At 35.4% G+C, this 64,373-nt stretch overlaps 1 protein-coding gene across 2 annotated transcripts; it reads right to left on the reverse strand.

Moving 5' to 3' along the window:
* Window positions 1-3,222: 3,222 nt before the first annotated feature.
* DAGLB (diacylglycerol lipase beta) lies at window positions 3,223-46,814 on the reverse strand. Of its 2 annotated transcripts, XM_003761480.4 has the most exons (15): window positions 46,625-46,814; window positions 43,280-43,431; window positions 24,251-24,425; window positions 21,440-21,698; window positions 17,972-18,088; window positions 14,582-14,709; window positions 13,405-13,531; window positions 10,777-10,860; window positions 10,072-10,149; window positions 6,659-6,739; window positions 6,353-6,480; window positions 5,616-5,684; window positions 5,441-5,513; window positions 4,915-5,165; window positions 3,223-4,644 (listed from the first exon to the last, which is right to left on the reverse strand). In XM_003761480.4, the coding sequence occupies exons 1-15, from the start codon at window positions 46,717-46,719 to the stop codon at window positions 4,446-4,448; spliced, it is 2,016 nt and encodes a 671-aa protein (XP_003761528.1). In that variant the 5' UTR covers window positions 46,720-46,814; the 3' UTR covers window positions 3,223-4,445. The 2 variants fall into 2 exon arrangements, with proteins under 2 accessions (XP_003761528.1, XP_031797758.1); XM_031941898.1 differs by lacking the exons at window positions 43,280-43,431; window positions 46,625-46,814 and adding an exon at window positions 40,868-41,340.
* Between the last annotated feature and the right edge of the window lie 17,559 nt (window positions 46,815-64,373).

Raw genomic sequence — 64,373 nt, forward strand, 5'->3', positions numbered from 1 at the left:
CTCCTGAGCTGGACATTGCTGGAAAAATTCAAGGAACATTGTCAATGTGGCCCACTATAAAAAGTTGTATTTCAGTGCTCTGCTCTTTACTATATCATTTTCATATCCCAGTGATCTGCCACTCTCTTCCCCATTAGAACATTTTGCAAAGTACAGTCAAAGAAATGAACTTGCTGACAATGTATGAAAATGCATATTTCATCCTGCAGTAGCATACTACCTCTGTTGTATCATAGGAGACAGATTTCTTTGTCAATGCTCTCATCATGATTAGCATTGCATTAGCATTGTGAAGTCTTGAGGATGACTTGCTTTCCTGGTTCTATGTACTTCATTTTGCATCAGTCCAGTCTGAAGTTTCTTAGAATTCTTTACATTCTATTTCATTCATACATCGATTTCCATTACATTCAAATAGAATCATTTTTTCAACCATTGCTCAGTGAGCATCTACTTTTCCTTCTAGCTCTTTACGATAAAGCACTACTTTAAATTTCGTTTAAATGGAATCTCTATTTCTGCCAATTCTTAGTATTGTGGGCTTTTGTCTTTTCTAATATAGATGAACCAGCTCTTGACCATCTCACAGCTACTTTTATCATTTGCCATCTGTTTTCTCTGGCCCCGTTGTCCATTTTCTCTATGACAAGTCTCTTTTCCATCTCCTAGTCTCCTTCCTTCCCATCAACCTGCTTGGGTTTCCCCTGTCCTTGAAGATTCTTTTTAATTCCCCTCTGTTGTAATTGTTCTCTCAGGTGACCAATAATTCCAGCTATTAGAACTGGTGTTAGCAGTCCCATCCTTGATTTTTTTCTTTTCAACTAAGAGTTCACACCACCACTCACTTCCAATTCCTAGACACTCCTCTGCTCCAGGATACTATCTGGCAGCCCTTCACCAGCCTCAGCTAAGTCATGTACCACCTAAGTACCTGGATCTCTCCCAAGGCAGAATGATGGTTGGGACAATGGACTTGAAGATGAGAAGCCCCGATTTTGAATTCTGAACCAATCCTCTGCTTATTTCCTCATCTAAAATTTAGGGCTTATACATCATGGGCCCTGAGAACTCTACTAACTCTAAATCTGCCTTTAAGTTTCCCATTCCATCCTTCCCGGAGTAGAGTCTCTAGAAAGTGTAGTGTCTGAGGTTGCATTTGGACTTGAGTCCTGACTTTAGGGCCAGTTCTCCATCCATTTTGTCATCCAGCTGCCCCATTTGTGAATTCTCTGTCCAGAAGACTCACAAAGTAGTTTTACTTTACAACTTAAGAATTCCATCTCCATCTCTCTTCCTATCATCCACGAAGGCAGTATGGTATAATAAGTTGGGGACGTGGAGTCAGGAAGAGGTGAATTCAAATCCTAGTCATGTGACTGGGGGCAAATCACTCAAGATTACATGGGCCTCAATTTTCTCATTTGCAAAATGAAGAGACTGATCTCATCTATCTAACTTTAATTAATCGCTAATATATAGCGATTACTATCCAATTTATATTGGAAAATATCTTAATTCAACCTGGATTCATAACCTCAGCATTCAATATAACTTCCAGGTAGAGCACTTGCTCAGCTCAGACAGCAGACGTTTGTCACTACTGGCAGGGAAACTTCTATCACCAATACACATTTGTTACTTCTGTAAGCATATAGACTCTTAAGTCTTAAGTACTGCCAGGGAACTAAGAGTTGTGATTTGGCCACCACTGTCCCAGTCAGTCATTCTGACTCAGGCCTGATATCATCTATTCACTATGATACGAGTACAGTAAAACAGGGTGTTCCTGTGGGTAGAGCACCAGTCCTGAAGTCAGGAGGACCCGAGTTCAAATCTGGCCTCAGACTTTTTGGAAGTATGTTTTAAGTACAGTATCCAGAGCAAGGAACACTGCTGTTAAAACCATATGGATAAGGAAACTCAAAACTATTTCTTTTTTTTGCTTGGCCAAGGGATATCCAAGATACTAGTTCATACTAGTACCAAAACACTAATAAAACCAAGTGTAGAATCTAAACTCCTATATTTTTTTGGGAGAGGGGAGAGTTACATTATGTTTTGATATCATTTGCTTCCCAACAAATAATACCATCCCCACTCCCATGGTACTGTCTCACCAATAAAGTGAAGCAAACCTTAGCATTATTTTGACGGATAGACCTTATCAATTTTAATTTTTGTAGTTTACCAGTTGTTAACAAAGTATGGATAAACTTATTTATTTTGAACATGGAGAACAAGTTTTTTTTTTTTCCCCTTCATCTTATCTCCTTACATCATATTGGGAATTTCTTTCGAAATTGACTGTTAGCTCAACCTATGTTCACACCTGTACCCATTCCATTTCTTCTTCCCAAGACATCAACTCTCCCTCAATGTCATTAACCCCACAAATCCAATCATTTTCTATTCACAGAACCATCACCCTAGCTCGGGCTCACCAGCTCAGATTATTCTAACAGCCTGACTGGTTTTTTTCAAATCTCTTCCTGTTCTACCCATTCTCTACAAAGCTATCGAAGTGATTTTTCTTAATTGCAGGTCTAATCAGGCCACCCCCTATTAACATTCAAGTGGCCTCTAAGTTGATAAAATATAAACGCTTGTTTATAAAAGCCTTCATAACCTGATCTCAATTCCCCTTCTTGAAATTGTTTGGCCTACTAGTGTAGAACTTAAAACTAATCCAGAAGTAAGAAGGCCTATTAGAATGTAAATTCCTTGAGGGAATGAATTCTTTCATTTTTGTCTTTGCATTTTCTGTGCATTGCAGCATCTGGGACATATAATAGGTGCTTAATAAGAACTTGTTGATTTATAGTAGGAAAAACTTTTTTTTAACAATTTTGATCTATCCCAAAATGGAATGTTTTAAAACATTCTTCCTCATTTAATGCCTTCAAGCATAGATGACTACTTAATGGAGATGTTGTAGTGAAGATTCCTCTTTGGGCATGAATTCTCTTCCAACCAATACTTTTGGTATACTCTTAAAGTCATGACCTACTATCTATACAAAGGACCCCGTATTAAAACAACCATCTGTAAAAATATTAAAATTTTAAGAACAAATCTTACTTCAGGATCAAGCAGCAAAAGGAAGGGTAAAGATTATAAATAAACTGCAATGAGAACATTGTCCTTCTGGAACACTCTAATATGCAGATGGAATATTCTTTTCCTAAATTTAGAGCCTTTAAACCACTGTTTTTGAAGATATCATATTCACAAAAATTCTTGAGACTTTATTTCTATTTACAATAGCACAGTATAAACACATGCAAAACATGATTACTTTTTGATCAAAGTAAAACCATTAGTACTGACTCCTTGCAAACAAATCCCATAGAAAAGTGCAGTCACTGTGAGAATTGTAGTGACATGTATAAGTGCTTTTTGTTTTTGATGATCCTTTGCCTACAAAGGGGAAGTAGGGCGGGAAATACGTCGTCTTAAAAAAAAAAAAAGTTTTGAGGGAAGACTTACAACTATCAGTTCTGGAGGGAAAAGGACAACCATAAAAGTGAAAAGCCAATCCAAACAGAAAAGGTTCATAAAGAAGCTGAAATCAGAAAATGCACAATGAAGGAAGAACATTCCCCGACTTTTTACATTACCTCCTTGTTCTCCCACTGCAGCTTTAGGGTAGGAGTTAAGCAAAACTATGTGGCAAGGTGGGGCTTGCCAAAAGAATTCCCAGCAAGAGTTCAATATTTATCTCAGGGGCTGCTAACAGCATTTTGCCTCACATTTTTTTTTTTTTAATTTTTTACATATTCCTATGGAGATTTTTTTTTTCCTCTTCTTAGTTAAATATATTTGCGTTTTGATTAAAAATCATGATTTGATCCACGATTTTAAATTAAGTATATATTTGGAAGCCTGGGAAGAAAAGATCAAATACATTTAAACTTCTGAGAAAAGTTTGGTCTTGCTAGTTCCAGGAGTGTATCTGAGGTAATTAATCCCTGCCAGATAAATTTTGGGACAACAGCTATTAGATATTTAGATAAGGATACCAACTTCTACTTGCTCTAAATTTCAGCCACAATTAACAAGCCCCTTCCAAGCTGGCTGATGGAGAGAAGCAATTCATTCCATGGCTGATAAAGTGGTCATATCCTCTTTCAAGTCTTCAAAAATAATTTTGCTGGCTCTTCTGAGATTACTTTCTTGTTTAGAGGTGCTTAGTTACTATCTTGCCCCCAGTGCTTTCTTCTTATACCTGATTCTATTTAAAATGACATTACAGATCTTTCCACTAGTTACCCTCCCTCAAACAGAAGTTTTCTCAGAAAGTAGTTTCAATATCCCAAGTATCTGGTCACTTCCAAGTTGTGAAAATCCAAACTTTTCTTCATAAATAATTCAAATACAAATCAGTCACTTGTGGCTGAAGAATCCAAAATATAATGAAAAATACTGTTGCTTTCTAATAGCTATGGTTATGCTATATTAGTATTAAAATTTTCTTGTGTTGAACAAGAAATACAAGTTGCTCTCTCGGAGACTACACTATCTAAGGCTCTAATGAGGATGTCTGGCATGTGGTCTGTTAACATTTTAGGGCCTATAAGAATTTTACTGAATTCTGCTTCAGTTGCCCACTTTGCACTATATCTGGAAGTAGAACAGCAACAAGACCTAAAAATTAAAAAACAAAAAACCAAAATAAGATCTCAACAAATTCAAATACAACTAAAGCTAACCTCAAAACAAAAATAAGTCTTAAGTACCTGGCTCTTGGTGAGGAGACAATATAGGAAAGCTGTGTATTTATTACAAATAGGTCACATACTGAGAATATGCTAATCTAATATAATTTCCCAGTTATAACTACTTTGTTTTTCCCACCTGAAACAGAATATGGCAATTAATAGTTAATGTTTTCATTAAGCTGTTTTCCATACTCACCTTCCTGAACTGTCATCTTCAACAAGGTGGATGATTCTTCCAGGAGGATACAGATGAGGATACCTAGTTGGGGATTCTCTAGGAGATTCATCGAAAATATTATATGAAGGTGACCCATGTATCAACAGACTTTGCTCTCCCAGTAGAGGCTGAGTCAGGTCTACCTGGTTTCCCCCTTCCAACTCTGTTGGGAAGTTATCTGGATCCCCTCCAAATAGTTCATACCAACATCCACGCAACAGGATCTTATACTGCATTATAACCAAAAACAGAAAGATACTTTAATACTTATGTACTTAGCAAGCTATATGAAAACTCTTGAAGACTCTGGATCCTGCAAATTAATCATAACACATGGCTGTTATTTCATAAAGGGCAAAACATATACAAATGAACCAAAATTAATTCCATATTAATCATTTCAGATCACAGCACTTTCACATACACAAACACACACATATATATGTATATGAGCAATTATATTTGTTGTGGTAGGAGGAAGGAAGATTTAAAAGTACCAAATTACCTTAGGCTTATTACAATGAGCTATCACTCTCAGTATTCTTCTCTTTAAATCTTCCAAGTTGGTCACACTTAACCTGTGTAAAGAATATTAGAATAATTAGAATTCTGGAGCTGGCTCTATAAAAACCTGGTTCCAAAGGTATATCCATGGATTATAAATCAATAAATAGTCTTACCTTGGAATAACATCCTTCCCAAGAACAAGTGATACAACAAAGCTTTTGGAATATTCAGAAAGGGATTTGCTTAAGAAATAAATACATAAACAAAGTTAGTTGAATTCTAAACAGCGTATCTTAAATTTTATAAGATTACTGAGATTTTAATTTCCACAAAAACTAGAGAAAATGGCTAGAAAAGGTAAGGAATACTATAGCCTGGATTTTGGAGCGGTTATATTTCAATAAAGCAAGGTAAAAGATAGAACAATGTTGAACTATTAAAAGTAAATTCAAAATCTCCCTCTAAGGGTTTCTTCCAACTTAACCATTTTAGTTAGTGTTTTCATCTATAAATTTATGAATTAATTACACCTCCTGAATTATCTTCCAATAACATGTATTGCCCAATGTGATATGCTACTTGACAACAACAATAGCTAAAAAGAATTTCTTCACTAAACATCTACCAGAATAATTAAAAACTCAGTGTAGAACTTAATTACTTAAGACATTTGCAATTATTTACATCTTCCTTTACAAAATGATTATTTAACTCATACCAATTGTATCAGTTATTAAGAAATGAATTGTATGGTCAAATCTGAAGTCTATTTGAAGTCTCTCACTGCCCCACTAGATTCTTTTTTTAATCCAATTGCCATCTTGGATACGAAGGCCAAGGATAAAAAAAGCCACCTTAGTATGATTATAGCAACTAGTCTATTTCTACGGTTAAGAAATCAGGTAATTACCTTAGAAGTCCCCTGGGGGGAGAAAAGGCATAACACTTGACTTCTGGATAGGAATTTTTGAGCATGATGGCTAATAAAGAAGCTGCTCCTGCCCCCAAACTGTGACCTACTAAAACAAGCTGGTATTCCTACACACATACACACACACACAAAAAAAAGAAAAAAGAAAAAGAAAACCAAGCAGAATCTAAGTGAAAAGGTAATACATACATTTTTACTATAATAAAACATTTATATCAAAAAACTTAGTACTAAAGCAGAACTCAGTGAAATCTGGTTCTAGAAAAATAAATAAATAAATCTCACAGGTGCGATGCTAAATGCTTGACTCAAAATTCCATCGTTGATCAGTCTTTGGTAAACATATTTGGCAGCCTGAGAAATCCCCTAGAAGTCCAGAGAGGGAAGAAAAGGAGGAAGGAGCAAGATTTAGCTATGATTTAACTTTTAAAATCATGTTCTCAAATCCATTCCATAGCCAGCCTGTTAACCCTTTGTTCTCATCTTCTCAGTTTCTTCATATATATACTTATGAAAACAAACATAGGAAATGGAACTCTTGAGATAAAATGAAAACATAGTGTTCTAAGTGAATCAACAGTCACAACATTAATTGCCTTTTGCATATTGGCAAGAGGGAGACTGAGTCTAAGTAAGGTCTATATACTAAATCAGCTCTCCAACAAGAGTGGGTTCATCACAAGAAGTGTTCAAGTAAGACTTTTAGAGGATGTTGTAATGGGAATTCCTACAAAGAATGTGAAGTTTTGGTTTGGGTTTTTTTTTGGCTGAATCAACTGGAGTTAAATGACTTGCCCACGGTCATACAGCCAGGAAGTGTTAAGCGTATGAAGCCAGATTTGAATTCAGGTCCTCCTGACTTCAGGGCTAGTGCTCTATTCATTACACCAACTAGCTGCCCCAAATGTAAGGTTGTGGTAGATTTCTCCTTAAGTTCTTTTCATAGCTTTATCATTTTTTTTGCAAAAAATAGTAAACATAGGCACTACAAAAAAAAGGGAATCACCACTTAAGAACCAAGGCTATTGGACTTAAGGGCTGTGTACTTCTAGTGACAATAGAAAATTCTGTCTGCAGATGAGACCTATATATTCTCGAGCATCAACATTCAGTGAAAAAGAAAAAAGCCTACACATAAAAAAAAATTGTAATCAAAATAATATAGTTTGGTTGTAGCAAAGAATTGAAAAAAAAAAGTGGGTACCTTCCCTATTTGATGGGATGAATAAATTATAGTGTATTAATGTAATGTAATATTTTTGTGGTGTTAAAAAAAAAATGACAAAAGGGAGAGAATTCAAAAGAACCTGAAAAGACTTGTATAAGCTACTAGAATGAAATATGCACATCAGAGGAACAATTTATATGATGACAATAACATGAAGGAAAAACATGAAAATTTTAAGAAGTCTGATCATTTCAACGTCTAATCAAAACTCCAGAAGGCTAATAATGAAGCATGGGTCTTACTAGTTGGCAAGGAAGTGTTAGAATGCAAGTACAGAATAATTCATGCACTTTCTCAATCATGACTGCATGTATAATTTTGTTTTGCTTGATTTTACTTATTTGTTAAAAGGAAGCCCTTTGAGAAAGGGGAGAGCTATAAAAGAGTGGGTAGTAAGAGTGATGAAAAAGAGAAAGAAAAGATAATCAATAAAACATTTAATAAAAATACATAGAAGAAGGGCAGCTAGGTAATGTAGTGGATAGAACACTAGTCCTGAAGTCAGGAGAACCTACGTTCAAATCTGGTCTCTGAAGGAATATTCCCTCTTTCTGAGTAAATTCACTTTGTCCTTTAATTGATTTCTCAAGGAAAGTTCACTTTGACTTCTCAAGGAATATATCATGTATGCGTTGGCTGCTTATCTATGTTGCAGGAACTAGCCCCTCCTGAAACTCAAGGACAGTACTTGGGAGAAATGGCTAATCTCCCATGTATGTCATTTATTAATTACAACCTTGCAGCCCCTCATGGTTAGCTCCTTGATAAGCTAACATACCTGTATGTATTCCCATGGTCAATAGCCAAGAAGGTGGGCCAAAGCCCCTGGTCCATTCATAGCCCAAATCCTTGGCCCAAAGCTTTTTTTGTCTGTAACCCCATAAAAACTCCTGCTCTGAGATAGCTCATTGGAGTCTCATCCATGGAGAGGACACACTGCCTTGGAATCGTTCCCAGTTCGGGACTCATAGGCTGAACACAGAACCACCCCCCCCCCCCCCCCCCCCCCCCCAACCAGCCATAGTGAATCAGAGTTGGTGCTCCCTCAAATTGGTGATGTTTTCTCTATTTCTTCTATCCTGATTATTATATTAATAATTGTAGTGTGTTTAGTTATTGCAAAAGGTCTGTTCTTTGCTGCTTTTAGTTATTATTATTAAAGTTCTTTTATATTTGGCTTCTAAAACACGTGTCATTTGTGATAGCTAATTCGAACTTTAAATCTCACAACAGTCTCAGACACTTAGCACTTCCTAGCTGTGTGATCCTGGGCAAGTCACTTAACCCAAATTACCTCAGCCAAAAAAAAAAAAGAAAGAAAGAAAGAAAGAAAGAAAGAAAGAAAGAAAGAAAGAAAGAAAGAAAGAAAGAAAAAATACATACATGGCATCAGAAGGAACTTCCAAAATGTATATGGACCAAGAAGGTAAGGATGGGTAGCACTACTATAAAAAACTAAGTTTCACACACAATCCTCTTTTGCTGTTTTTTTTTTGTTTTTTTTTAACATGAGGAAATATGGTTTGGGCAATATTTATCAAGTTTGTAACAAAAAAAGGTAATGCCTTTAATTAAAGATCCAAATCAATAAGAAATTAACAACAATTGAAACCAAAGCACCTCAAGGATCTGATATCCAAAGGAATTTTCTTCATTAGGTAGACAAGACTATTTTTGCATACATTTTAATAAATGTCTTTGCTATAATATGTGTAAGCTTGCTTTAAAATTTCTGTACATGTAAACATCCAGGAGATTTTGTTTAGAAGCTTTCACAAATTTCAGGGCCAATAAGTAAGTTCTCAAAAGGCTAGAGAAAAAGACAAATGGATTTTTTCCAATTCAAAAACATCAATACACTTTACTAGTTCAGAAAAACTATTTTGTTAGACTTTGAATATTGTTGATGCTAATTTAAGCATCAAGATATGGCACTTAAATTATAATTTTTCTTGACCATTCTTATTACCAATAATTTTATTCCCTTTTACAATTAAATTACATTTTAAAGGATTTGAAATCAAAGAAAAATTACTTATCCTTTTTTTTTCTTATGACCATAAATTAAAATTAAAATTTCCAAAATAAGTAAAAAAGAAAACAAAAATTGGGTCAGATGAAGACTATTATAGTTTTTATTCAAGTTTCATTTTATAATTCTGAAAAACTGAGAAAGGTCCTATTGTCATCAAAATGCAAAACTTTTTCACTGACTCTGCTGTATTTCTCTAGTATCACACATTTCTTTGGCCATTAGAACACATCACCTAAGATGCTGCTCCTTTGTGTACATCTTCCACCCTGCCCAATTAAATTGATAAACTATAGGTAAGTGCCCATTCCCTTAGGAGGGGATTTGAATTTAGCCAAAACCCCTTGGGCTGGAGGCAAGTATTCTTGCATAAACTGACCTTTTGAGTATCTCTTTAATGGGAGAGATATGCCAGACCACAAATCACAATGCATATACCTTATGTGCAAAACAATCTTGCACCTCACATTCTAAATTCAGGCTTTCACTCTCAGCTGACAGATCAGTGAGGATGTCCTATAAAGAAAACACATTGAAAAGAGTATAACTCAGATTTTCTGTGACAGTCAAGTTTACATTGAGTTACCTGCATAAACAGCTCAATACTAAAGTAAAGAAGTCTAATTAAAAAACCCTAATTTTTTATATAATAAGCATGTAAATGTAACATGTGTCCTAAGTCAGGGAGGGCAAAATGTTGAGACCTTCTATGTCATCATTCATTAGAACAATTTAGCACAAGCTATTTAAAAAATATTTTAAAAGCCCCAACCTATCAACAGAATATAGACGTCAACCCCTACTATAGGGGACAGAAAAGATGTTTAAGACACTGCCCTTACCCCATAGGGCTTATGTCCTAGTTAGGGAGACTAGATGAATTTTCACCTATATTACTATCACTTCAGTTAAAAAGCAACAATTTTCCACATAAGTATCTAATTAATTTTCTTGTTTTAATTCCCCCAATTTTTCCTGTATCCTCCACATTTTTTACACTAAGAAACATCTTCTTACCCCCTGCAAGAGAAGGGTTTTATAAAAACACCATTGCCTTACCACATTTTATCATCCAGAATATTGCTATTCACCTTCCATTCTCTGTCTCTCTTATTCCCAAACCCAACATGTAAGGCTTATTACCTGAAGAGACATGGTTCCTCTAACAGCTACCACAATAGTTTCTTTCCTATGATCCAAAGCAACTAAAAAAGGAAGTTCAAACACCTGAGGATCAAAAAGAAGTAATAATAATAATTAACATTAGAAGTTTAATAAGTAATCACTAAATACTTATATGTGGGGCACTCAGGGATACAAAGGATACTTGCTTCCAAAGAAGCTTACAGAGTCTACTGAAGGGGACAGACAAGTATACAAGGTAAAAGCACTGGGGACAACAGAGAGAGTTAGTTCCATGGAGGAGCCAACATGTGCTTGGAATTCATAAGAAAGTAATTCTCAGAGGTGAAAATTCAGAGTGGGAGGAGGAATGCATTCCATATATAAAGCACTGCTTATGAAAATACACAAGTGAGAAATGGAATACTATATTTGGAGAACAGCTAGTAAGTAATCTAATATGGTTGGAACATATCAGATATAGAGAGCATGAATTAAGTTTGGTGAACACATGAGAAGAGAGAGGGTAATAAAAACGAGATGTGGTTTAAAAAACCAACAAGACTTGGTAACTGACTGTAAATGCAAATGGGTTTGTGAGGAAAGAGAAAAGTCTTATACTACTCTGAGGTTACAAACTTGGGTGACTGAAAAGACTGGTATTCTTAAAATAAGTAAGGAAATTTGGAAGAAGAAATTTAGGAGAAATGATAATGAGTTTCAATTGTCTAAAGAACATCCAAAAGGAAATGTGCAGTATGCAACTGACAATGTGAGACTGGAGTTCAGGAGATCTAGATATATATAAATCTGAGAGTCATATGGGAAGATGATACTTGATTCAATGGAAGCAAATGAGCTGCTGAGAAAGAATACAAATAAGAGAAGAGGAGAGGGCTCAGGAAAGAACTCTATGGGACACCCACACTAAGCAGACAAGAAACGAATGAAGAAAAACTGAGAAGGAACAATCAGAGAGGGAGACAAGGAGGACTAGAAAGCAGTGTTATAAAAGTAAAAAGGTTTGGTAGTGGCAAGAAACTGGAAACTGAATGGATGCCCATCAACTGGAGAATGGCTGAATAAATTATGGTATATGAATGTTATGGAATATTATTGTTCTGTAAGAAATGACCAGCAGGATGATTTCAGAAAAGCCTGGAGAGACTTACACGAACTGATGCTGAGTGAAATGAGCAAGACCAGAAGATCATTGTATATGGCAACAACAAGCCTATATACGATGATCAATTCTGATGGACGTGGCTCTCTTTAACAACGAGTTGATTCAGACCAGCTCCAATGGTCTTGTAATCAAAAGAGCCATCTAAATCCAGAGAGAGGACTGTGGGAACTGAGTGTGGTCCACAACATAGTAGTCTCATTCTTATTGTTGTTTATTTGCATTTTATTTTCTTCATCATTTTCTTTTCTGGTTTGATTGATTTTTCTTGTACAACAAGATAATTGTATAAATATATATATTAGATTTAACATAGTTCTACCATGTTTAATATATATTGGACTATTTGCCATCTAGGGGAGAGGGGTGGGAGAAGGGGAGGGAAATCTGAAACACAAAGTTTTGCAAGGGCTAATGTTGCAGAATTATCTATGCATTTGTTTTGAAAAATAAAAAGCTTTGCATTTTTCTTTCTCAGTTTTTTTTCCTTCTTGATCTGATTTTTCCTGTGCAGCAAGATAATTATAAATGTGTGTGTGTGTGTGTGTGTGTGTATTGGTTTTAACATATTTAACATGTATGGGACTACCTGCCATCCAGGAGAAGTAGTGGGGGGAAGGAGGGGAAAATTTGGAACAGAAGGTTTTGCAAGGGTCAATGTTGAAAAATTACCCTATGCGTATGTTTTGTAAATAAAAAGCTAATAAAATCAATCAATCAATCAATCAATCAATAGCTTTAACAACAACAAAAAAAAAAACCAATAAAAGTAAAAAGGTGAAAACAACATCCAAGAAAAGGAAATAGCCAATGTCAAAAACTACGGAAGAATCAAGATAAAAACTGAGAATATATCAATGGATTTAGAAAACATTAGTGAGCTTTGAAAGAATTTTCAGGGGAATTGGGAGCTACTTCATAAAAATCAGAGCATCATATATTTAAAACTGAAAAGGACCCCAGGAATCATCTGTTCCAGAGGTGGGAAAACATCTGGACTATGGACTGAATAAGGCCCAAGAAATCACCTGGTCTGGCCCTACCAATATAACTACAGGAGACAACAACCTCCTTCTGCTGAGTTCTTTAAGATGATAAATTTATATGGCCCCTCAATTATGTTACAAATATCTCAAAGAATCCTAGCAGAAAAAAAGTTTCCCTTCCCTGATCTAGTCCAATAACTTCACTTTAAGATGAGGAAATAAGATCAGAGTTGTTAAATGACTTAGCCATGGGGTTGGAAGAATGGGGTGAAAGGATATGGTGGCAATGAATATAGATGATGCTTTCCAGGAGTTTGCCAATTAAAAGGAGTTTTAGGATTGGATATTCACAGGACAGCAGGGCCAAGTAAAAATTTTTAAAGAAGGGGTTGATGAGCTATTTGTATATTTGATGTCTTCTTTCATTTCATCTTATTTTAAACTTTGTAGAAAACTTAGTACCAGGTTTTGCTAGCCTACCTTATCATGAAAGCTGATGTGAATGAAATCCCTGTACTGAAGCCCAGTTGTGTGCAGGATGGATCCAAAATGACAATTCAGATGATCACCTCCAATAAATTCATATTCTGCTGTTCTGTTTTTGCAACTAATAAAATATGTTAAAAATAAAGTTACTAAAGCAATTTGAGTTACAAATTAAGAAAATAATTCTTTACTGCCAGTGCCTAAGAAAGCAAAAAAGGAACTGGAATTTACAGTTTTCAGAAGTTTAAAACATGTATGAGCTTTTAGAAAATGAAAGCAATTATTATTTAAGAACAAAAGGTTTTATAAAAATGAGAACATAAATATGCTCTTAAAAAGGAGACAATTTAAAGCCCAATTTTAATTCCCTAACAGCAGAAAAGCAGAACTAGTGATTTTTCACTTAAGTAGGGACCATACAAGATCTTCATCTTTGCCAGCTATCAAAATCCCCAGAACTGGCCCACAAGAAAAGCCCAAGATTTTGCAAATTAGTGCAAAAAGTTTGAGGATGTTTTAGAATCCATGAATAGAGTGGCTTTTCCACTTAAGATGATTTGGAAATGCATTCAACTGTATTAATGTTGATAGGCAACAAGTTTTGTTTAGTATTTCAATGTTTTAAAATCTATGATTTTTTTTGTATTGGTGCATAGTTTCTTGCACTGTGAATTTAGAAAATACTGTACAGAAATGCTGTGGATACTTGAAATGCGCCAGGCGATATATTTGTATCATTAGAAACTTAGTCTCTAAACAAAAGTTTGTTTTGTTCCAAATGCTGTAATTTTTATAAATGAGCTATTATTGGATACTTTTGCTGGGGGAAGGGGTGGTGGTGAAAAAAGACACCTTAAAAAAGGACATATATTATCTTCATAGCTAATTGTATCTGGGAAGTAGAAATTAACTACTCAGAATATGTTACCCGGAACAGGTAAATGGCCCAGCGAATAAAGGACTGGCCTTGGCGTCAGGAGGAACTGAATTCAAATTTGACCTCAGATGCTTATTAGTGAGTAAATCATTTAACCCTGTTCCTCATCTGTAAAATATGCTGGATAAGAAAATGGCAATCAACTTTAGTATCTGCCAAGAAAATCCAAATGGGGTCATACAGCAATGAACACAACTGAAACAACTCAACAATAGCAAAAATATGCTAACTTACCAATCACCACCAATCTTGCAGCAACCGGTAAGTGGATTTGTATAAATATAGAGAGGCCACCCATAAGCAGCTGCTGCAAACTGCACATAATGGTGACAGTTTTCCAATTCTGTATCCAAATCAGATTCCTAAAGGGGGAAAAAGATTCTTATTCAGTTAAGTCAAATGAGGAAAATGCCAACACACAAAAGACCTAGAATTGACGTCAAACCCTTACAGTTTTATTTTGACAGTTTTATAACAAGTTCTAATTAAAAAAACATAAAGGATACGAACAGGTAAAATGGCCCTCAAACAAAGATTGAGGTTAATACTTTCTTCAAATTTTCTCAATATAGTACAGTATTAAGGCTTTAATAAACTTTCAGGACACCCTGCTATTATTATTTTTGCTGATTTCTCCCTCCCTCCCCCCATTCCTCTTTTTAGTTAAAAATATTTATTTGTTATTTGAGATGGATCTCTAGGAGGGGAAAGAAAAGGAGAAATTGAGGTGATGTAAAAAATAAAAGATAACAGTAAAAATTTATTTTAAAAGACATAGTACAGCTTCCTAGCTCTTTTGCTATATTTACATCAAGACTAAAGGAGAAGAAAGAGACAAACTTGAGGAGCTCCTAGTAGAGTCTGATGATAACAAAGATGTGTAAAATCATTGTTTCAGAAGGGGGGCGGGGAGAGAGCTAGGTGGAGCAATGGTTAGAGCACCAGACCTGAAAGTCAGTCAGGAGGACTTGGGTTCAAACCTAGCCTCAGATACTTAACACTGCCTAGCTGTGTGATCCTGGGCAAGTCACTTAACTCCAATTATCTCAGGGGAAAAAAGAAAAGGGAAGAACTGGATATGAGTTTAACAAACAAGTAATAATAATAACAATGATCATCATTGTAGCTATAATTTATATAGCACTTTGTATGTGCCAGGCACTGTTGCTAAACATTATATAATATACAATTATTATCTCATTTGATTCACATAATAACACTGGGAGGTAAAAATGTTATTACCTCCAATCTTATGATTGAAGCAGAGATTAAGTAAGTTATTCTGGGTTATACAGTGGTTTTGAACTCAAGTCTTTTGACTCTGGACTTAGTAATAACTCTATTCACTTCACCACCTAGCTGCTCCAATATTAAGACTGGTCACTACATTAACTTGTTCATACCAAAACTATTCAATACTATCAAAAAATATTTCCTAAGAGAAGATCCTTTGTTAGAGCCTTGGGAGTTAATGTAATTGGTAGAATTCATTTTATAGAAATATGCATTATAGCTCACCACTTTGCCATCTATATTTATTTCATAAACCAAAGAAGCAATATAAACTTTGCATAGAGAAAGCAAGTATTTTATCATCTTTTTAGCATAGTAACTCAAGTCACAGTCATATAATGATAAAATGAGAAAGAACTTTAGATAAAATGAGAAAGAACTTTAGAAATCATCTGGTGTAACACCTCCCCCTCAGTTCCCTTCCCACCTCTCACCTCCCCCTTTTTTTTTTTTTTTTTTTTTAAAAAGCAAATTAGAAAACAAGTCAAACAGCACATGGAAATAGAAATAGAATTAGAACCCTGGTCCTCCAACTCTCACTGTCTTTTCTACTACACTATATTCCCTTTAACTTAAATGGTACCAAATCATCTGTAAGAAATGTATTTATTTTAGAACATCATTAGTGAAAATTTCTCAATTATCATCTACTAAGGAAAAATAAGCAAAATGGATTAGAGGTGCAAGGGCATGCTTGCTTAGGAAGCCAGGGTATCCACAATACTTTTCCAGTTATTTCTTACATCATAACCAAGGCAGCTGAGAAAAGATGGAGAAGCAGAATAGAACACCCATCCAAGGAGGGATGATTTTAGACCACATGACAACAAATTTAACCTTCTCAAAAGTACCAAATTTATTACAAAAAGGCAAGGGAGGATGTTATCCTAAACAATTAAATTTACTTTTTGGAGACTGAAATATAAAGTTGAGCTTGCATGAGAAGAACAAGATAATGAACACAGACTGTGCAATTTTCTTTTTCAAAAGCAAAAGACCATTTCTATGAAGAAAAACTGCCATCATCCAGCAAGAAAAATATATTAGCACAAATAAACCAGTCATAGGTCAATGACATGTGTTTCATTAGAGACTTAAATGTCAGGAAGAAGCTTATTAAATGGGAATTAAAATGAGAAATTTCTCTGTTAGCTATCAAAATAGAAGAGATGACTATTACACCACATAAGTATCCTTTAGACTTTCATTCATTACAGTGAAATTACCTTCTGAATTCAGCGTGACCTGAAAACAGCATACTTCAAATTTTTATTTAAAAAAAAAATTAAACTTCCAAACTACATATACATATAAATAAATATACACATATGTGAATATTCAAAATAACACCTTTCATTTACAAAATACATTCCCTGTTTGTGGCAGGCCTCTTTGTAGTGGCCAGAAACTGGAAACTGAGTGGATGCCCATCAATTGGAGAATGGCTGAATAAATTGTCATATATGAATATTATGGAATATTATTGTTCTGTAAGAAATGACCAGCAGGATGATTTCAGAAAGGCCTGGAGAGACTTACATGAACTGATGCTGAGGGAAATGAGTGGGACCAGAAGATCATTATATACTTCAACAACAATACTATATGATGATCAATTCTGATGGAGGTGGCCCTCTTCAACAATGAGATAAACCAAATCAGTTCTAATAGAGCAATTATGAACTGAACCAGCTACACCCCGGGAAAGAACTCTGGGAGATGACTATGAACCACTACATAGAATTCCCAATCCCTCTATTTTTGTCTGCCTGCATTTTCGATTTCCTTCACAGGCTAATTGTACACTATTTCAAAGTCCGACTCTTTATACAGCAAAATAACTGTTTGGACATGTGTGTATATATATATATATATACATATATATGTATATACATACATACATACATATACATACATACATACATATACATACATACATACATATATATATATAGTATATATGTGTGTGTATATATATATATACATATATATATATATATATATATATATAGTATTTAACTTATACTTTAACATATTTAACATGTATTGGTCAACCTGCCATCTGGGGGAAGGGGTGAGGGGAAGGAGGGAAAAAGTTTGAACAAAAGGATTTGCAACTGTCAATGCTGAAAAATTACCTATGCATATATCTTGTAAATAAAAAGCTATAATAATAAAAAATAAATAAATAAAAATACATTCCAGTAAAAACACCACAAAAGATATTCTTTTGGTTTTCCATTTGAAATAATGCAGAAAAGTATTTCTTATTAAACTTTAGCAGATTTACAAATCTATTCTGCAAACCTATTTTGTCCAATGAGGACTTACCTGGGAGACCACTAGAGAGTGACTCACAACTTCCTCAGGATCCTTTATTTTCTTATCCTGCTGTTGATGGAGAAGAGTCAGACCTGCAGCTATATCACTAGGCACGAGATCAGTATCCTGCATATACAGAACAAAAATGTTTTGTACAAAAACTACAGAATAAATAGGCCATTAAAATTCACATGTAAATTACTACACAATTTAAAATTATATCTTCCTCTCTACATACAGTAAAAAATAAGAGAAATATCCAATCTTATAGAGTAAAAATACTTCCCCCCCAAAAAAAATCTAGAACATCTTCTTATGACTGGAAAGCACAGAAAAATCCTAATCTTTATTTTAATAACCAAGTGATTTAACTATTTTTGTAGTCATCTTGTCAAATTTAGTCTATGTGCAAACCCAGACAATGTAAAAGAAGATTTTCTTTGATAGAAATAGACTCTAAAGTAAATTTCTATAAAAATGAAGTTTTTCTTTCAGAGCTATATTAGAAAACTTTCTTTTTTGTGCAGATCTTGTCTGTCTGAGCTCTAAACATATTTCCATATTAGTCATGTTATACAAGAAAAATCACATCAAAAGGAACCATGTGAAAGAAAAGACAAATTTTAAAAAGTGAAAATACTATCCACATTCAGTCTTCATAGTTCTCTCTTTCTATAAGAAATGATAAGCAGGCTGATTTCAGAAAAGCCTTGAAAGATTTACATGAACTGAAGCTAAGTGAAGTGAGTAGAGCCAAGAGAACATACAACAATAAGATTATGTGATGATCAACTGTGATAAACTTGGCTCTTTTCAAGGTGAGAAGCAACTCCAATAGACTTGAAATGGAAAGAGCCATCTGCACCCAGAGGGAACTATGGAGACTGAATGTGCATAAAAGCAAAGTGGTTTTCATCTTTGTTGTTGCTGTTACTGTTTGTATGCTACATTTTTTTTTCTTTCATCTTTTGATCTGATTTTTCTTGCACAGCATGACCGATAGGGAAATATGTTTAGAAGAACTATATGTGTTTAACCTATATTGGATTACCTTCTATTTAGAGGAGGGGAGAAAGAAGGAGAAAAAATTGGAACATAAGATTTTGTTAGTGAATGTTGAAAACTATCTGCATGTATTTTGAAAAATAAACAAGTTGCAGTCAAACAAGTCAAACACCATGAGGTAGGATAAGAGAAATGGACTCCAAATTCTAGAGCAGAGGAGTATTCAAATTCAAATTCTTGCATCCTAAATGTGAAATTTACTTCAAGGCTACTATTTAAGAAAATAATATTCCTTTCCTCACCTGATAAATGGCCAAAGGATATGAACAAGCAGTTTGCAGGAGAAATCAAAGTTATCAACAGTCATGAAAAAATGCTCTAAATCACTAATAATTTGAGAAATGAGAATTAAAAGAACTATGAGGAAACTACCTCACATCTATAAGATTAGTTAACATGACAAAAACGGAAAAAGACAGATGATGAAGAGGGTTGTGGAAAAATATGGGGTATGCACTATGGGTATGAATTTGGGTTATGAACTAGTTCAGTCATTCTGGAGAATAATTTAGAATTCAGACCAAAAAGCTAGACAACTATGCATACCTTTTAGCCCAGCAATCTACTAAGGCTACATCTCAGTGATCATAAAAAATAAAAAAGAACCCACATGTATAAAAACATTTGAAGCAGCCCTTTTTGTGGTGGCAAGGAATTTAAAATTGAGGGGATGTCCATCAATTGGGGAATGGCCAAAGTCATGGTACATGAATGTTATGGAAAAGCACTGTATAATCTATAAGGAATGCTGAACAGGCTGATTTCAGAAAAACCTGGAAAGACTTACATGAACTGATGTTGAATGAAGTGAGCAGAACCAAGAGAACACTATACATAGTAATAGCAATATTGTGTGATGATCAACTATGAGAGACTTAGCTCTTCTTAGTATTATAGTGATTCAAGATAATTCCAATAGATTTGTGATGGAAAATGCCATCCAAAGAAAGAACTATGGAGTCTGATTGCAGATTGAAGAATATTTTTATTTTTTTTTCTTTCTGGTTTTTCCCTTTTGTTCTGATTTTTCTTTCAACATGACTAATTGAAAATATGTTTAAAATGACTACACATACAATCTATAATCAGGTTGCTTGCTGTCTTGTGCAGGGGAGAGAAAAAAATTTGGAACTCAAAATCTTACAAAAATGAAGGTTGAAATTATTTTTACATGCAATTGGAAAAAAATAAAATACTATTAAGAGGGGAAAAAAAGAAATTACAAAGGGAACAATTTCAGAAAAACCTGGGAAGACTTACACAATCTGTTGCAAAAAGAAGTGGGTAGAACCAGGAAAAACATTGTGCATAGTAGCAGCAATACTGAAACAAAAATCAGCTATGAAAAATATTCTGATCAAAAAATTATCCCTGACAATTCCAAAGAACTCAAGATGAAAAATTATTTATTTATAAATGAAATGAAATTTGAGATGAAAAACATTCAGAAAGAAAACTGATGGACAATGAGTATAGATGAAAGCATTTTGTTCACTTTATTTATTAACACGGAAATGTGTTTTGTATCACCACATGTACAATAGGTATCATAATGCCTGTCTTCTCAATGGGTGGGAGAGGGATTGGAAGGTGGGAGGAAAAAAACCCTGGCACTCAAAATAAAAAAATATGAATGTAAGTAAAAAAAACAAAAAGAAAGAAAGAAAATAGATTCCTTTATTTACTGCTTCTAAGGCTTACTGAATGTAGTTAGGCCACAGGATAAACAGTGAATCATCTAAAAACAGTAGAATCATTATTGCACATGAGAACCCTGTTTACTGGCAGCTGTTCTGTGATCTTTGGAGAAATTTCTCTCTGTCTTCCCTGCCTCCATCTAATAAAAATGTATATGAAGTGATATCTCCTTTATACTGACTACAGTAGCTAGGTTCTTCTCAGAGAAATAACAACAAATTATGTGAAATTTTCAAAAGCAAGTTTGATGTAAAAACAAAATAAATATGCCCAAATAGCCCTGGAAAAATTTATAATAACACTATTCTCTACTTCTACAGCTAACACAAGCTATTCTTTCAAAATATACTATTTTCTTTCTTTTCATATGAAATTAAAAAGCAAGCAGCACATGACTGTCTTTTTCTATCTTGGGATCCTAAAGTAAGAAAGTTATTCTTCCCACAAATAGTTGAACAAAAGATATATATAAAAGATTTTTCTTGAATGAATGCATGAACGTAAATAAAGAATTAGAAGCTTGGTTATTTTATCCCTTCTCTTTACATATATTTTCATACAACAGAAAAATTTGGCCAAAACTTTATAGTTATACTGAATCAATAGTTGTTACTGGGTGAGATAACCTATTATATAAAACTGATAAAATTTGAAAAATACTAGAAGTATTTAATCAAACAAAAGAGAAAAATAGATCAAATTCTTTCAGCTTACTGAAAAGTAGGTTGAGAAAAGCTCTGCTGTACTGGAAAAAGCAACTCGAGTGTGGTCATCTTTCCCAACACAACAGCATATTAACTTGATCCTGGTTTCCCAGACACTTCTTGCTGCTGTCTTGAGGCCATTCAATAATTGGCTTGAATCATTAGTATCCAGGTGATCTGTACCAGAAGTAGAATAAGGAGACATTTTCCCTCCCAGTGGATCAAAGACAATAATAACGGTAACCACAGTGGAAGCGATGATTATCCAACTGAAAAATAGAAAAGAAGAAGATTAGTGACCATTCAAATATATTTTCTTACATTCAAATAAAGAATCCTATAGCTTTTACTCCTAGGAGCAAATACTTCAAAACTCTATTTATACTCAATATGATGACTCCAACTCTAAAGATTTTTCTTTAATAAGACATGTTTTCTAGAAATTGGATTGAAAGAGACAGCTAGGTGGTGCAGTGAATAGAGCACCAGCCCTGAAGTCAGGAGGAGCTGAGTTCAAATGTAATATCAGACACTTAACTACTTCTTAGCTGTGTGATCCTGGGTAAGTCACTTCACCCCAATTCCCTCAGCAAAAAAAAAAAAAAAAAAAAAAAGAAGAAGAAGAAGAAAAAGAAATTGGGTTAAAACAAGCTAGTAATTGCATTGAAAAAAAAAATCAGTATTGTATTAATCAGAATCAAACTTGAAAAAAGAACTAAGAAAAACTCCAGAAAGAAGACAAGTACTAATGCAGAAAGCAATGGATTATGCATGAACACAGACACAGTCTCACAGTTGTTCTCCTTTCTAATTCCACAACTCAACTTTCTATAGCCTTGGTTAAGTCACTTTATTAAGAAATAAAGACACACAAAGGTTCTGATAAAGGCCTCATTTCCAAAATATATAGAGAATTAACTCTAATTTATAAAAAATCAAGCCATTCTCCAATTGAAAAATGGTCAAAGGATATGAACAGACAATTCTCAGATGAAGAAATTGAAACTATTTCTAGTCATATGAAAAGATGCTCCAAGTCATTATTAATCAGAGAAATGCAAATTAAGACAACTCTAAGATACCACTACACACCTGTCAGATTGGCTAAAATGACAGGAAAAAATAATGATGATTGTTGGAGGGGATGCAGGAAAACTGGGACATCGATGATGCATTGTTGGTGGAGTTGTGAACGAATCCAACCATTCTGGAGAGTAGTTTGGAACTATGCTCAAAAAGTTATCAAACTGTGCATACCCTTTGATCCAGCAGCATTACTACTGGGCTTATATCCCAAAGAGATCATAAAGAAGGGAAAGGGACCTGTATGAGCACGAATGTTTGTGGCAGCCCTCTTTGTAGTGGCTAGAAACTGGAAACTGAGTGAATGCCCATCAGATGGAGAATGGCTGAATAAATTGTGGTATATGAATATTATGGAATATTATTGTTCTGTAAGAAATGACTAACAGGATGATTTCAGAAAGGCCTGGAGAGACTTACACGAACTGATGCTGAATGAAATGAGCAGGACCAGGAGATCATTATATACTTCAACAACAATACTATATGATGACCAGTTCTGATGGACCTGGCCATCCTCAGCAACGAGATCAACCAAATCATTTCCAATGGAGCAGTAATGAACTGAACCAGCTACGCCCAGAGAAAGAACTCTGGGAGATGACTAAAAACCATTACATTGAATTCCCAATCCCTATATTTATGCCCACCTGCATTTTTGATTTCCTTCACAAGCTAATTGTACAATATTTCAGAGTCTGATTATTTTTGTACAGCAAAATAACTGTTTGGTCATGTAAAAAAAAAAAAAAAGAAATAAAGACACAGAAAAGTTAAGAAAACAGGCAAATGTAACATCTCATAAGATATCTTGAAAATTCAGCAGGTACTGACTATAATTTACTTTGATCACTTCAGAAGGCAACATAGTACTAAAGAATTTTGTCACAAACTATGAGATGCTAGACATTTTTTTGAAAAAAAATTTTTTTGGGGGAAGGGAAGCTGGGTCTCCTTATCCTGCCTAGGATGTAAATGTAGTGGCCACTAAAGGGAGTGATGTTAATACTGATTAGCATATAAACAACTAGCTCCATTTTTCTGATCTGGGCCATTTTGTACCTTAGATAGTTTGATGGCCCTCCATTTGGGGAGGGAGGGAGAGAGGCTTACTCCATATTGGCATAGGTCTCAGTCTATCACCTGATTGCTTTTAGCCTTCTTGTACCTCAGAATTTCCTAACTTAATTAGGCAGTCCAACAGCCTCAGCCTCACCAAGTAGCCACCATGACCAGCACATTTTTTTCTCTGAAATCTTTAAAGCAACAAGGATATTAAACTAGTTGATCATGAGGTTACTCTTAGAAATACATTTCTATGGTATGATAATGATGATAAACCCTAGCACAATTTCCAAGCCATTATGATGACAATTTTATCTTCTTCTTCTTTAGTTTATTTCCTTATTATATAATTGCTATTTTTTTTCCCTTCTTACAAAGTGAAAAGCAGGCATACAAATGAGGACAAAAAATATCCAAAGCAATGAAAACAAGCAAGCAGGTGGACAAAAATAAATAAATGGAAAATGGCCTATATATGTTACAACTAAACAGATATGAATCTTTGAAAATCAAGTAGTTCTTTGTAAATTCTTATGTTTCAAAAAAAAAAAAGGATTTTTCTTGTGATGTAATAAAACCTCGGGACTAAATACCACTATTAACTAGGAAGGTTCATTTACCCGTTTCAAATATTTTTTCTAAGAAGAAACAAAAATAGAAAATAAGGACTCACCTGACAATGACTGTTGCAATTATGGCATTCACAACTGTCTTATCACAATGAACACCACTGTCTGCTATCCAAGCTACCCCCAAAGAAGCCCAAATCATTTCTGGCAAAAATAATGCTAGACGAATATAAATCAGTTTGGGCATAGACTTCCGGGGTCCAGGATTACAAATGGTTCCTGAAATAAAAAAGTATGTTTAATTAACTGAACTCCAAAACAAACAAACAAAAAAATTAAATACAAATGTAAAAATATAAATACATAAGCATATACATATGATAAAAATTTAGAAAAGATAGTCTTTGGCTTAAATAGCCTATCTACATTTACATACCAGTAATTAACTACCTAAAACTAAGGATAAATTATCAAGGTATAGGAAATGGTTGCCTCAAAAAAAAAAAAAAAAAAAAAATCCTTAAAGCCAGAAACATGTAGTACAGTTATTCTACATTTTTAAAAATGCCTCTGGGTCAAAATCATGAGGAAAGAAGAATCCCTTGCTATTGCAGTTTTTAATATCAACAAACATGTGATCTGTATCTTCTAACCAGTTTCTAAAACTTCACAATATTTTACTCAAAAAGCCTTACCTATTCCCCTTTTATAAAGGAATTTAATTATTAATTAATTACATTACTGATATACTGAATTTTATACTTAGACATACCAACATAAACAATTTGGAAAATTTATTACCATGATATTTATTCATTACCTTTGCTCTTACACATGTGATGCTGACAAGAGGTCCACTACAACTTTATATTCTATAACCTTAAAGGGACCCTTACTACTGCTAGCAACTGTATCATACTTCACTTATCAAGATCCTGCTTTCCAAACTGATTTTTCCAAAGCTTTTTGAACTTCCTATGACTTCCCTCCCACTTTCTCAGCAGAGAATATTGCCTTCATGTTTTACAGAAAATTATTTGTTCACTGTGAACTTCCTCTTGCCCATCTTTTATCATTCTGGTGCCTTTTGCCACTCTCCTCCTTCAACCTTATATAACATGATGAAGTAGCCTTACCTTAACAAGGCAAACTCTTTGTACTTGTTCAAAGGATCTGATTCCATCTTGTTTCCTCCAGACTGCCTGCTCTGTCATTCCCAATCTTTTACTTATTTTCATTCTTTTCCACTCTACTGGCACATTCTCTATTGCCTACAAAAATGCCCATGCCTTCCCTATTCTGGAAAAAAAAAAAAAAAAAAAAAAAAAAAACAACAACAAAAACACCTCACTTCCATCCCCACTTCTATTTGTCCTTTATCTTTTTTGCCCTTTGTAAATTCCTTGAAAAAAATTGTTTACTAAAGTTGCCTCTACATTCTCTTAACCCCTTACAACATGGCTTCCAATCACATCATCCCACCAAACCTGCTCTTTTCAAAGTTAATGATTTCTTATTTGTCAAATCCAATGGTTTTCCTTCTTGAAACTCTTTTCTCTCTAGGATTTTAAGATATCACACTCTCCTTTTTCCTTTTATCTCTCTGACTGATACTTCTCTGTCTCCTTTGTTGGATCCTTTTTTTAGATCACATCCTCAAAACATAGGTGTCCCTCAGGCATTTGTCCTGGATCCTCGTTTTCTTCTCCCTCTATACCACTTTACCCCATGAGCTCATCAGCTCCCATGGATTTAATTACCATCTCTATACTGATGAGCCTTAAATCTACCTTGCCTGCCACAATCTCCCTGCTGACTTTCAATCTTGTATTTGTAGCTGCATTTTAGACATCTCAAACTAAATGTCCAGTACACATCTTAAAATTAACATGTGAAATCTCTCTCCACTCCCACCTGTCTATCAGCCAATAATTTTTCCTAAAACTCAGGTCACTTTCTTACACAATAAACTCCAGTGGGATTCCTATTATCTCCATGAGTAAATAGAAAATGCTCTGTTTGGCATTCAAACCCTTCCATAACTTAGCCCCCTTACTTTTTAAATTTTCTTCTACTTTACTTCTCAACATGTAGTCTTTAATCCAGTGACCCTGGCTATTCTTGGATACATCACAAAGAGGACACTCCATCTCTCAACTCCAAGTATTTTCTCTTTCTCCATGCCTGGAATGCTCTCTCTATTCCAATTCAACTTTTGACCATCCTGGTTTCCTTTAAGTCCCAAATAAAATTTCACCTTCTAGAGGAAGCCTTTCCCAGCTTCTCTTAATTCTGGTATTTTCATTCTGTTAATTACCATTTTTATAGCTTGCTTGTATATATTTGTTTGTATATTGTCTCCCCCATTAGATTATAAGGGTCTTGGGGGCAAACACTGTCTTTTGTTTCTTTTTATATCCCCATACTTCACACAGTGCCTGGCAAAATAGTAGGTACTTAATAAATAAATGCTGACTGATTGATTGGCCATCCAAATGAAAATAATATGCCAAATAGTTTAAATTTAAAGGAAACAAATAGGAAAAATTATTTGACAGAATTGAAAATATTTTCCTAATAACTATACTACATTTTCTTTCAAAAGTTATATTACTTTACAGTTACATTTCAAATTTTGCTACTTCCTTAACTTCAACCATACTGTTATTCTCTTCCTAATTCTTCCTCTACCTTGTTTATTTCATCCAGCTCTATTTGCTAGAAGATCATACATCATTTTACCAGCCCCTTAACTATATGTGTCCTTCAAAGTTCCATCCTGGCTCCCCTTCTCTTTTTACAATCTCTCTACTTGAACCCATCAACTCTTATCAATTCAATTATAATTTCTAGACAAAAGAATTCCAAATGGTATTATTCATCCCTAATCTTTTTATAGAACTCCAGTTTCACATCACAAATTGCTTGATGGACATTTCCATCTGAACATACTAATAGTATACCAGGAATAATGAATTAAAATCAATAGGAATCTTAAAAATCATCTAATCCAACCCCCTCATTTTATAGATGAAGACACTAGAAGATGAAGTTCTAGAAGCAATAAAGGACTTCCTCAAGGTTACACAAGTAGTAAGTGGCACAGCCAGCATTTGAAATTAGTTTTTCTGATTTCAAATTCTTATACACACACACACACACACACACACACACACACACACACAATGTATACATAACAACATTGTTAAAAGAATGTTAATATTAAATGTTAAAAGAAGAAAGCCTAGATAATTTCACAATAAATTAATAAAAGTTAGGCATATTAAAGGTGTGGGGGTTTTTTTTGAGCATAACATCATAGAAGGCAAAATCCCATCATTAAATATCCCTTAGCATTAGGGATTGAAGGGTGCATGAACTAATGACTTCATCAAATATGGCATTTCATATGTTTACTGTAATCAAAGCATTATTTCATAACCTTAAATACCAATTAATTTAAGCAACAAATACTAAGTCAACTTGTTGAAATACTGAAAGAAATAATGTTCGTAAATCTAAATTTGAATAAGAAGTTCCTCTGGGGTGTGTGACAGTTAAGCAAAACTGTAATGCATAGGTCTACCAGGCTAGTTGGCCACAACCAACCTTTACAGACATTTCACATATATACCCCATATACTTACTACTTTACATGACCTACTACTTGTTTCCAGATTGGGCATTCTATCTCTTGCTTCTATGGCTTTGCAAAGACTCTCCTCCATGCTTGCAGTGCACTTTCTACTCATCTCTATCTCTTTTAATACTCTGCTTTCTTTAAGGTTTGGCTCTGTACCACTTTCTATGAGAAAGTTTTCTTAAATTATTTTATATTTACTTTTTCCATTTACATGTTGTATCCTAGAGTTAAACGGAAGCTCTCTAATGACATGTCGTTTGTTTTTAATCTCCAGCACCCAATGGTTTATACCTGAAAAGTTTACTGAATGACTGAAAATGCTTCCTACCAGTTTTCCATTTTGCTTGCTGTTATGTGTTCACACGTGCAAAAATTGTTGTTCAAGTGGACTCTATTATAGTGAATCAAGCACGCATGTATATAAAAATCTTATGTTGCTATATGGATATTTGACTTGTCAGCCACTAGAGGGAAGCAGAGAATAATACTTGTTCTGGAAACATTTCTTAAAGCGAACTTTCAGGCATCTTAAGAAAATTTAGTAATAATCAGCAGCACAATGGATATGAAAGGACAACTAATGCTATTGTTTATTGTTGTTCAGTCATTTCAATTGTATACAATTCTTTGTGACCTCATTTGGGATTTTCTTGACAAAAATACTGGAATAGTTTCCCATTTCCTTCTCCAGTTCATTTTAGAGATGAAGAAACTGAGGCAAAGTGGGTAAATGACTTGCCTAGCAAGTCACACAGCTAGTAATTCTTTGAACTCGGGTCTCCCTAACTCTAGGCCCAGTGCTCTACCCCAGAGTGCCATCTAGCTTCCCTAATACTATTACTAGTATTATATTAATAAGATAATTAGCAAATGCAAAAATGTGAGCAATAGATATTTGTTGATTAAAGTTGAGGGCTTTTTGTTTCAAGTGTCTTAATCAATGGGCAAATTTCAAAATAAAGTTTATTTTCAGACTCACAATGAAAAGGATTAGCTTATGTGTTGGAATTGTGCAAGACTTTAGGAATTCAAAAAATTAAACTGATCCTTATTCTCAAAGACCTAATAAAATTCTAATGGAATACAAATACATAAACAAGTATAAAGATAAGGGAGGGACTGACCTATGACTTCACTGGTATATAAAGAACTCCCTAGTGAGGAAACTCCACTTATGGTTCCATAATAAAGAAAATGTCTGGTGAGGAACCCTCCTTTATGGTTTGAGTTACCTAGAACAATAAGTAACTTGCTTAGGATTACATAGCCATTAGGTGTCTTTCTGGATTAAAGTTGATTCTCTATCCACTCTTTTGCTGTCTCTTTCTATAAGCATAGAGAGAAGAAATCAAAGGATAAATTCTAATAAATGCAAAATAGAGAAGAAAAGCACCAACATTTGGGGGAGAGACTAGGTTAGGCTTTGTGTAAAAGACGGGGCTTGGAATTTGAAGGAAAAGGAATTCTGTGAAGTTGAGGAGCATTCTGAGGATGAGATCATGGGGAACAATAACTCAATGGAAAAACAAAGAGTAGAGAGATGGAATACTGAGAACAGAGCTCAGTTTGGTGGAGTATAGGAAAATGTCCCATTGCAGAGTATCTAATGAGACTAAAAAGATAGATTGGACCAGGTAACAAAGACTTTTAAAAACTAAATAAAGGAGTTTCCATTTTATTCTAGAAGCAACAGGGAACCAGCAAAGTTATTGAATAGAAGAGTGGCATGGTCTCGAGATTGCTCATGAGTGAAACATTTTTTTAAGAGCTATGAGGAAACTGGATTAGAGTAAAAAAAACTTGAGGAAAAAAACTGTGAAACTGTTGCAATAATCAAGAACTAAGGGAGTGACAATATGAAAATTCCTCCAATTCCTCTACTTCTCAGTACTTTCTTAATCATTTCTACTCTGACATCACTATTCTCCCTTCTAAAAGTAAGCAACTTAACTTGACACTATCCTTACCCTTGGCCTTGGCCAGTTAATCCTTGTCAAACCACAGCCATAGATTACTCCAATCATGTAATTCCATTCATATGATTTTGAAGACAGTGGGAGAAAGACAAACTCCTCTGACTGGGTACACTACAAATTCACATTTTACACTTCGATGAGACCTACACTACAGCATTACTTCTCCCTAATTGATTCTCTAACTCACTCTGCACAAAAGCTCTGCCAGACCTCTTCCCCTATTCTCAATTGAGGATCTGTTCTCTTAAGTGGTTGAGAAAATTGAGGCCATTCTCTGTGAATATCTTCTACTCCCCCTTTCTTCATCTCAAAAATCCTTTAACATCTTTTATTTTTCTCCTTTCTTGACCTAATAAGGAATAAGGTCCTCCTTATCTAGATCAACTTCAAACAAAAGTTGATTCAGACAACTCATTTATACCTTCCCCTTTCTCACTAATCTTCAACCTCCAAGGTTCTCTATTGATTCCTTTTCTAACGGCTATCAAACATGACTGAGTGAGATTCCTCAATCAAAAAAAAGAAAAAAAAAAAAAACTTCACAACTACAATCCTAAAGCTAACATTACCTTCCCTTTCACAGCTAAACTTTTAGAAAAACAATACCCACTACTTCTACATTCTGTCCTCTCACTCAACCCTTTTCAACATGACTTCCAACCATTAAGTGCTCTCTCCAAAATTGCCAATTAATTCAAAACTTCTCTCAACTTATCATCTTCTCAAAACTTATCTCAATCTTAATTTCTATATTACATTTGATATTGCTGATCTCCCCAAAACTCTATAGCCTCTTTGAGTTTTTATGATACAACATTTTTTATATTTTTTCCTATTTGTCTGACTGGTCTGCAGTCTCCTTTGCCAACTTATTCATATCATGGCTCCTAACAATGTTCCCTAGGGCTTTGTGTGTGTATTTATCTCTGTCTTTAAAATGTATGGTCCTATGTGTACATATATTATATTTAACATATATTTTAACATATTTAACATGTATTGGTCGACCTGCCATCTGGGGGAAGGGGTGGGGAGAAGGAGGGAAAAATGGGAACAAAAGGTTTTGCAGTTGTGTCAATGTTGAAAAATTACCCATGCATATATCCTGTAAATAAAAAGTTAAAATAATAATAATAAAAAAAGAAATAATGTGGAAAAAAATAAAATGTATGGTCCTTTAGGAAACAAAACAAAACAAAACAAACTTATTTCATTACTATTTGTATGCTCAGTGCCTAGCACAGTGCTTGGCATATAGTGCTTAACAAATACTTACTCATTACATTAATACTTATCAGCACAGAATTAAAAACAAAAGCTTGAGTCAATACAAAATAGAATATTTTAATCAAAATTCTTCTATAGCCCAAGGGTAGGATTCCATAATTAAACATAAAGAATGAAATGTGGCTTTTTTCTTTTTTTAAATCTCAACTTTGGATTTTCCCAATTAAATCTTTATAGGCAACAAGACAGAATAACATCCGAGTTTCCTTCTATTCCAAACATATAAACTAGGTTGTGCCTTTTTTGAGAACCATATATGAATCCAATTTTTTAAAAGTATATGAGACAGGTACTTTTTATTAAATGAGAATTTTAAACATCAGATGGAAATAATTACTCCAAAAGGCACTTATAAGATGAAAGTCTGTTTTTTTATTTCATGCTTACAAATTTACCATGGAATGTCTGTTTTGGGGAAGTAAAGTGATGAGTCACTATATTAAAGGTTGCCTTTCAAATGACTCAGTTACTAGAACAGTCTAACCACAAACCTTATGAAATAAAAAAAAAAAACAATAAATTATCTACATGGAAGATATAGTGATCCTAAAACTTTCTGCTCAATGTATTCAAAATTAATTTGGTTTCATGACTAAAAATATCATAAGTGTATCAAAACTAATGGCAGTAATGTTAGACTTCTAGTCCTAGCAAACCTAGTCCTAGCTTCTAGTCCTAGCAAACCCATTTAGCACAACAGCAGCAACATCTAGAATACAAATGGATAAGACTATGCCAGTCATACCTACACCATTCAAGAGTGTAGACATTTATAACCGCTCTTTTCATGGTGCTAATTTTCAATTGGGAAATGACTAAACAAGTTGTATATGAATATAAAGGAATATTATTGTGCAATAAGAAATGACGAGCAGGCAAATTTCAAAAACTTGGAAAGACTTGTTCAAACTGGTGCAAAGTGAAATGAGCAGAACCAGGAGAACGTTGTACATAGTATCAGCAACACTGTGTGATATCAACTATGAATGGCTTAGCTCTTCTCAGTAACACAATATCCAGAAACTCATGATGGAAAATGCTATTCACATTCAGATAAAGAACTGATGGGCTCTGAATGCAGACTGAAGAAACAGACCTAGTAACTTGCCTAAGGTGACACAGGTACTAAGTGCAAAGCATTGAGATTTGAACCTATTTTCTAACTCCCTTTATACCAATACAACCTATATCAGACTGCTTATCATTTTAGGAAAAGGGGAGGGGAGAGAAAAAAACTGGAACTAAAAATCTTGTAAAAATGAATGCTAAAAACTGTCCTTAGATAGAATTGGGGAAAAAATAAAATATTATTTTTAAAAGATTATGTAGACAGAAGTAGACCATAGCACAAAGTCCCAATTCAGAAATGGATGCCAAACATATGCGTGCTTACCTGAGTCCCCTAAACACAGTGAAGAAAATCTATGGATTAAGCGAAGCCCAAGAAGGAAACCCAAGAAAGAGTAATTCCAAAACAGGTACTAACATCTCCAGAAAAAAAGAATGGCTCAAACATAAAGACTCCAGAGATGTGCATAAGAAATTAAATAAGTTGAAGGTAATGATGCTATTCAGGAAAACAAATAAAGTGAAAATAACTTAGAACATGTTTTATAAAAATATATTTACATAGTATATTTCCTTAAAAAATAGAATGAGGCAACTAGAACTCCACAAAGCTACAAAGAAATACCATTTTGATGAACAATTTTCAGATGAAGAAATTAAAATCATTTCTAGTCATATGAAAAGGTGCTCTAAATCACTATTGATCAGAGAAATGCAAATTAAGACAACTATGAGATACCATTACACATCTCTCAGATTGGCTAAGATGTGATAAGAAAAAATAATGACAAATTTTGGAGGGGATGTGGGAAAAACTGGGACAGTAATACATTGTTGATGGAATTGTGAACAAATCTAGCCATTCTGGAGAGCAACTATAGTTGCACTGAAACTATGCTCAAAAAGTTATCAAACTGTGCATACCCTTTGATCCAGCAGTGTTTCTATTGGGCTTATATCCCAAAGAGATCTTAAAGGAAGGAAAGGGACCCATATGTGCAAAAATGTTCATGGCAGCCCTTTTTGTAGTAGCAAGAAACTGGAAACCGAGTGGATGCCCATTATTTGGAGAGTGGCTGAATAAATTATGGTATATGAATGTTATGAGATATTATTGTTTTATAAGAAACAATCAGCAGGATAATTTTAGAAAGGTCTGGAGAGGCTTACATGAACTGATGCTAAGGGAAATGAGCAGAACCATAAGATCATTGTACATGGCAATAAGATTATACAATGATCAATTCTGATGGACATGGCTCTTTCCAACAATAAGATGAGTGAAGTTCCAATGATCTTGTGATGATGAGATTCATTTACACTCAGAGAGAGGACTGTAGGAACTGAATGGATCACAACATAGCATTTTCACTCTTTTTGTTGTTGTTTGCTTGCATTTTGTTTTCTTTCTCATTTTTTCTTTTTTGATCTGATTTTTTCTTGTGCAGCAAGATTATTGTATAAATATGTATACATATGATGAATTTAACATATATTTTAACATATTTAACATAAAAAAATACCATTTTGTCAGAAGATGGAAAAAAAGAGATTTGAAGTAAATCTAAGATATCTAGTGGCAAAAACAAATCATGTAAAAAGATTAATGAGAGATAATTTAAGAATCATTAGACTCTCTGAAAATTACAACTAAATAAAAAGTCTTGATATATTTCAAGAAATCATTAACTAATACTACCTCCATCTACTAGAACCAGAAGACAAAGTAAAAATGGAAAAAATTTACTGGTTACTGGTTAAAAGAAACCCCAAACTAAAAATATTCAATAAGGTCATAGTCAAAATCCAGTTTTCAAATTAAAGAAAAAATTACTATAGGCAATTCACGAAAGAACACAAATACTAAGAAATCAATGTTAGAATCACATAAGACTATGCTAGAAAGAAAATTTTTTTAATAAAATATGCAGAAGGCATAAAAAACAGGCTTACAACCAACAAACACTTAAAACACTTACTCTGCAAAACTGAATACTACCCAAAGAATGGACTTTAACAGAAAATTTTCAAGCAATTCTTGATGAAAAGTTGCAAATAGAAACTTTGAAATACAAACACAGGAAAGTCAAGAGAAACCTAGAAAAAATTAGAAACAAAACAGGTACCCATCAGTTGGGGAATGGCTGAGTAAATCATGGCATGTTAATGTAATGTAATATTATTCTGCTATAAGAAAAGACAGAGAAAGTTAGGAGGATTTGTATGAAGTGCTACAGTATGAACTGAGCAAACCCAGAAAAAGCTGAAGAACTGTCATCTATGCAATGCTCCATCATGAAAAATGATGTTTTCTACCTACCAGTAGAGAAGTAAAGGATGAGGGATGTAGAATAAAATATGTTTTTATACACAGTTAATGTATGAATTTGTTTTGTGTAACTATACTTGTAACATGAGAGGGCTTCTATCTTTTTCTTGGAAAAAGACTCAAAAGGAAAAGTATTAATGATACTAATAAAAAATGAAAAAGGAAAAGAAAAAGGCAATTAAACAGAGTTGACCACTTCACTCAAAAGCACAGCAGGGGAACAGAACTTTGGCTCTGGTACATTGCCCCAATTCAGGAACTAATACTACAGAAATCACTATACAGAAGAAAATATAATCATCACATGGAATTATTCAAGATTCAGAGATACCCCAAACAATCCAACCCAGAAAGTAAAACCTACAACAACTGAAAGCAGAAATTCAAAAGATTAAACAACTATATGAATCCATGAAAGAAATGCCAAAAATAAAAAATAAAATAAAGCTCTGGAGAATAGAAATGGAAGGAGAGAATAAATAGCTTAAGATGAAAAGTGGTGAATCTTAGTAACAAACTCCCTGAAAATTAAAAGACCACAGAGCAATCAATCATTGTATAAGAAAAAAAGAAACATTAGGAGAAAATCATAAAATTGAAAACATAAGGTATCTGCTATCAAAAACAACTGACCTAGAACACAGTTCAAAGAAAGATAATTTAAGAATCAGACTCCCTGGAAACTATGATCTTAGAAAAAAAAAAAAAAGAGACTGGACACTAAATCTTTCTAAAAAACGTTTATTAAATTTTTTTTCTTTTATATTTAATGGGCATTATCTAGCTTCTCTCCCATGAGGGGGGAGGGGCAAGTGGGAAGGAGGAAGAGAAACTAAAATGCTCATTAAAAAAGGACATAAAGGAAGGGAAACTAGCCAAGACTTCAGAGTAGGAGGAAATAGTAAGTAGTACAGTTCAATTTATCTAACATTTAAAAAGAGCACCAGAAGAGTGATTAAGAATTCTAAGGAAAAAGAATAGAGGTCATCTTTCTAGTCCAAGACCACAAATTTGCCGCACAGATTGGTGACCAAGTCAGCAATTGTGGAAGAAAGTTAGAGTGAGATCTTGAAGGCAGACCACATTAGAGTAGAAAATGTCCACAATGATGTATGGAGCTCTGAAACAGGACCTCTGACTCAACCACTGGGTGCATAATGGACACAGAGCTGATGCTGTAGCCCAAAAATAGAACATGGATTCATTCCCAAAAGAAAGGGGCTTTGCTGTTTCCCTGATTCCAAAGAAGAACCTAACTCAAATTCTAACTCAGAAAACAGAACAGAGCTTCTGTTTCCTGGACCTAGGGGGGGATGCAAAAATATACTATGATCAGATTGGATTTATAGGAGGAATAGAAAATTGGATAAGGATTAGAAAAAAACATAAACATTAGTTTCATATTAGTAAACATGACAAAAAGTATGTATATATATATATATATATTAACAAATGAAGAAAAAATTTTGAAAAATATAACATTTATTTCTGTTTAAAAACAAAACAAAAAACATTTAAAATATAAAAATTGACCATGATCTTAATTTAACATGGTAAAAATCACATATCTTAACACCAAGAACCAACATAATATCTAATAAGAATAATCTAGAGTCCTCTCCAATAAAATCAGCTATAAAACAATTAAGTCCCTTGTGACTACTACTATTTGATATAGTGTTAGAAATAAGAGCTATATGACAAGACAAGAAAAGGAAGTTGAGGGAATAACATAGACAAAGAAGCAGCAAAATGAGTGTTTTGTGTAGATATGATAGCATATTAAGCACATCAGAGAGTTAACTAAAAATTAGCTGAAACAACAACTTTAGAAAAATTGCAGATATAAAATAAATCCACAAAAATTATCAGCATTTTTGTAAACCACCAACGAAATCCAGCAAGAAAAGATAAAAAAAAGCAAATGTCATATAAATAACTACAGAATGTATAAAATACTTGGGAGCATTACATATACAAAGATATACGAACCAATTACAAAACTCCATCTACAGAAATAAAGACAAACCTGACAATATATGCTATATGCTACACTAAGAGCCCCACTGGCAAAAAAGGGTGGAAGGAAAGTATATTTTCATATCTTGGTCAATAAGACAAACAAAAGACTTCAAAGTGGACTGGTTCTATTCTGGTGACTTTAGCAAAAGAAAGAAAACAAAAAGTAAAAGAATTATAGTATTGTGGAAAGAAGGAAAGGTATAGTATTTACTATTTTTATAATGAGAGTGCACTTTTAGAGTATATCAACACTGAAGAAGTGGGAATCAAGACGAATCTAAATTTTATCTGAACTAGAAAAAGGGAAATTAAGCACCTAGTTTCATGCACATACAAACAAACAGGCAAAGAGTTTGGTGTAGTAATACAAAATCCTCCACAAACAAACAAGGATAGGGAAAGGTGGAGTTCAGGGGAAGTAAAGTACCAGGAAAGGAATTATGGCAAGCAAAATAAATCAGCTTCAGAGTAGACCCTAAGAAAAAATAGAAAAGGTAAAAACCATCATCAGGATACAGACAAGATAAGGAGAAGTGAGAATGGAAGAGAAGCAAATCAGCTATAAACTTCAGTTATAAACCACTCGGCTTTTTTGGTGGTAGTGATGGTGTTTTTTGAAGCAACAGAGGTTAAATGACTCGCTTAGGATCATATAACTAGTAAGTATCTGAAATCAAATATGAACTCGGATCCTTTTGACTACAGGGCCAATGCTCTATCTACTATGCCATCTAGATGCCCCCTCCCCAAATTACTAGTTTTGATCACATTTCTTCTCTTTTATCACCTCATTTTTTGCTACAAAGTCACAGTGATCAATTTTTTCAGTTCAAAGTAGCTCTGGAACAAAGACAGAAAAATTAGCCAATATTCGAAATGGGGACTGGGACTAGCTAGAGGCATGCTGCAAGGAGAACTCTAGAGTCCAAAACTAGAGTTGAGATTGGGCACCAGGGCAGTAAAAAAAGTCTAGGGAATCCCTGAGGTAGTGCAAGGTACAAGAGTGGGTGCCATCTGGTAAGTTTGTTGCCTGCCACCCAATTCTGGGTCATAAATCCAGGGAAGAAACCATAGATCCTGAGCCTAAGGCCCAGTTGTGAAATGAGCAAGGAACAAGCTTTTGAAATAAAAGCAAGGTGTATGATGACTCTCATCCCAGGAAGAGAACAGAAACTTAGTTCCATTTTATAATTCAGTGTGGAAATCTACAGTGAAATAAGAAGTCCCAGACCAAAAGGGAACCTACAGTTCAGTCACACTGAATATGCATAGCTTTCCAATAGGCTAACAATGACTGAGTCCCACAGCAGTTGACAGAAATTCTCAAGCAAGAATAAACCAACAGATAAGGAACTGGAAACTGAGTGGATGCCCATCAACAGGAAATGGCTAAACAAGTTATGGGATATGAATGTAATGGAATATTATTATTCTATAAAAAATGACGAGCAGGCTGATTTCAGAAAAGCCTAGAAAGACTTAAATGAATTGATGCTAAGTGAAATGAGCAGAACTAGGAAAACATTGTACATATTAACAGCAAGATTGTGTGATGATCAACTATGATAGACTTAACTCTTCTCAAAAAAGCTTCTCAGCATAGATTGACTCAAAAGACATTCCAATAGACTTGGGATGGAAAATGCCATCTGCATTCAGAGAGCAAGCTATGGAGACTGAAGGCAGATCAAAGCATAATATCTTCACCCTTTAAATTTAAAAAAAATTGTTTTTTCTTTTTGTGGTTTTTCACTTTTGTTCTGATTTTTCTTTTACAGCATGACTAATATGGAAATATGCTTAATATATACATACACATATATAATCTACATCAAATCTCTTGCTATCTTGGGGAGGGAGAAGGTAAGGGAAAGAGGGAGAAAAGAAAATTTGGAACTCAAATACAAACTTGGAACTTTGGAACTACAAACTTTGGAACTCTTCCAAAAATCTTAAAGCTATCTTTATATGTAATTGGAAAAATAAACTACTACTAAAAAGCAAACCAATAGACTCAAACCTGGCTCAGGAACTCGTAGAGCTTAGAGCAGGGGAGCAATGAACAGATTTGTCCTGGATCACATTGCCCTGGGAAGAAGGTTGTGAAAACAGCAAAAAGACATAAGAAGACAGGATTTCCACTTCCTAGCACTAATATAAAATCCAAAGTCAAGAATGATAAAACAAACAAAAAAGAATCCCACCATAAAGAGCCACTATGGCAGCAAGGAACACAAATTAAGCAGAGAAAGACTGAAAATGTCAACAAGCAAAGCCTCAAAGAAAAATGCAGCTTTGGCACAAGTCCAACAACAAATCTTAGTACAATTAAATAAAAGCTGTTTTTTTTTTTTAAGAAGCTAAAATAATTAAGAACGGAAAAAATGGCAAAATTAATTAGGGCTAAAGCATAAAGTTATCAAAAGAGAATAGCTTGAAACAAGATAACTTGTAATAAGAACACTATTGAATAAGTCCTTGAAAATTAGAATCAACCAAAGAGAAGCTATACAACAAAGATTGGTGGAAAACCACGAGAACCTCAATCTCACCAGAACTAATAAAAGGAGGGAAGAAATACTACTCCCCACCCACCCACCCACATAGCTGGATACAGAAACAAAACAGAAATCAAAGAGTAAGTATAAGGGGGGAATTAGAAGGAAGGGAAGTCAGATTAATTGGGAAAAAACCAAACTCTTAAAAGAGATTGGGGGAAAAGGGAACTGGCAAAGAGAAGGAACAAGTTTAAGAGAATAAGAGATGACCTGTTACACTGTCACTGCTGCTTTTGCAAAGAAATCTTGCTTCACTTGGTTTCACAAGAAATGTCCAAATGATAACTTATATCCTGACATGAAAAAGGAATAACAGTCTAAGAGACAAGCCAAAGAGACCTCTAATTTTGGAACCACTGTCAATAAGGTCCATTTTTAACTATTCCTTGAAAGATGTACATACCACATTCAGTTAAATCAGCTCTAGGAGGAAAATTTTATCTCTAAACACTTTTATCAACAAAAAGAAAGAACAGATCAATGATTTGGACATGCAATTGAAGAAATTTTGAAAGGAACAACAAATCAAAAGCATTCAGATAATCATCAAAATGGAAATTCTGAAAATGAAGAGATTAACAAAAAACAAAGCAAAATATATTGAATTAAATCATTTACCAAGACAAGATCAAAATGGATATATGCCTTAGATATAAAGGAAGATAGAAAATTAGAAGATAAATGAATGTGGGAAATTATTTCTCCCAATTATATGCCAGTAAAACTTATGAACATTTGCAAAAATATATTTAAAAAACCAGATTAAGTGACTAACAAAGTTTGCCCAATTTTGGATGATTCCCAGATTGATCTATCCAGGTTCAATATCAACCTCCAGTTCTAAATCATCAGTTGTCCATTAGAGGTTTCAAATAGGCATCTCAAATCAATGTGAACAAAACACTGACTTTCTTCCCAAATACACTTTTCTTCCTAATAGCCCTATTTCTGTTAAGGGCTCCACTATGATTCCAGCTTCTCAAGCTCATAACCTCAGAGTCATCCATTAGTCTTCACTCTCCTTTTCCCCTTAAAACCTATCAGTTGCCAAGTTTTGTCCATTCTACCTCCAACTCTCTTATCCATCTCCTTTACTCATATTCAAGCTCTCATCACCATTTGTCTGTATTATTACAAAGCCTTCTTAATTGGCTATATCCCCACTTTCTTTCTAATTTATCCTCTACACAATGTCATATTGAGATTCCTAACAATGTCATTCACCTCTCAAGAAACTTTGGCGGCTTCCACTTGCTTCTCAGATAAAAAAACTCTTTTGATGGGTTGGCATTTCAAATCCATCACAATCTGTCACCTTTCCAAGGCATTGCACATTATTCAAACAGTCTGTGTCCAGTCAAACTGGCATACTTTTAGTTCCCCATGGATTTTTGCTTACCTTTGTTTAAGGTGTATATTTCGGATATACTCTCTCCTTAATTCAGCCCCTTAAAATCTTTCAATGTTCACATCAAATGCAACTTCATATAGGAGGCCTATCTTTATTCTCCCCTACCCAGTTGCGAATGTATTTCCCCTTATATTAGTAGTACAATGGATTCAATAAAGTCATCTTTAGAAAGATAAGCCTAAGTATAATTACCATATAATCACATTTGGCATTTGATGAGAGACTAAGGAAATGGAAGAAAATTAAATTCTATCTCAACCAAAAGAGGAAAAAAAAAAACTCAACTAGATTACTAGCTGCTTGTTAACTGAATTTTTAGCTAGTTACAAATTATCAGTGATCAAAATAGAATTTGAGAAACATGCACAAAAAAAGTCTAAGAAATTGAATATTGTATCTTAAGGGGGAAACAATTTAAATGCTATACCTTAATTTATTCAGTCCACATTTCAGAAGCAGAATCACAGAATGCAAAGTTGGAGATGACTTCAGAATCCATCTACAACTAAACAAGAATCCTTTCTAAAACATTTCCTACAAGTTGTTATTTAACTTACCAATGAAAATTTCATTTAAGTTGAACTTAGAGTAAATCTGACTGAATCCTGTACAAGACACTAACTAGCAGTATGATCGTGGGCACATGGGATCTCTAAGCCTCCAAAAGTGGGAATAACATTGGCATTATCAACATCTCTGGGTTGTTGTGAGGAAAGGACTTTTCACACCTTTTAAAATACTACATAGATGTGACCTACTTTTTTTTTTTTTAAAGAGTTCACGCTTTACTTAGAGTTTCCCCTACAATATTTTGTGTTGTTGTTCAGACCTGTCATTTTTTCAGCCTATCAAAACTACCCAGTCAGGAAAACATTTTTACAGTCAAAGGTTCTGATAAAAGCCTCATTTCCAAAATACATAGAGAATTGACTCTAATTTATAAGAAATCAAGCCATTCTCCAATTGATAAATGGTCAAAGGATATGAACAGACAATTCTCAGAAGAAGAAATTGAAACTATTTCTAGCCACATGAAAAAATGTTCCAAGTCATTATTTATCAGAGAAATGCAAATTAAGACAACTCTGAGATACCACTACACACTTGTCAGACTGGATAGAATGATAGGGAAAGATAATGCAGGATATTGGAGGGGATGTGGGAAAACTGGGACACTGATACATTGTTGGTGGAATTGTGAATACATCCCACCATTCTGGAGAACAATTTGGAACTATGCTCAAAAAAGTTATCAAACTGTGCATATCCTTTGATCCAGCAGTGTTACTACTGGGCTTATATCCCAAAGAAATCTTAAAGAAGGGAAAGGGGCCTGTATGTGCAAGAATGTTTGTGGCAGGCCTCTTTGTAGTGGCCAGAAACTGGAAACTGACTAGATGCCCAGTAATTGGAGAATGGCTGAATAAATTGTGGTATATGAATGTTATGGAATATTATTGTTCTGTAAGAAATGACCAGCAGGATGATTTCAGAAAGGCCTGGAGAGACTTACATGAACTGATGCTGAATGAAATGAGCAGGACCAGGAGATCATTATATACTTCAACAACAATACTACATGATAATCAATTCTGATGGAGGTGGTCCTCTTCAACAATATGATGAACCAAATCAGTTCCAATAGAGCAATAATGAATTGAACCAGCTACACCCAGAAAAAGAACTCTGGGAAATAAGTATGAACCACTACATAGAATTCCCAATCCCTCTATTTTTCTCTGCCTGCATTTTTTTATTTCCTTCACAGGCTAATTGTACAATATTTCAGAATCCGATTCTTTTTGTACAGCAAAATAACGGTTTGGACAGGTATATTTATTTTCTATTTAATTTATACTTTAATATATTTAACATGTATTGGTCATCCTGCCATCTAGGGGAGGGGGTGGGGGGAAGGAAGGGAAAAATTGGAACAAAAGGTTTTGCAATTGTCAATGCTGAAAAATTACCCATCCATATATCTTGTAAATAAAAAGCTATTAAAAAAAAAAACAAACTACCCAGTAGGAAAAGTTCACTGTACACCAATACAAACTATCAATTTTTCTGCAATTAAAAATTGCTCTACTTGTTATATTTGTATCTCAACTTGGCCCAATTCAATGCTTACTTATTCATTGACTTATACAAACTTAAAATAAAAAAATCATTACACTAAATTAAACCTATTTCAGTGAGGCTATCATTGTAAGTAACATTTATGAGAACTGCCATATCACGTTAGAAAGGAAAAATTACATGACAGGTATAATGATAATGACATATAGCACTTTTAAGTTTACAAAACATACATTAATTTATTTAACATTCACAACAACCCTGCACAGCAGTTGTTTTTTAAAATTCTCACTTTACCAATAAGAAAATTGTAGGATTTATTACGTAGAATTTCATGAAATGGAAATTTATTATTTTATATTGAATCCTCTCATATTCTATGTATGTTTTTTTTTCTCCTTTTCTTGTTTTGTATTTAAGTTTAAAAGGAATAAAATAAATAAAATCAGGTCTTTATTTTCAAAGATGGAATATACATTAGTATGAAAGAAAAAAATCCAAGTCTAACATAAAAATGTTAAGCAGGATCTCTTTTAGCTATATCAATATATAAATCCTTAAAATTCTTCATCTTCCACAATCTTTATCAGAGGGTTGATGCAAAGTAACATATGACCAAATTCATAATTATTCATAATGTAAAACAAAAAGTTTTTTCATCCTTGCAAAAAAAAGTTTTGATTTTGTAAAATTTCATGGAATATAAGAAACACATTTTAAAACTGTGGCAAGAAATTAAAGATTAAATTTCAATATTTACCTTTCATGCTGACATACACAACTGCTGATATTACACATATTATAACAGCCAGAAGAATAATGAGTACAATTAGATAGCTGTTCAACAAAGCTCCCCCAACACAATTAAGCTTTTCTTTTTGTTTGAGATACAAAATAAGAATTCCAATCCACCTGCAAAGAAACAACAGGAGATGCAAAAAAAAAAAAAGAAAGAAAAAGAAAAAAGAAGAAAAAAGAAAGAAAGAATTAGTACAAAACATTTTATTTTGGAAAATGAACCAGTAGAACTGCTCTGTGTTAAACAGTACATAAATGAAGCAAATAAGTTAATCAATACCATTTTTGTCAGCATTTGTTCAAAACAAACCAAAGGTAACAAAGAGTTTTTATTAAAAACAATTAAATCAGTGACATACATTATTATTTTCTCTCTTAAAACTAGCTTTCCTTTGTTGATTTTTATGTGATTGTCCTTATTTAATAAAATATTTTACTACTTAAGAGTCCCTAATAATTTTACATGTTATATATTAATTTATATATAATTATATAAATTATATAAATATATATTAATACTTTTATATTAACATTTAAATAATATTTTAAGATTTGTAGGTTTGCATTTTACATCATATTTACTCTGACTACGCTTTTATTTTGAAGATTTTTTTAATCATTTTCATTGCAAATATTAATTTCTAAAATTCTACTAACCAAAAAATAACAACTAGCTGAGTAACTAGCTGAACTACCTTGTGTAAGTCACTACCATTCTCTGAGCCTCAATTTCCTCAACCACAAAAAGGGATGTCCTGTAAAATCACTTCTAACTCTGGAATTGCGAATTTTTTTTTTGGTAATAGTCTCTACTTATGGAAACACTAATTTCTAAGTCAAGGTGAAAAAGATCTCGCCTCCCAGAGCTAGAATGTTCTCTTATTCTGCTCCTGAGTAGCTTAAAATTACTGGATTATTACTGAGCAGCAATCAACCTATATCCTTCAAGTCTAAAATAAGCCACTGCCCTGGAGAACAGAGAAAGCACTTAGAGGATAGAATGCTGGATCTGGACCGAGGCTGACCTAGGTTCCTCCATTTACTAACTTTGTAGTAAGTGATATGGTACAGTATGAACAGTGCAAGATTTGACATCAAAGGCCTTTCCCTAAAAATCCCATCAAGCAAGTCACTTAACATCTCCAAGTTTAATAAATGGGGAGCCTGGACAAGATAAAAGTCTAAAGTCTCTACTAGTTCTAAATCTATGCTCCAGAGCCAAGTTCCTCACCTGTAAAATGAGGATAATACCACCCGTTGAACTGCTGAGGAGTAAATTTAATAATCACAGAATGAAGCAGCTAGGTGGGGTAGTGGATAAAGCATAAGCCCTGAAGTCAGGAGGATTTGAGTTCAAATTTGGTCTCAAGACACTTAACACTTACTCACTGGGTGACCCTGGGCAAGTCACTTAACCCCAACTGCCTCAGCAAAAAAACAAAACAACAAAAAAAAACCCTAAAATAATCACAGGATCATATAAGATACAAAAAGAGTAAAATGCAATCCTTGCCCTCAAGGAGCTTACACTTTGTATATTCCAAAAAAACAAAGTTGTGTTGTCTTCTGACTTCCTTCAAGGAAGCTCAAATCTCACTTTTTGCAAGAGACCTTATATACTATATATGTTGTATATATTGTAAATATTGTGTATTATCTACCGGTTTTCTTCAAGACTTAAATTCCACTTTCTGCAGTAGTCTCCTCCCCTTCTCTTGTTTTTGCCTTTCTTCTGAGATTACCTTCCAATTATACTATGTCACATAAGTGCATGTGCCTTTTCGCTTTCTGAAAGTATTTTCTGAATACCACTTTCTGCAAGAGAACTACTCCCATATTACCCACCGCTAGTGCCACCGAAATTAACAAGTTAACTAGCATCACATACACACCCCTTGGCATTGTGCTAAATCCTGGGTTTACTAAAGAAAGGCAAAAACAACCACTGGATCTTTATGAACTCATAATCAGAGAATATGGGACCCATTTTTTCCGATATGTCTATGTTCACGTTCAATCCACCCTTCATGAAGCCATTAGGGTTTGTTGCGGTTGTTGTTTGGCTTGTTTGTTTTTTAGCAAAGATACTGGAGTGGTTTGCCATTCTCTTTTCCTGCTTATTTCACAGAAGAGAAAACCGAGGCAAACATTGGGTTACTTGACTTGCCTGGATCACACTGCTAGAGGCCGCATCGGAGCTCGGGTCTTCCCGACTCTAGGGTCCGGGACTCTATCCGCTGCGGCCCCCTAGCTACCTCCCACGTACATAGTCGCTTGCATATTGTCACCCCCATTAGAATTCGAGTTCGGGAGAGCAGTGATTATTTCTGAAGGCTTAGGACAGCGTCTGATACTTAGCAGAAATGGTTGCGGATGGACTGATTACTGACTGATCGAAAGGGAGGTAATCTCGGGAGGAAAGAGCCAGCAATTGGGGGAGGGAGGGTGTGAAGTCCAAGAAAGGCTCCTTACGGAGAGAATTTAAATTATCTTGAAGGTTGGCAGAAGGCACAGCAGAGGAAGGTGAGCAACTACATCAAAGGCGCACGGAGTCGGGAGAAGGTTCACAGATTTAAGGGATAGGAGGAATCTCATCGGTCACCGGAGGAAACGCAAGCCCAGGGAAGTGAAACACTGGCTCGAGGTCAGCTAGGGCAATAAAGGAGGTGGATTCGAACCCAGGCTTCCTCCCCACTCGTCGATTCCAAATAGAGGGGTCGGAACGCCTGCAACCTTTAAAGAGCAATAACACAGAAATGGGCCGCTACTGTCCAGGTGCCAAAGAGAACTCAACACTCACAACTACAATTCTTGGGCTCCTGATCAGCCCGGCCGGAGCCTCAGATCCGGAGGAAAACGGGGGGAGGGAGAAGGTAATACCCCCATCCTTCTGCTCGAGAGATTTTAATTGTAGGGTTAGGGAAAGTAAGCAAGGGCATGGCCTGAGGAAGGAGGGGAATGTTCCTCCCTTCCTTGCAGCGGAGGGGCTTAATGGGCGGGGGGGAGGGAAGAAAAGGCTCTCCCCTTCTCCTCAGTACTGGGGAATTGGTTAATGGGGCGCAGAGGACGGGGGAAGCTCGAATTGAGAGGGGCACTGTTTGGAGGTGGAGGAAGAGGGGGAAAGTGAGAGTGAAAAGGGTAATTCCCCTCCTTCCGCCAAAGGGCGGAGGGAGCAGGAAAGGAGAGAGGGAGAGGAGGGTGAGGAGGTAATTCCCTCCTCCCTTCGGGCCCAGGGAGGCTGCGACGGCTTGAGCGGAAGGGGCGGCGGCGGCGAGTGTCACTCTCAGGCTCGGACTGCGGCACTCACCAGACTACCCGGAGGAAGAGCTCGAAGGCTCCCGGGAAGACCAGGTCGTCGCTGGCGATGGCCCAGCGCCGGCCGAACAGCACCATCCCCGGCATCGTGGCAGCGTGTGGTGGGCCGCCCCGGCTCAAAACCCGACAGTCCCCCACAGCCGCCCGCCCCTCCCGTCCTTCCCGGCTCCCCGCGCTTCTTGCGCGCGACGACGCGCACACTCCCACAAGCCCGGAAGCCGCCTCCTTCTGGCTTCCGGATCCACCAGCTCTCCAAGATGCCAAGGGATAGCGATCCGGGACGCGCATGACCCGCGCCGCGCATGCTCCCTGGCTCAGCCGCTTGCGCGCCTCTCCGCTCACTCCTACTCTTCTGCGGTACGGAGAGGACTCAGGTCTTCCCGGGGCACTCTCTCTTTTTCTGAGTTTTCGGCAAAAAGTCTTTTAATTGAAACAGATGTAGAAATGTAAAATAACAGCATTATTTTCCCCAGTTATTCCTCAAGTTGCCATTCCTGATTCCTTGGGAATAAGCACAGATTTTTGTTTGGTGGAAATGTGTGAGCGGGCTGCGCTCAGCACAGGACCTGCGCTTGGGACGAAGAGACCCGCCCAGATTGCCTACTACTTCGGAGATCACTCATGGAAAGCAGAATTATTTATTAGGATCTCGGGAAGCGGAGCCCATCCTGGTCCGGGAGCCGAATTGCGGGAGAGATGAAATTGCTCCCAATATTTATACATTTCAGACAAAGAACCCCCAAATCCCACCCTCTATATGCTGCGATAGGTCATCTAAGTCTATTCCCTTCTTTGGTCAGTGAAATGCAGTGGATGTATAGCTTTCCCACCAGTGTCCTTCCTTGAACAATAGAATATAGTCCGGACCTTATCTAAAATCACATGCTTCCTAAACTGAGCCCTAAGGCTTTAGGTAACAATCCCTGATCGATATGTGTTTAATCTGTAAATTCTGCACCTTTTCCCCACACCATCCCCCCTGTTATTCATAAATATGTATGTATATGTATGTTTCCTCATGAAGAACTAACATTGTGGTTAAACTCAATTAATATCTCTACACATTGCTTGTTAATCTCCTCGTCTGGATCATCCCCCTGCTACTGCCTCCCATCCCTCTTTCTGTCATTTTAATACCATCCTCTGTATGTAAGATTCTCAACAGTGCTTTTTGAACTATTCTTGTTACCAATGTAATTATACAGGGTAAACATAGTGGCAACAGAGTAATACCACTGATTGCAATAAGTCTATACCGCAGCTGTTTCCACCAGCCCCTATCAAACCAAGACCACCAGGTATTTGTGAAGGGAGATTTACAAACTTGTACAGGCACATGAACTATCCTGCGAATGCCCTGAGTGATTTCTTTTACTACTTGTCCGTTGTCAATAATTTGCATACAACAGGTGGACAGGTTTTGTTTCCCACAGACCTTTCCTTCCTCTGATAACAGATAATCTAAAACTAAACTATGTTATAAAACCACTTCTCTTGTCTGGGTGGCTTGATCAACTAATAGATTAAGGGCCTGAGCAGTTTGGTTAGTTATTACCTCTAAGATTGCTTGCAGTCGAATTAATCTGTTTAATACATATATACATATATATGTATATGTATATATTGATGTCTAATACCCCCAACTACCAATTTGGGCCCATGTCACCGGTCCATATTCCTTGATAATTTCTGCTGGGGGCCAGGCATCTCCCCACCCATTAGCATCACCAATTTGAATAGATTATGGGGTATTTGACAAATAGGCTTCAACTAAATTCCTTCAAACATCCCTCATTACCTCCTAATGAATGCTGATAGACACAATTAAGCACTGACCCATCATTACAAACAATATTTAACTTGCTCCATCTGTTTCCATACTCACTACAATCTATGATATCTACCCCTCTCTGGTCAATGAGTAAAAGTCCATTCACACTTACTTTATCTGTTTGATTTAGGCAATGCCCCAATAAGGTACCCCAGATCAATACCACTATCAAGATTTTACACACATGGTTCATCAGTTCCTTTTCAATGTTTGTCTCAGTTCATTCTCTGGATTCAGTTTGGAAGTCCACACTTTCGGAGCACCCACCAGTCCTTTAATTATGGTATGCTCAGTCCACCCTCTTTCCTGTGTATGCACTGCTGTATCCGATGTCAAGAGGATCTGAAATGGTCCTTCCCAGATAGGGGTCAGCTTGCTCCTTCCATGTCCAAATCAGGACACAGTCTCCATGCGAGAAATTATGCACCATGAATCCTAAGGGAGGAGTCTGAGCCCTTTTAATTGTAAAGTTTTCAGATGTTGCAGTACAGATATGACATATTTCCTTAAAAACAAATCCTTGGTCTCAAATATTAGATCCAAGGAGGAATTTTGAATCCCTCTTGGATAAGGGTGACCATACAACAATTCATAAGGTGATAATCCCACATCCCTTCAGGATTTTGTTCTAATTCTTAATAAGGCAAGGGAAAGGCACTTAATCCATGGCAATTGTGTCTCTAACACTGATTTGTCAGTTGCTGTTTAATTTTCTTATTCATCCTTTCCACTTTACCTGATGAAAGCAGATGCCATGGGGTATGTAAGTCCCATAATATTTCTAGAGCTTGGGCCACAGATCAGAGGATTTTAGCTGTGAAATGGGTGCCTTGATCTGAATCTACCTGCTCCACCAATCCATACCTCGGAATGATATGCTCAAGGAATACTTTTACAACTGCGGAGGCAGTTGCCCAGGCAAGGGGAAAGGCCTCCACCCATAGATCAGATGATCCACTACAACCAGCAGGTATTTGAGACACCCCACTAATGGCAGCTTGGTAAAGTCCACCTGAATGCTTTGGAAAGACCTGATACCAGAGGGCCTTCCTCCTTTTTGGACTTGTCATTGGACTGCCTTATTCATCCTTTGACAAATAGGACACCACTGACCAGTTGCCTGCTATTGTGTACAAGCCGGTGCCACAAACTTAGTCAGCACCACATCACACAGGTCTCGGACACCCCGATGACTGCCTTGATGTAAATATTGGCGCACATGTCTCATACCTGCTATGGTCAGTACCTCTCTGCTGTCAGGGAGGAACCAGTGCTGCTCTTTATCCTCCTGAGCACCAAGGCTTTGTGCTTCTCTTCTGGGGTAAGGGAAGGTGGAGGCATTGGAGGCAGAAATGTCAGAATTAGCACCATCATTTCCTCCGTACTTACAGATTCCTCTTCTCCAGCCCTTTTTGCCTACTCATCCGCCAAGCAATTTCTCCTTGTCTCAAACGAATCTCCTCTTTGGTGCCCCTGCACATGAATCACTGCGATGTTCTTAGGTAACATAAGATGAGTCAAAATTTCAGTGATCAATGCCCTGTGTGCCAGTCCCTTACCTTTACTGTTTCCATTCTTTCCCTCAAGTAATTTACAGGATCTAATTTCTTTTTTTTTCCCCTTTATGTTAGTATCCTAGTGTTAACTCAATGAAATTGATACAATGCTTATTGGTTCACACATTAGAGCAAATCCTTACAAGATGTTAAGTCACTAGTATTGATAGAAACGATGCTTAAGTCAACACCTTTGAGAATTCACATGAGAGTTCACACATTAGCTCACACATTAGTTCACACTTTTGGGAGATTTCAGGGGTCAGTATGAAATATCCAAATTCACACCTCCCATAATCCCACTCTCAGAGGAGTCAACCTTTGAGTTTACACCTCTAAAAGAGCATAAAAACAGCTGAGCTCAGTCAGAAAAGTTCAGTTGAAAAGATTGAGAGGGGAGCATCAGTTGGAGATCAAGAAGCCACAAGTTGGAGTTGAGCTAGAGGCAGAAACTGGAAGAGCTAAAAGACAAGCTGCAAGAGCTTTTGGAACTAAGGAGGGAGATAGGCCTCTAAGAAAGCTACCCAAGCCCAAGGAAAGAGACAAGACTTGGAAGGAGAAAATAAATGTTTGGATTTTATCAACTGGCTGTATTTGAGGTGATTATTACTCTGAACTGAAACTAAGGCTGCCTCCAGAGAACCTCCCCTGAGAAACCTGCTCCCAGAGAAAACGATCATATTATAAAAAAGAAGAGAATACTACACCTTCACTTATACAATGACCTAAATATTTTACCTCACATTTCACAAATTGCAATTTGTCTTAAGAAATTCTCAGTTCCTGTGCTCCTAAATAATTGAATAAACTGATAGTGACTTGGGCAAGGTCACTCTTTTTCTTCCCTGCCACAAGAGGATCATCTACATATTGTAAGACTTTTAACAATAAGAAATTTATCCCAGAATGTTCATGCAATTCTTACATACCCAAGTAGATTTCATAAATTGAATATTATACCAATCATTTTAACATATTTTGAAATTTTAAAAACTATTTAAAAAAAAGTCTTTGCCCTCAATAAAGTCACATTCTAATGGAAGAGACAAAGTACAACTGTATATATACAAAATATAAGCTTCAATAGCTTAAAACTGCACCTACCCTGTACAATGTAAATGGAGGATTAGTTGCTTCAGAGCGAAGACATTAGCAGTGGGGGGGAGGAGGAGGAGTTGTCTTCAATTTGGGGAAAATAAGGCAAAATCTGCAGTTTAAGATGTACCTAACTGGAGTCTGGCTGTCAATCTCATGAGTTATGATATATTCAATGGTTTCCTAGTAAGACAAATTAAACCAACTTTGAAATTCTACCTCAGAATGAAAAAGATGACAAAAGAGGAAAATTAACAAATGTTAGTGGTGTTATAGGGGAAATGGCGTATTATTAATAACTGAATTAGTCTAGCCATTCTGAAAAATAGTTTGGAACTACTCTTTCCACATCACCTCATGGCCCATCCATGATAAGTTAATTTCCTGAATTTTCCCCCCTCTAATTGGAGGGCATGCATTTAAATTCCTTCCATAGCCTTTCTTTATAGAGGGCTCAGAGCTGAACTTTTTAAAATAATAGCTTTTTATAAGTTATCAAACTGTGCATACCCTTTGATCCAGCAGTGTTACTACTAGGTTTATATACCAAAGAGATCTTAAAGAAGGGAAAGGGATCCACACGTGCAAAAATGTTTGTGGCAGCCCTTTATGTAGTGGCCAGAAACTGGAAACCGAGCAGATGCCCATCAATTGGAGAATGGCTGAATAAATTGTGGTATATGAATGTTATGGAATATTATTGTTCTGTAAGAAATGAGCAGCAGGATGATTTCAGAAAGGCCTGGAGAGACTCACATGAACTGATGATGAGTGAAATGAGCAGGACCAGGAGATCATTATATACTTCAACAACAATACTATATGATGATCAATTCTGATGGACATGGCTCTCTTCAACAATGAGATGAACCAAATCAGTTCCATTGGTTCAATAATGAATACAACCAGCTACACCCAGCGAAAGAACTCTGGGAAATGAGTGTGAACCACTACATAGCATTTCCAATCCCTCTATTTTTGTCCGCCTGCATTTTTGATTTCCTTCACAGGTTAAGTGTACATTATTTCAGACAATCAGACAAGAAGTCTGATTCTTCTTGTGCAGCAAAATAACTCTATGAATATGTATACATATATTGTACTTAACATATATTAACATATTTAACATGTATTGGGCTACCTGCCACCTAGGGGAGGAGGTGGGGCAAAGGAGGGGAAAAATTGGAATAAAAGGTTTTGCAATTTCATCAAATTTCAATGGTGAAAAATTACTCATGCATATATCCTGTAAATAAAAAGCTATAATAAAAAACAGCTTTTTATTTTTCAAAATATATGCAGATAGTTTTCAACATTCACTTTTTAAAAAAAATTATAGCTTTTTATTGACAGAACATATGCATGGGTAATTTTTACAACATTGTCCCTTGCACTTACTTCTGTTCCAGCTTTTTCCTTCCCTCCTTCTACCCCCTCCCCTAGATGGCAGGCAGTCTCATACATGTTAAATATTCAACATTCACTCTTGCAAAACCTTGTGTTCTATATTTTTCTCCCTGCCTCCCCATTCCCCCCTTCCCTAGATAGCAAGTAATCCAATATAGGTTAAACATGTGCAATTCTTTTAAACATCTTTCCATATTTACCATACTACACAAGAAAAATCAGATCAAAAAAGGAAATGAGAGAAAAAACAAGTAAGCAAACAGCAACAAAGGTAAAAATAGTATGTTATAATTATACATAGTATGTTGTGAATACAAATGCCTTTCTCCATCACAATATATTGAAATTGGCCTGAAGTACCTCTTTGTTGAAAAGAGTCAAGTACATCAGAACGATCATCACATCTTATTGTTTGCTTTGTCCACTGATTTCCACTTTTCAAAGTCTATATACTTAATGACTTATGAGCAAATATCCATTTTTCTATCATATTTGTAGGAGTAAACATAACCTTCTTCTGTGTACAATGTTCTTTTGGTTCTATTCACTTCTCTTAACATCATTTCTCCACATCTTTCTGAATTATCCTACTGCAGATCTGAACTTTCTAGATAATTATTCACTAAACATCATATCTCATATCTCATATCCTTTTCCCCATATACTCTCTTACCCCTCACCCTCATATTTTCAGCTTCCTTTTGTGTGCTATCTTCCTGAATTATAAGGATAAGATCTTTCTTTTTCTTATTTGTAAACCTAGTGCTTAGCATGGTTCCTGGCATTTGGTAGGTACATAATAAATGTTTATTGAATTGAATTGAATTATGTCCAGAAAGTTACCAAACTGTGCCTATCTTTTATGTCACTGTGAGCCTGAGGCTATCTATTCCTTACATTTGCTTTTCCTTATATCCTCAGCTCTTAGCATAGGTACACGGTACTGGCACATTATAAGCACTGCTTGATTTGATCTTGATCATTGCTCCTATTCATCACTCCATCTCTGGCATTAGTTTTCTAAATTCACTGAAATCCTTTTTAATCCTGATAGTTTCTGCTCACCTAGCCTATCTACGACTTCACTCCTGATCTAGAGCTTAGAGTCTCTTATTAACTCTCCTTAGAATACAGAGTAATCTAATAATCTAAACGATACAATGAAAAGAGAACTGGATTTGAAGTCATAAAGACACGTTTCAAACAACTACAGCATTCGTGACAAAGGGCATCAAAGACCCAAAACTCTCAGTGGAAATTTGTGCAGATCACCTTTCTGGCAGGAGGTGTTTCATCTTCAGTGCTCTGGATTCCAGTTTATCTCTGCAACAATAAAAGTTCTGAAGTCTTTCAAAGTTGTTTTTCACTATAATGTTTTCATTATATGATTGTTCTCTTAGTTCTGCTTATTTTATTCTACATCTATTCATAAAGGTCTTAGTTTCCTTTGAAATAGTCTGTTGCATTCATTCTTATGGAACTATTGATTTAGACATAAAAAATGATACTATAAGCAAAGTAGGAGTACAAGAGAGAGTCTACCTCTCAGATCTGTGGAGAAGGAAGGAATTTATAGCCAAAGAAGAACTAGAGAACATTATGAAATGCAAAATAGATAATTTTAATTACATTAAATTAAAAAGTTTTTGTGCAAACAAAACCAATACAGGCAAGATTAGAAGGGAAGCAGAAAGCTGGGAAAACATTTTTATATCCAGTGTTTCTGATAAAGGCCTCATTTCTAAAATGAGAATTGACTCAAATTTATAAGAGTACAAGCCATTCCCAAAATGATAAATGGTCAAAGTATATGAACAGAAAATTTTCAGAAGATGAAATTAAAGTCAATTTTCCTCATATGAAAAATTAGAGAAATGCAAATTAAGACAACTCTGAGGTTCACCTTCACACCTATCATATGGTCTAAGTCACAGGGGTCCTCAAACTTTTTAAATAGGGGGCCAGTCCACTATCCCTCAGACTGTTGGAGGACCAGACTCTAGTAAAAACAAAAACTTTGTTTTGTGGGCCTTTAAATAAAGAAACTTCATAGCTCTGGGTGAGGGGGATAAACGTCCTCAGCTGCTGCATCTGGCCCATGGGCCATAGTTTGAGGACCCCTGCTTAAGATGATAGTAAAAGATAATGATAAATGTTGGAGAGGATGTGGGAAAACGGGGACACTAATGCTTTGCTGGTGGAGTTGTGAACTAATCCAACCATGCTGAAGAGCAATTTGGAACTATGCTCAACGGGTTATCAAACTGTGCATACCCTGTGATCCAGAAGTGAGAGATCATAAAAAAGGGGAAAGGACCCACATATGCAAAAAATGTTTGTAGCAGCTCTTTTTTCTAGTAACACGGAAATGGAAATTAAATGGATACCCATCAGTTGGGCAATGGCTGAATAAGTTATGGTATATGAATGTAATGGAATATTATTAATGATGAACAAGTTGATTTCAGAAAAACCTGGAAAGATTCACATGAACTGATGTGAAAGTGATGTGAGTAGAACTAAAAGAACACTGTACACAGTAATAAGAAGAATATGTTATGATCAACTGTGTAGACTTTGCTCTTTTCAGCAATGAGGTGATTCAGGGCAATCCTAATAAACTTATGATAGAAAAAGTCATCCGCATACAGAAAGAGAGCTATGGAGACTGAATATAGATCAAAGCATAGTATTTTCACCTTTTGTTATTATGTTTGTTTGAGTCTTTTTTATTTCTTGTGGGTTTTTTTTCTTTCATCTTTTGATCTATTTTTTTTTTTTTTGTACAGCATGACAAATCTGGAAGTATATTTAGAAAAATTGCACATGTTTAACCTATAGTGGATTGCTTGCTATTTAGGGGAGGTAGAAGCATAGGTGGGGGGGAGGAGAAAGGGAGAAAAAATTGGAACACAAGATTTTGGAAAGGTGAATATTGAAGACTATCTGCATGTATTTGAAAAAATGAAAAGGTATTAAATTAAAAAACAATAAGCTATTGGCTTTGAAAAGTTAAAACAATAAAGAAAATTGCCTGTTCAAAAAAATTTCTTGTTCATATTTATTGATCCTTTATCTATTGGAGAAATAGTTCTTATTGTTATAAATTTAAATGTATTTCTTAAAATTTTTTGGATATAACACTTTTCTCATAGAAACTTGATAGATTTTTTTCTAGTCACCTATTTTTCTTCTAATTTTTATCTTTTGGTCATATATCTATTTGGAGCTGATCTTGGTATATGCTGTGAGGGATTGATCTAAACCTAATTTCTTCCAGACAGCTATGTGATTTTCCTAGCAGTTTTTGTCAAATAGTAATTCCTTTTCTCCAGTAACTAGGGTCTTTGGGACTATGTAATGTTAGGCTACTCGGCTGATTAATGTATGTTATATCCCTAATATTTTATTAAGTGCCCTCTCTATTTTTTAAACTAGTACTAAATTATTTTGATGATTATTGTTTTGTAGTATAGTTTGATATCTAATATTTGTAGTTTCCCTTTATTCCCACTTTTTTTGTTGCTGTTTCATTATGTTCCTTGAGATTGTTAACCATTTATGACTCCAAATGAATTTTGTTGTTACTTTTTCTAGATCTATAAATTAAGCTTTTTGGGTGTATATTTTGTGTCCCTAATCTGTTCCGTTGATTGACCTTTCTATTTCTTAACTCTTCATCTTTTTCATCCTTATTACGCAAGTGCTTTCCCCCCCTTCTTCCTTTCTTTTACAATATGGTCCCCTCACATTCCTATTTTTGCCTCTTCTTAAGACCATTAAAACAGAATAAAACAAACCCACAGACTCTATCATTTTAACATTTCACTATGACCCTTAAAGATATTAGGATTTGGAGTTTTTTTTTTTTGTTTCCTTATAAACATGTAAATAATTTATCCCTACATTTCCTTTCAGTTAAACAGAAAGTGCTCCTTTCTGTGTTTTCTTGGTGTCTCCATTTTCTTTCCAAATGTCTTTCTTGTTCTGTTCTGTTTTTGCTCAGGAATGCTTTTTTTCCCCCCTTAAATCAGGAATACTTGAAAATACTCTATTGTCTAAGTATGATCCATGAAGTATGATCCTGAGAAATCCCTAAGACCTTCTCAGAACATCCAGGTCAAAACTATTCCTATAATAGAATCAATGTTATTTGCTTATTAAAATACTTCTTTTTCTAACTACACATCTGTAATGAAGATGCATTTTCTTCACATTTCAACCAAAATAACATATTTTAATAGATTGAATGCAGAAACAGATTTGAAGCTGTCTTCTATTGAGCCAGATATTAAAGAGTTTTGCAAAAATATGTAAAATGATGTCATTCTCAGTAAATTTTTGTTTTGGAAAATTAAAAAAAATTTTTTTCTAAAATATGATAACATGTAATAGGTTTGTTATTATTTTTCATTAATAAACACCCATTTTAAATTTACCAGTTTTAATGTCCAGTATTATAAGTATTGGTAGATATATAGAAAGTCTTAGAATCCTTCATAATTTTCGAGAATATTAAAGTGTCTTCAATAATTATTTTTAAAAGTACAAAAGGATCATGAGATAAAAAGTTTGAGAAATACAACTTAATTTAAAAAATCTATTTTTTCTCCTATAGGATTATACTTTGTTTTGCTGAATAATTTACCCTTGATTGGAGAACTTTATCTCTTGTCTTTCAGAGTCTTGTACTACACATACTCTTCTTTATGTGGTGCTAAGTCTTATGTGATCTTGTTGTGATTCTTTTGTACTTGCACTCATTCTTTTTGGTTGCTTGTAGAATTTTTTCCTTGACCTAGAAGCTCTAACATTATTAGTTTTTATTTTGAGATTTCTTTACAGAGGTAACTATGGATTCTTTCTAATTCCACATTACCATCTTGATCTAAGAGTTGTGGGTAGTTTTCATTTATAATTTCATTTAATATCTTGTTTCAATTTAATACTCATGGATTTCAGTCATCTGATAATTCTTAAATCGTCTCTCAATATTTTATAGGTTTTTTGATAGTGTATTTCACATATTTTCTTGCTTTTATTTAAATTAAATTACTTAAATGATAGTCACTTTTTTCAATTTTTTGTTTTATTTTCATATTTCTTTTTATATTGAGTCATTTTCCTTATGGCCCATTCTACTTTTAGAATGTTAAGTTCTTAAATGAGGTTTTCCATTTTCTGTTCTAAGGGGTTAATACCCCCCTTGTTAACTTTTCTCTCCTTCTTAATTTTTCCATTCTATATCTCATTTAATTTCTTCCAAGTATTCCAATGATTTGTAAAGCCAAAACATTTTGGGGTTTTTTTCAAAGCTTCTAGACTTGTTTTGGGATATCTTCCCAGGGTTCATCCCATAGGTTCCTGTCAAATCAAGGTATGAAGTTAGGAACTCTCAAGCACTAAGCATCATGGAAGCCTACCTGAACTCTATTCACACTCGTTTGTCTATTCTAGAGTCTCCATAGGATTTCAGAGATCCCTCTCTGATTTCCAAGATTAAGTGGGAATGATCCCCTTCTCCCCCCAGAATGACACATTTTTAAGTCTTGCTAAGAAGATTGCAGGGGATTTCAAGTTCTTTGTTGTTGGAATCCTTACAAAGTGTTAAGTCATTAGAGTTGATAGAGACAATAATTATCTAATTTAGCATGGTTCAGTATGATTGATGTGATCCTACAAGGAAATGTTATGGGCCAGAACTTGAAACAAGGTACTAAGTGGAAGCAATGCTTGTGTGTTTGGGTTTATACCTTTAAGAGTTTACACATTATTAGTCACAAATTAGACTTCACACATTGGAGTTCACAAGTATGGGAGATACACAAAGTTAACTTTATAACTTTGTGAATTCACACCTCCCATAATCCCACTCTCAGAGGAGGAGTCAGCCTTTTACACGGAGCATAAAAAGAGCTTCAGTCAGTCAGTCAGAGTCAGTTCAGAAGAAGCCACAAGTCGGAGTTGAGCTAGAGCCAGAAGTCATTTTGGAAGATTGAGAGAGAGTTCAGTTTGGGAGACTGAGAAGCTAATCTGCAGTTGGGCAGAACCAAGATTTAGAGAGAGGCCGAAGCTAGCAACAAGAGCTCTCGGAACCAAAGAAAGCTAACTGGGCTATTTTGGAAGAAACAATAAAGAACTACTTTAACACTGGCTGCATTTGAAGTGATTATTGATCTGAACCAAAACTAAGGCTGCCTCCAGAAAACCTCCCCAAGAAACCTGCTCCCACAGAGAACCATCATATATTATAAAAAAAAGAAGAGAACACCATACTCTGTAATCTAGAATATCACCATATCCCCCAAATTCTGGATCCTCTTTTAAAAGTTAGCTTACCAACTCTAGAGAAAGAATGCAACAAAACTGGAGGGTGACTCCTGGAAATCTAGAAGAGAACCATCAGTGGAGGGAAAACCTAGCTCTTGCTGGAGTATCACTTTTTGTCATTCCCTTAGTAATTAAACCAAAGAGCAACAGAGGGTGTGATGATTTTTTTCTTCTGCCCCTTTCCCCTACCAATATGATGCTTTGTAGGAATTACTGGTCCAGGAAGGAGACATTGCATTTATCAGGGAGGAGGGTCAGAGAATTAAAGACAGTCAGTGAAGGTTGTCCCAAGGATCTTATTGCAAAGCAGAGAACAAACTATGGATTCAAAAGAAAAGTAGCCCTTGCGGTTGCAAGTCAAACTATGGAGTAGAACCAGGGAAACCAGCTAAGTGATGTAATCCACAGAGATGCTGCAGCAACTAGGTGGTTCATAGTTCACAGAGTTCTAGTCCTGGAGTCAGAAACACTCATCTTTGAGTTCAAATCTGACTTCAGACACTTATTAGCTGTATGGTCCTGATTTGTCTTAGTTTCTTTATCTGTAAAATGAATTGGAGAAAGAAATGGAACGCACTCCAGTATCTTTGCCAAGAAAACCCCAAATAGAATCATGAAAAGTAGGACACAATTGAACAATAAAAAGAGATTCTATGTCTAGAAGGGAGCAGCGTGAGAAATCCACATGTAGAAAAAGGATTAAAGGTCCTATAGGACAAAAGTCATGAGTTGCCCTGGCCATGGATATGTCTCACTATCATTGTATTCTGTGTGAGAGAAAAACAACAACAACAACAACCAAAAAACAGGTTTTGGGAGGAAACTTCGGGTTTTAGAGTTATTCACTATTGGCCTTTTTTTGTTTTTGTTTTCGTAGGAGAGAATGGAGGCGGGGGGAAGGACTGGGGAAAGAATTGCATTTAGACAACAGTAAGAAAAGTACAAAAAAAAGAGTATATTATTGGTGAAGTCTTCTTTCTCTTCAATTCTCTATCATACATTCTTTTAAAGAAAAGAAGTGGAGGGGCAACTAGGTGGCACAGTGAATAAAGCCCCAGCCCTGAAGTTAGGAGAACCCGAGTTCAAATTTGACCTCAGACATTTAATACTTCTTAGCTGTGAGACCCTGGGCAAGTCACTTGACCCCAACTGCCTCAGGGGTGGGGGGGAGAAAAGAATGAAACTAGAAAAGGAGGTACAAACTTGTTCGGCTGTTTCAGTAATTGATTTTTCTGGAGATCTTGGAGCAGCCTTCGTTTCAGTAGAGTAATGACCTCAAGAACAGCCAGGTGTTAAAGTCCAAATTCTTTATTGTCTCCTTGCCTCCCAGTGGGCTAGCTTGGTCTCAGTGGAGGAAATGCAGGAGGACAGGCCAGCCACCACGGTGGTGTGAGATGGAGTGAATCTGTCTGTCTCTGAGTCATAGGGGTTGTGCTCCAGCCCCCAGCCCCCACAAAGGTGGGAAATGGAACGAATATGTCTCTGAGTCTGATCCTGGCTGAGTTTGTTCCAGTTTATATGTTCTATTATACGTAGATCATTTACTATATACTGAGTATAAACCAATCATTATATCACTAGGGAACCATTATTTTTTGTAAGATTAAATCAATCATACTGAACTAGAGAACTATTAAGCACCATGCTAAACTAGATAACCATTGTCTTTCAATTCCACTGGCTTAACACCTTGTAAGAATCCTTGTTTCAAGTACAGAGTTCTGGCCCATAACAGGAATGTATCTTTCTTTCTCTCTTTGTAACTTATTTTACTTTTTCCTCACTTGATAGTATTTTTTCTAATTATATGTAAAAAAGTTAACGATATTCACTTTTTTAAGATCTCAAGCTCCAACTTTCTCTTCCTCCCTCCCTTCCTATCCATTTCCCTCCCCAAGACAAGAAGCAAACTGATATATGTAGTCATATTAATCATATTTCCATAATAGTCATATTATGAAAGAATCAGAAATCATGAGAAAGAAAAAAATGAAAATAATATACTTCAATCTACATTCATATTCAACATTTACCATCATCAGTCTTTTGGAATTGTCTTGGATCACAGTATTGCTGAGATTTAAGTCTACCATAGTTGATTACTGAACAAGTTTACTGTGGTAACTTATTTTAGCCAGGACCTTTCTAAAGATTAAATGGAGAACAGGTTGGGGTGAAGTATATGGCTCAGGCCCCTTCATTCTTAGGTGTGAAGTTTAGTGTGATGAGTAGATAGAAACCCGTCGAGAATCAGGACAGGGTTAAAATGAGTCAGTTATCTGATGCTCAACTAGGTTCAGCAATATACTTTGAATAACCTTTGGCTTTCTTGACAAAATCTTAAATCTTAGTTCTTAACCTGAAAGTTCCTATTGAGAATTGTATGGGCCCTTACAAGGGTATGATAGCAATAGCAGTTGTTCTTGAAGACAGAAGTGACATGTTAAAGAAGTAATTTTAAATAGGAAAACTCATATGGCTCATATCCTCAGTTCAAGTTTTACTTTGAAGGACTCATCGTGGTATGGAGACAAGCTTGAACTCATCCTGTTGGGCTGTAAAGTTTCTTTCCCTTTTAGCCATACCTCCTAGTCTTGCGGTTCCTCCACAATCCTCCCAGATCTCTATGCTTCAATTCATTTATGTCCTGTGAAACTCCTGTTTTATTAGATATAAATTACACTTCGTCTATATTATACCAGGAAGTAGAAAAAAGCTTTTTGTCTTCACTGCCACTTTTTTCCTAACCCTTGTCACTCTAATAGAGTTAGCTGTTCTACTTTGAGGTTTAGTCTGTGAAGGTTCTTGTTCTTTAAAATAAGTTCTCTCTGAGAGAAAGCAGGTTTCTCAGGGAGATTTTCTGGAGGCAGTCTTGGTTTTAGTTGAAAGTAAATAATCACCCCAAATCGCAGCCAGCTGGTAAAAGTTCAGATCTTTTATTGTGTCCTTCAGTATAGCCCGGTTAGCTCAGGCCTATCTTTCTGCTTGGTTCCAAGAGCTCTTGAAGCTTTGTCCTTGGCTTCTGCCTCTGCTTTCTTCAGCCTCCAGCCAGCACCAAGTTGGAAGATGCAATGAATCTCTCTTGCCTCGAAGATAGGGCTTGTGGGCTTCCTCCCAGAGTGCTCCTCTCCGACCCCAGTCAATGTTCCCAAGAAAACTCTCTCAAGCTCTAAGAGCTTCCTGTATATATATGATCTCCCAAAGGTTAACTCCTCCTTCTGGAGAGAGAAGGATTCTGGGTTATCTCCCAGAGTGCTCTCTGGCCCTAAGGGAGATGTGAATTCAGATATCTCATACTAAGCCCTGAAATCTCCCAAACGTGTGAACTCCATTGAGTACTTAGATACTTATGAGCTCTCTAAAGGTGTGAATACAAGCATGGTTTCTATCAGTTGTACTTAGTACCTTGTTTCAAGTTCTGGCCCAAAATATCTCCTTCTAAGATCAAATCAATCATACTGAACCATGCTAAATTAGATAATTATTGTCTCTATCAACTCTAATGGCTTAACAGTTTGTAAAGATTCCAACACAGTCTATTATGTTTTATTTATCCCATTATATATCCCATTCCTAGATACTTGTTACAATCCTTGATCCATATTCTCCTTTCATTTATAACCTAGTTTTGAATCTTTCTCTTTTTTTAAGAATTTTAAAAACTTGTCCAACCTTTCCCCCACTTGCTCCAAATTTCTTTAATGACTCTAAACAAATTTAAGAGTCAGAATACCCCCCAAAATGGAATAGAACATTTTTCAGCTGAAGCAGGAAAGGCCCGAGTCATCAGGATGGGAATATAGCCCTGACCAGCACCAGCAAAGCAGGAACAGGCCGATGGACCTCAGAATCAGCAGCAACATTGGTGGTTTCTAAATCTCTCAGCCCAGAGGCATCAAATATGGACTGGAAGGTTTGTCAGTAGGGTAAGAGGGTCTTGGGAAACCAAGGGTGGCGTAGGTAGTGACGATGGTAGCAGCTATCAGAGGCCTCAGCTCATAGGAGGTCTCTTTATTTGCACTGAGGAAAGACACTGTTGCTCTAACACATTAGATCTTACAGTTACAATGGGGTGGGGACACCACTAACACTTCCAGGGCAGATAAAGAGTGCTTGTGGTCAGGTCCCTGAAGGATCTCTGAAGACAACTCCACAAAATTCCTGAAGTTTCAGACAGTGTCTATCCTCCACCCTAGAAACAGAGCTAAGTAATAAGCTAGGAAAATGAGCAGACAACAAAAAAAAGTTTTTCATCATAGAAAGTTATAATGGTGACAAGGAAGATCAAAACAGAAGGTTAATAAAGTCAAAGCTCTTACATCCAAAGCCTCCAAGAAAAACAAAAACTGGTCTCAGGATATGGAAGAGCTCAAAAGGGATTTTGAAAATCAAGTAAAAGAAGTGGAGGAAAAATTAGGAAAATTGAGAGCTAATGAGAATACCTTAAAAAGCAAAATTGCCCAAATGGGAGGGAAAAAAACCTCACTGAGGAAAATAATTCCTTAAAAATTAGAATTGAGCAAATGGAAGCTAATGACTGTGACAAATCAAAAGAATGAAAAAATAGAAAAAATGTGAAATATCTTATTGGAAAAACAACTGACTTGGAAAATAGATCCAGGAGAGGTAATTTAAAAGATACTGGTCTACTTGAAAGCCATCAAAAAAGTATTCTGGACATCATCTTTCAAGAAATTATCAAGGAACACTGTCCTGATATTCTAGAACCAGAGGGTAAAATAGAAATTTAAAGAATCTACTGTTCACCTCCCAAAAAATCCTAAAATGAAAACTTCCATGAATATTATAACCAAATTCCAGAACTCTCAGGTCAAAGAGAAAAATATTGCAATCAGAAATTCAAAAGTATAATAACAGTCAGGATAACAAGATTTAGCAGCTTCTACATTAAAGGACTGGAGGGCTTGAAATATGAGATTCTGGAGAGGAATGGAGCTAGAATTATAACTAAGAATCATCCACCCAGCAAAACTGATTATAATCCTTCAGGGGCAAAAGTGGATGCATATTCAATGAAAAAGAGGATTTTCAAGCATTCATGATGAAAAGACCAGAGCTGAAGAGAAAATCTGATTTTCAAATACAGGTCTCAAAAGAAGTATAAGGAGATAATCAGGAAAGTTATATCATAAGGAACTTAATGAAGTATATCTGTTTATATTACATGCTTGTAATGCTTTAGAATGTTATTTTTCTGAATCTGAGGATATATAGGGGGCACAGGTGTAAGTTGAACATGAAAGGATAATATCTTTAAAAAAATGAGATTAAGGGGTGAGAATATACTGGGAAAAAGGGAAAGAGAAAAGTAAAATGGTGTAAATTATATGCCATAAAGAGGCAAGGAAAAGCTTTTACAGTGGAGGGGAGAAAAAGGAAGAGGATGAGTGAACCTTATTCTCATCAGAATTCACTCAAAGAGGAAATAACATACACAATCGATATGGGTGTAGAAATCTATCTTACCCTGCAAAGAAATAAGTTGGGAATAGAATATGGGA

The sequence above is a fragment of the Sarcophilus harrisii genome, chromosome 1 (assembly GCF_902635505.1).
Source record: "Sarcophilus harrisii chromosome 1, mSarHar1.11, whole genome shotgun sequence".
Classification (NCBI taxonomy): domain Eukaryota; kingdom Metazoa; phylum Chordata; class Mammalia; order Dasyuromorphia; family Dasyuridae; genus Sarcophilus; species Sarcophilus harrisii.

Coding starts and splice junctions, on each gene's coding strand:
- DAGLB (XM_003761480.4), bottom strand. CDS start 46,719: ATGCCGGGGATGGTGCTGTTCGGCCGGCGCTGGGCCATCGCCAGCGAC. Junction 5,514..5,615: donor GGGAAGGATGTTATTCCAAG/GTAAGACTATTT, acceptor TTCTTTACACAG/GTTAAGTGTGACCAACTTGG. Junction 4,645..4,914: donor GAAGATGACAGTTCAGGAAG/GTGAGTATGGAA, acceptor TTTAATTTTTAG/GTCTTGTTGCTGTTCTACTT.